This window comes from Xenopus laevis, chromosome 1L (assembly GCF_017654675.1).
Source record: "Xenopus laevis strain J_2021 chromosome 1L, Xenopus_laevis_v10.1, whole genome shotgun sequence".
NCBI classification, from domain to species: Eukaryota; Metazoa; Chordata; class Amphibia; order Anura; family Pipidae; genus Xenopus; species Xenopus laevis.
In genome coordinates, this window is record NC_054371.1 from 209,189,036 (window position 1) to 209,249,983 (window position 60,948).

Consider the following 60,948-nt stretch of genomic DNA (forward strand, 5'->3'; position numbering starts at 1 on the left):
AGTGTTGGATTGGATTATCCTGGACTCACCGGGGGCCCCCACCACAGTAGTAAGCTCCACATCCAGGTCTGGACTGGGAGTCAAAATAGGCCCTAGCATTCCAAGTACACAGAGGCCCACAAAATAGTGACTGTCTATGCAACTTTACAGCAGCCTCTCTGGCATTTGCCAGAATCCACAGATTACCAGTCCATCCTGTCCACATCCCCTTGTGGACATTACTGCTGGGGAAAGTGCAGTTGCAAGTAGAGGAGCCCATGAGGTCCAGGGCCCACCGTTTTTTTCCCTGTGCCCCACCGGCCCAGTCCGACCCTGAGCATAGCAGGGGAGAATGGGCCAGATGCATGAAAGGCATGGCCAAGGTACCCAAGGATCACTTTGGATCTGGGTTGACAGCTCTGCAACTTAAAGGGTCTTCTGACAACCATAGATTGTAATTGGATGTTGGGGGTTGTAGTTCACTGACATAGAACAGTAGGTGTATGGTAGGTAGGGTTGCCACCTGGCTGGTATTTTACCAGACTGGACGGTAAAAATTATGGTTGATCCCAATCTAATTAATAGGGAAAAAAGATAAATATATAGGAAGGCTGGTATTTTTTTTTCCAGAAAAGTTGGCAACCCTTAACAAATTTTAAGTTGGCAACCCTTAACAAATTTAAAGTTGGCAACCCTTAACAAATTTTGCATGCATGACAAGTATTTCACCCTGGGGTCACTGTCCCTCTTGGCTCCTTACCTGATCAGAGAGTTTCTCTACATGGTTCCAGTGTGTGTTGTATGTGCAAAATAAATGTTTATTGCAATTTAAGGTCTGTGTCAAAGCAATTTAGACTACTTGGAAAATGTGGGATTTTCTACCTTCATAGCACGAATACGTGAAATAAAGTCAAAATGCCTGACTCCAACTCCCAGCATTCTCCAGCAGACAAAGGCTGCAACAAGGGGAGCCTGGGAGTTCCAGCTGCTGTATGATATCCGTGCCGTAGGTATAAAAAAGCATGCACATTAATCCGATTACATTATCACTGATATCTTTATCTACTCACTCAACATATCGTTATTAGGAAATCGAGGCAATTAAAGGAGCACTTAGTCGGCCGAGAGTGGATGTATAATGTCATTATTCTTTCATGAAGTGCCATTTGAAACTTGCAGATGATTTCATTGAAATTGATTTTTGGAGCAGTAAGTTCCCTCGGGTTCTATCATTTTGGACATTATAAATGTAGTATGTAAGCTGGCAAAAAAGGCAGATATTAACCCCCCAGTTATCACATTACCATTGGCGCTTGTTTGATACTGGAAATCACAGGGGCCTGAATAACACAGTGCTTCCTGGCACCCTGCTGGATATCCATTATTTTATATGTTGCTGCACTTCTGTGTATTCCAACAGGGCCAGTTAAATAAGCTTCTGTGTAGCAATGGGTCAGCCACTCAAAGGAGAAAAGGCTCAGGTTACATAGCAGATATGCTTTGTAGAACATAATGGTGTTATCTGTTATCCACTATTTAACCTGTGCCATATAGCCTTTTTTTAATTTCCACCATTGCTACTCAGCAGCTTGTTTATATGAACTATAGTAGTGTTTCTGAAGCAAACACATCAGTTTTACCAGTGCAGGGCAACAGTACATTATATTTTCATTTCTTTGAAACACTTTCATTTTTTAGTGTTACTGTTCCTTTAACTTGTTTATTAATGACTTAGGGGAGGGTATTGTAAGTAATGTATCAGTGTTTGCAGATGACACAAAACAATCCAGCCCAATTAATCCCATCCAGGATGGCAAGCTGGGCAGTTAAGTGGCAAATGAGATTCAATGTTGATGTAAAGTCATGCACCTGGGATGTAAAAATATCCACTTATACCCTTAATGGGACTGCACTAGGCAAATCCATAATGGCTTTTTAGCAAGTGAGGGAATACAGGGTTATGGGAGATAGCTCATAGTACAAGTTGATCCAGGGACTGGTCCGATTGCCATTTTGGAGTCAGGAAGGAATTTTTTTTCTCTCTGAGGCAAATTGGAGAGGATTCAAATGGGGTTTTTTGCCTTCCTCTGGATCAACTGGCAGTTAGGCAGGTTAAAATAGAGTTTAAAGGTTGAACTTGATGGTGTATTTTTTCAACCTAACTTATTACCATTTGTGTAGACAGATGAAAAATAACAGTTCAGAATCTCTGCTTTATCTCTGTTCTCATCAATCAACTGACCCCTTTGACAACAATGGTCCCATCCTGCTTCACTTTTTCCACTATTTACATATTTATAAAATCATTTTGGTTACTTTTACAGGATGTTGATGGCAGCAGAACACATATGTTGTGTAGAAATACTGACCACACATGCAGAACATCATAGCGGAGCACAGGGGCGCCATGTTCAACAGCCTTGGCTTCTTCCGGATCCTCTTCTTGCTGTTGGGTAATTTATGGAGCTTTCCGCTGCAACTGCGCATGCGCGTATATGGACATGACGTCGCTCGCTTAACGAAGAAGCCAAGGCTGATGAACATGGCACCCCTGTGCTCCGCTGCGCTGTTCTGCATGTGCGGTCAGTATTTCTACACATCATATGTGTTCTGCTGCCATCAACATCCTGAGGAGCGGGGATTTTACTGAACGTTACCTCTTTCGACAGACCAGGGGAAGTGCAATAGATTAGATAGGAGTTCCTAAAAAAAAGTTACAAAAAAACGCTGGCATCTTTTACCTTTAACAGGGTGATAGACTGAAAAGAGCATAAATTTCTTTTGGGGTAACCGGGTTCCTCCATGCATTTTCTAACATATGGCACATAAACTATACACTGAGCTCATGTGAAGGGCAATATTAGGGATGCACCAAATCCAGGATTCGTTTCCGGATTCGACCAGGATTCGGCCTTTTTAAGCAGGATTCGGATTCGGCCGAATCCGAATTTGCATATGCAAATTAGGGTTCAGATTCGGTTTGGTATTTGGCTGAATCTTTCGCAAAGGATTCGGGGGTTCGGCCGAATCCAAAATAGTGGATTTGGTGAATCCCAGAACAGCCACAGCAGCAGATAAGATACCTTTGTAACAATTTTGAGATAAGCAAATAATTAATTGTAACAATATAAGATAACAGGTCCCTTGAGGAAGGTTAGACTCACAGCTTAAAGGGCAATTCACCTTCATTAGCAAAACTGTAATAACTGAATAAAACACAGAAATATGTTCCAACTTTCATAACCTGCCGCACTTCACGCACCAACTTTTTTTCTCCCTCTTTTTATTTCCAAAATGTTGGGAAGTATATTACTATTATAGAGCTACTGAATCTCAGCTTAGTAAAACAAGTTCAATATATAAAATGCATCACTTTAGCATATTCTTTTTAAATCTTTACTTCTCGTTTAATGAGCTGAAGGCCTTAGAAGCAGCAAAAATGTTGTACTTGGCTAAATGAATAAATGCCAGTGGTCATTCCTAGCATAGTCTTATGAGATTCTAATAATAATAATTATTGACAATATAAAACAGACACGGGTGGGATGCAAGTGACATGATTTGGGCAAGCAAAGCGGCACCTTAGAGAGTTCTCTGCAGAAATGTTTCCATGAGCGCACAGACAATGTGACTTTATTGTGAGCAATCAGGGTGTTTCTTAAGAAATTCACTGGACTTTATGTGTTCTGCTGCCATAATGACATCAACATCCTGAGGAGCAGGAGTAGGAATCTGCTGGCCGGGATCCTGGGAGGCTCTGACAAAGACTGGAAACTGCTGCAATGTTATCTGCAAAACTAACACACATACTAGTCCAGGTATTATTTTAAAGGGGCAATATGCACCCACGTTCTACATATCAGCTCAGAGTTTAGGGCTTGCAGTGAGACATGCAGCATCCACAGAATGGGCTAAATCCTATGTATTTGCAGTGTTGGACTGGCCCACTGGGATAACAGGAAAACTCCCGTTGGGCCCAGGTGTCAGTGGGCCCTCCTGCTTCTAAACATTTGGCTTATTTCATGGCCATTCCTTATGATTCTCTATCAGAATAAAGGGGCAAACAGTAACTGGCGTAACTTTGCTATCGAAGGAAATAGACTCTAGGGGTACTTCGCTCAATAACGCCAGGCGAATTTGCGCTCTGGCGAATGGACGTAACTCCGCAAATTCACTAAGATGCGGATTTTACTGAACGTTGCCTCTATCGCCAGACTTGCCTTCACCACCTCAGACCAGGCGAAGTGCAATAGATTAGATAGGAGTTCCTAAAAAAAAAGTTACAAATTTTTCTAAGTCCCAAAAAAACGCTGGCGTCTTTTCCTTTTACAGGGTGATAGACTGAAAAGAGCATAAATTTCTTTTGGGGTAACCGGGTTCCTCCATACATTTTCTAACATATGGCACATAAACTATATACTGTGCTCATGTGTAGGGCAATATTAGGGATGCACCGAATCCAGGATTCGGTTCGGGATTCGACCAGGCTTCTGCCTTTTTCAGCAGGATTCGGATTCGGCCGAATCCTTCTGCCTGGCTGAATCTGAATCATATGCAAATTAGGGTCTGGGAGGGAAATCGCATGACTTTTTGTCAGAAAACAAGGAAGTATAAAATATTTTCCCCCTCCCACCCCTAATTTGCATATGCAAATTGTGCATATGCAAATTAAGGTTCGGTTCAGTATTCAGCTGAATCTTTCGCAAAGGATTCGGGGTATCGGCTGAATCCAAAATAGTGGATTTGGTGCATCCGTATGCAATATAACAACTTTATTTTATTTTATTAAGGTTTCCCGGGCTTGTGTAGTCTAATGTATTTGCTGCAACATATACATCCATTGAACTTTAACTTCTTTTAATGCAACTTCACTTCGCTTGGCGCAGTAACATTAGGGCACATTCGCCAGCGTTCGGCGCCCTGGACGCAACTTCAGATTTTAGTGAATTAGCGGTGTCCTGGCGAATCTACACTTGGCGAAATGTTGCAATGTGAGCGAAGCCGTCGCTGGCGAATTTTCGTAGCTTAGTGAATTTTCCCCAAAGAGGCTAAATAGATGGTTTAATAGATTATAGTATGTAAAGAAAAGAGACTAGTAGAATAAAGATTGAGTGAGGAGAGGAAGAATAATAGTACTGAGAGTGGGCCCCTGATTTAAGGTTTATGGGTGGGCCCCTGGTGTCCCAGTCCGACACTGTGTATTTCAGTTCATGAAAAACAGACTATCTATAAAGAGACATGCCCTGTGGCTAGATTGTCCCTTGGTTCTGCCATCCTTTGTCTGTTCAGGGTGGGCTGCAGAACTGACAAGCAGGCACTTTCTCATATGGCCCGGGCTGCACCCTCTCTATTCAGCTGGAGCCGGCAGTTATTATAGTTGCCTTCCCTCTCACTCCCTGCCAGCGACCCAGTACTGACACAATCCCAGCCTGACGCTCCACTTGCCAAGCTCCGCCCTTCATCATCGGTTACTGAAATCAGCAACGTGATTTACCTAAAAAACATCACAAAAGGTTTTCAGGAATGTCATTATAGAATACAATCATATGAGAGGCCAGTTTCATTAAAGCCATACTGTTTTGCCCAACTGATGATTAAATACAGTATATCTATGTATATAATTTATATATAGAGTCCCCTGTCTGTAAAACAGATATGCTACAGATGTGTTACTGCTTGGATATTTTTTTTCTATAACATTTGGGTAATATAATAAAAGTGGCAACGTTTGCACCAGACCTAGTAATCCTAGTAACAATGAGTCCCTTGCACTTAAGGGGTGGTTCACCTTTAAGTTCACTTTTAGTATGTCATAAATTTGCCAATTCTAAGAAACGTTTCAATTGGTTTCATTATTTATTTTTTTAGTTCTTTCCTGCTTTCAAATGGGGGTCACTGACCCCATCTAAAAACAAATGCTCTGTCAGACCAGGGTCAGACTGGGCCAGCAGGACACCGGGAAAAAACCTGGTGGGCCCCAGCCCTTGTGGGCAATGCCGGCCCAGACCCGCTTTACATGGCCTGCTCCCTGAAAACTCCACCCTCACCTGACGCAAACTGGTACACGCTGGTGGGGGAGGCGGTAGGGGATGTAGAGCGGCGGAGCGAGATTTGTAGCTCGGGAGGGGGGCCAGGGGCCGTCTGGGCCCCCGATGCGGCAGGTCACGTGGGCTCAGACCCCCCCCAGTTTGACACTGGGTCAGGCTACAAATTTATAATTATTGCTACTTTTTTTCTTTCTGTTTGGGCCCTCTCTTATTTATATCTCAGTCTCTTATTCAAATCAATGTATGGTTGCTAGGTTAATTTAGACCCTGGCAACCAGAATGCTGAAACTGCAAACTGGAGAGCTGCCGAATAAAAAGCCAAATAATTGAAAAACCAGAAATAATAAAAAATGAAAACCAATTACAAATTGTCTCAGAATATCACTCTCTACATCATACTAAAAGTTAATTCAAAGGTGAACAACCCCTTCAAAACAAAAAAAAGGTTTTACTACATTGAACAACTTAGTTTAGCCTTAAACTCAACTTTCCATCCATTGAAAATATATTTGCAACTGTCAAAAACCCCATTTTATTTAAATTTATTATTTTTTTAATTATTTGCCATCTTCTTCTAATTCTTTCAAACTTTGAAATCTAAACACAAATGCTCTGTAAGGCTTCAAATGTATTGTTATTGCTAGTTTTTATATAACTCATCTTTCTATTCAGGCCTTTCCGACTCATATCCCAGTCTCTTATTCAAATCAATGCATGGTTGCTAGAGTAATGTGGACCCTAGCAACCGAAATAGCCAACTGGAGAGCTGCTGAATAAAAAGCTAAATAACTCAAAAACCACAAATATCAAATAATGAAAACCAATTGCAAATTGTCTCAGAATATCACTCTCTACATCATAGTAAAAGTTATCTCAATGGTATATGACATAATGGGGCATAATGCTGCAGAAAACTGATGTAAATTGCTATGTTTTTTCCCACAATGCACCACTTTGCAGGCTCAACTCTTTGCCCCTGCATGAAATGTTGTATCCTTGGTAACCCTGAAATGGCTGTGCCCATAAATAATAAATAACATCTTGCAGTGCTTCTCAGAGGGATCGTGTTAATCCAGTGTAAGTATAGGACATTAGAAAAGCTCAACCAAGGGCCTTTTCTCTTTAATGAGATCATATTCTATTTTCCTTTTTCTGACCTAAAGGAGCAGAAGGGAGGGCAGAGGATGTGGATGGAATCACTGTAACCAGACAGGGCTGTTAAAAATCTTGTTTAACTTTAAAGGTGGTTCCTGTCTGTCCCAATCCTGTGAGATAAATGACCCTAAAGAATGCCAGTTATTCTGCTCATGCAGGGGGAACGCTCATGGTGTTTCCCTTTAACTGCCCGTGTCGCCTCCCAATAAAAACTCACAAAACCAAACTTGATATTGTTATTCAGCACAAACCTTTGTCATTTATGTAGGCTTCATTATCACAGTGTTTGTATCAATATTCTGACTAGGGAAATATAGCCTCCTTTTTAACATGAGCTCATCTAAAAGGTACATAAATACAGGTATGGGACCTGTTATCCAGAATGCTTGGGACCTGGGGTTTTCCGGGTCTTTGGATCTTCATACCTTAAGTCCACTACAAAGTCATATGAACATTAAATAAACCCAATGGGCTGGTTTTGCTTCCAATAAGGATTAATTATATCTCAGTTGGGATCAAGTACAAGCGACTGTTTTATTATTACAGAGAAAAAGGAAATCATTTTTAGAAATTACATTCGTTTTGGATAAAATGGGTCTATGGGAGACGGCCTTTCCACAATTCGGAACTTTCTGTATAATGTGTTTCCGGATAACGGATCCCATACCTGTACTGATTAAGTAACTTACAGAAATAATAATATATAATATATATCAGGGATGCACCGAATCCACTACTTTGGATTCAGCCAACCCCTGAACCCTTCGCGGAAGATTCGGACGAATACCAAACTGAATCCTAATTTGCCTATGCAAATTATTTGGTGGGAAATATGCAAATATGGATTTGGTTCGGCCAGGCAGAAGGATTTGTCCGAATCTGAATCCTGCTAAAAAATGGCAGAATCCTGGCCGAATCCTTCGGTGCATCCCTAATATATTGTGGTAAGGTCACCCACTAGGATACCTGGAAAAGTCCAGGACGGAGCTTACTTATGCCCTAGGCTCCTAACAGAGTGGTTCCGGGACTGCTAGTCAAGCCTGGGTATTTTGTGCTGCCTGTGAGAGCTGACTGAGAGGGGTTGAAATCACCACAAGGTTTGGGATTTTGTATATTCCTGAATGTACTCTGTTTTGGGGAGACAGGCGGTAGGCCTCCTCCTGGTTAGTTAGGAAAACTGACCTGTATTAGTTAGAAGCCCAGTAAGTGGCAAGGATTTTATTTTTTATTGTTTGTTTTGTTTATTCTGTTGCAAGTGACAATAAACTGCCAAAAAGAGACTACACACTCATGAGTTATGCTTGTGCCATGGGCTGTGTTATCCCTAGAAAATTGATCCCAGCTACCTAAACCTTGGCCAACTACGTCAAAGTCATCCCATATCTGGCCAGTCCTACGTTTAATTTTTATCTGATTCATTAAGAATTCTATTGCTTCATTATACATTATAACTTACTTGCTGCTTTCAAAGTAAAACTCCCAAACTTGGCTGCCCTTTTATTAGACACCAGTGGGATATATATATATATATATATATATATATATACAGTCTGTTGAGTGAGCGCACTCTTACCGGATTTCAAACGAGGTGGGTGCGTTGGTCAAAGTATTCTTGTACACAGTAGTAAAAGGACCCGCACTCCAAGTTTTATGTGAAAAAAGTGCTGAATTTTATTCACACATGGATATGCATGTGTGAATAAAATTCAGCACTTTTTTCACATAAAACTTGGAGTGCGGGTCCTTTTACTACTGTATATATATATATATATATATATATATATATATATATATATATATATATATATATATATATATATATATATATATAATAAATACATATTTAAAACAGACATATCTGATTCCACAGATTGAAAGGAAACCATAATACTTGCAAGAACCATTTACCAACTTCCCTTAGGCTCACAGAGTAAGACCCTCCCATTCCTTGTTCCAAAGTGAAGTGATGGATTGTGGGACTGTGTTTTCCCATAGAAGGTGGTGCACAGACTCTCTCTGGAAACAGAGGGACTTCAAGCCTCAGAATTTATCACTTCACAAAGGAAGGAGGGGTTGGATCACTCTGTGATCCTAAGGAGTAGGTAGTCCCTGTAGCACCTCATTCCTCTCTGACAATAACCTGCTGGACCCCCTACAATCTGGTTTTAAGCCACAACACTCCACGGAAACTGCCCTGACTCGACTAATGACCTTTTAACCGCTAAAGCCAACAATCATTTCTCACTACTAATACTGCTTGATCTCTCAGCCGGATTTGACACTGTAGATCACCCTCTCCTCCTTCAGTCCCTCCATTCACTTGGCCTTCATGACACAGCCCTGTCCTGGTTCTCTTCTTACATCACCAATCGTTCCTTTAGTGTCTCCTACAATGGAGTATCATCTTCTCACCTACCTCTTTCTGTTGGAGTTCCTCAAGGCTCTGTCCTGGGACCATTACTATTCTCCCTCTACACTTCCTCCCTCGGAAAATTAATCAACTCGTATGGTTTCCACTACCACCTCTATGCTGACGATTCTCAGATCTATCTCTCATCTCCTGATCTCAACCCAGAACTCCTAACTCGCATCTCCTCCTGCCTGTCTGATATCTCTACCTGGATGTCGCAACGCTACCTTAAATTAAACCTCTCTAAAACTGAAATGGTTCTCTTTCCTCCAACTAACACCAGTAACATCCCCGAAGTATCCATCATAGTTAACAATTCCACTATCACCCCCTCTCCCCAGGCCCGGTGCCTTGGGGTTATCCTAGATTCTGCCCTGTCATTCACTCCTCATATCCAGTCACTTATTAAATCATGTCACTTCCACCTAAGGAACATATCCAAAATATGATCATTTATCACCCAAGATGCTACCAAAATTCTTATTCACTCTCTCATCATATCGCGTCTAGACTACTGTAACTCTCTTTTAATTGGCCTCGCCCTCCAGAGACTGTCACCTCTCCAGTCCATAATGAACACTGCTGCGAGGCTCATACACCTCAGCAACCGCTCCTCCTCTGCCTCGCCATTCTGTCAATCCCTGCACTGGCTTCCGTTACCTTTCAGAATCAAATTCAAATTAATGACACTGACTTTCAAAGCACTTCATAACTCTGCCCCACCCTACATCTCTGAACTCATCTCTATATACTCACCCAACCGCTTACTAAGCTCCTCTACTGACCTGCTACTCAACTCTTCTCTCATTACCTCCTCACATGCTCACATTCAAGACTTTGCAAGGGCTGCACCCCTCCTCTGGAACTCTCTCCCACGGTCTGTCCGACTTTCTCCCAACCTTTCTGTTTTCAAGAAATCTCTGAAAACGCACTTCTTTCTAGAAGCCTACCCTCACTCTGCTTAACTACCATACGCAACACCACATACAGTACCACATTTCTCCCTCACTCAATTCGATCTTGCCCACTCCCACTCCTTGTGTATTACTCCCTTCCCTTTAGACTGTATGCCTCACCTTTTTGTACCGGTATTGATTGTGATGTATGTAACTCCATATGTTCTATGTATATAATTCATGTGATTTAGTTGTATAATCACATTTACTTTACAGTGCTACGCAATATGTTGGCGCTATATAAATACATGTTAATAATAATAATAATAATAATAATAGCACAGGTCAACTATCATAATTTCCTTCCAGTTAGTGGAATCAGGTATGCCTGTGTAAAAAAAAAATACTTTATTTATATATTTATTTTTGGAAGTTCAGATAGTGTTTATATGGTTTTTTTCAACTCAGCCCCAACTAAATGAGCTCATGTAAAAAAGGGGGTATATTTGCCTTTTAAAGTGCCATCACACTATCCTCAGAAATATAGATAGAGATTATTTTGCTCTTGAATCACAGTAGGGCGGAGGTTTTAGAATTCAGGTGATTAAAACACGTTATTGTGGTCTAACAATTGTTCAAGCCCCTATAAGCAAAGTAATAGATATGGGAAAAGTTTGTTGTAACAACCAGAAAAAAAACAGCAAATACAAAGTATTCCCAAAGTTCTCCCCATAGTAAGCCTATAGGGTGGGCCCATTTACTATTTTGACTAGAGAGGGACCAGACCACTGCTTGAAAAACATCTTATTATTGTATGAAGTTATAACGTGTGATCAAAGTTTGCATATTCCCCTGATGGGGGAATCCATTGGTTGAGAGAGTGTCTGAGCCACAGCCCCAACTTCAAGAAATGGAGACCACTTGAGGTTTATTGGACTCAAGGTTCATGGATTCTGAACTCACAGTCAAAACAATGAACAAGAAATCTTTTATAAACTTGGAAACGTATGACATAAGAACTTACATTCATGAAAGGGTGATACCATTGCAGGAGCATAGAGATATCTCTTCACAGTACAGAAAAACTGCCCATATAACCAATGAGATGGTTCTTCCTCAGGGTCAAGGTGATAATGACCAGGGCTAGCTTGAGAACAGAATCCATCCAAATCAGGAGGCTCCTGGGGGAATATGTATACAAATATGTATACAAAATTTTAATTCTTTCTCGATTATAATCTTATGAGCATTTATCTCAGCAGAGCAATATGGCTGCCCCCACTCTTGTGTTGTAAAACAAATATACATAAAAGGAGCATTTAGTGCGCCCAGTAAGCTGTGCCTTCTTCATATTTAGGGGCAGATTTATCAAGGGTTGAATTTCGACTCAAAATTCAAATAAAAAAAATGTATTTATTAAATTAAATAAAAATAATGAAATAATGAAATAATTAAATAAAGCGATCAGAGAGGAGTCCACCAAATGACTCCAAGTAGGTTCTCTAGGAGGTCCCCCGTAGGATAAAACGGCAATTCGGCAGGTTTTAGATGGTGAATAGTCAAAGTCGAGTTTTTAACAGTACATGAAAAATTTAGATATTCACATTTTTGATTTTATTTTTAAATTCGATGGATTATTCCCTAGTCGAAGTACACTAAAATTAGCTCGAAATTAAAATTTGAAAACCAGATTTTTCAATTCAACCGTTGATAAATCTGCCCCGTAGTGTTGTATTGTAAGTGGCATTCATAGCACTTTCTTTTGAAGGAAGGCAGGGGGTGGCTGTATTTAAAGGGATACTGTCTTGGGAAAAATATTTTTTTTCAAAATGAATTAGTTAATAGTGCTGCTCCAGCAGAATTCTGCACTGAAATCCATTTCTCAAAAGAGCAAACAGATTTTTTTATATTCAATTTTGAAATCTGACATGGGGCTAGACATATTGTCAATTTCCCAGCTGCCCCAAGTCATGTGACTTGTGCTCTGATAAACTTCAATCACTCTTTACTGCTGTACTGCAAGTTGGAGTGATATCACCCCCCTCCCTTTTTCCCCCCAGCAGCCAAACAAAAGAACAATGGGAAGGTAACCAGATAGCAGCTCCCTAACACAAGATAACAGCTGCCTGGTAGATCTAAGAACAACATTCAATAGTAAAAACCCATGTCCCACTGAGACACAATCAGTTACATTGAGAAGGAAAAACAGCAGCCTGCCAGAAAGCATTTCTCTCCTAAAGTGCAGGCACAAGTCACATGACCAGGGGCAGCTGGGAAATTGACAAAATGTCTAGCCCCATGTCAGATTTCAAAATTGAATATAAAAAAATCTGTTTGCTCTTTTGAGAAATGGATTTCAGTGCAGAATTCTGCTGGAGCAGCACTATTAACTGATGTGTTTTGAAAAAAACATGTTTTCCGATGACAGGATCCCTTTAACTATTTAAATAAGATGTCCCCCTCCGGTCTCCCACATGATATCTGTGTATATTAAACTCATGAGTGACCTGTTCTAGCTTGTGTATCTTGGGGCTTGTGCATCTAACCTATAACACAAGTAACCTTATAATAATTGACCTTACTCTGAGCTTTGTTTGTTAAATCCTCTTATAAAACTGCATTGGTATGCGGCCAACAACAACATGACATTTCACTAGCGAAGTGGCTGCATGAACAAAGCAACCTGTGCACCTGCAAATCCAATATAAGCTACGTATTATTTACTGCTGCTTAGAAATCAATGAATAAAAAAAATGAATGACTTTAGTTTTTATGGTTATGTATGAGATCGGGTCTGTAGTTTTGTTCCTAAGCTGAATTTGTATGTAAATTGAAACATATACATTTACTTATTAAATGCAAACATTTAAATTTAATATAAGCTTCAGCACACTGAAATAAGAAACTTTCTAAATACAATTAAATATTCTGTACCGTTTCTGAAATAATCAAAGTTTATCTTCACTATTTCTTTCTCAGCATCTGTTTTTCCTCATTCTGTCTTCATTAAGGATTTGGGTGTCAGATGAATGATCCAATATATCTTATAGGGGGGCTCCTTTTGCCTAGAAAATGTATTAGAGCTCACTCTATTAAAATCACCAGAAATCCCGTCTCTCTACATGCAGGATCTGTGCAAAAGGCAATTATTTTGTTTGTACTGGAATCAGTTATTTGAGTGAGCTCTCATACATCTGCTAGGAAAGGGAGTCCCCCTATAAGATATTTTGGATCATTCATCTGACACCCAACTGCTGCATGAAGACAGAATGAAGAGAAACAAATACTGAGAGAGGAATAGTAAAGATAAACTTGATTATTTCAGAAACAATGCCGAATTTTTAAGTGGTTGTATTTAGAACATTTCTTACTTCACTATGAGGAAGCTTATATAAAATTTTCATTTTCGCGATAGTTCCCCTTCCACATGGTATTTATTTTTACCTGTCTGCACATATATATTTTACTTTTCTGTGCTCTGCAGTAGACAACACACGCCAGAGGGAATTAGCTAAATGCTAATAAAGGCCAAGGAAACCACAGTACATTACTATAATAGCCTCTGTATGTAAGTATGAGTTGTATGTAAGTCAATGACTACCTGTATGTCAGCACTTACCAGTATTTGTGCATGAAAATGATTCCCTTTTTCCCCTCCCTCCTTAACCCAGCCCAAGTGTTACCCCGGGCAAATGCCCCTAACGTTTTACTTACCCCTCGGTGCAGATTCAGGCATCGGAGTTCAAGGCCTCATCTTCTCTTCGGAAAACTTTGGAATGAGACTGGTATGGCGGCGCATGTGCAGTTGGAGCAATTTTCAGTTTCGCGACAACTTTGCATACACCGAAGATTACCAAGATGGCGCCCCTGAACTCCAATGCCTGAATCTGCACTGAAGGGTAAGTAAAACGTTAGGGGCATTTGCCGGGGTAACACTTAGCCTAGGAGGAGGAGGGAGGGGAGTTTATGTAGGATAGGGGGGTAGGGTTTTTTTTAACGTTAGGGTTGAATTCTCCTTTATGGTATGAAGATCCATATTACTGAAAGATCCATTATTTGGAAAACCTCTGGTCCCGAACATAACAGGTCCCATACCTTCTGGGGTGCCCAGGAGGTATAGGGGGCCCCATGAGGCCCAAATAATGAGCGATTTCAACATATACTGGTAAAACCGGACAATCTCTGGTTATGTTGGGGGTCCTAAAATGATTTGCTGTGGGCTCAGTAACATCTAGTTACTCCACTGTATACCTGTATATCAGGGGTCCCCAACCTTTTTTACCCATGAGCCACATTCAAATGTAAAAAGAGTTGTGTAGCAACACATGTATAAAAAAATTGCCTTGGGCGCCAAATAAAGGCTGTGATTGGCTTCTTGGTAGCCCCTATGTGGACTGGCAGTCTTCAGGAGTGTAAGGGAAAAAACTCACCCTGGTGGTCTAGGGGTGCGGCGGGGACGCCCGCCGCGCCGCTCTTCTCTCTATCCTGTCACTGCTCCTTAAGGCGCCCGTGTCACGTCTTCTTTATAGACGCGCTGGCGTGATGACGTCAGCGTGCAGAGGCGCGCAATAGCTCGAAATTCAAACGCTCAAAAGGAGATTTTGGCTTGCAGATCATTGCCCGTGATAGGATTTGTTCCTGGTGCTTCTGAGCTTTAAGCTTATCTGTCTGAACCTGTGTTTAATTCCTGTTGTGACCCCTGCCTTGCTTTTGACTATTCTGACCTCTGGATCCTGACCCTTGCCTGAATACCGACTCTCTTCTGCTTAACCCTCTGATTGACTTCCTGGTTTGACCCTTGCCTGCCTGACTATGTTTATTCTCTGCCTGCCTCGACCCGGCCTGATCTGACTACTCTATTGCCTAACGCTTTGTACTACGACCTTCTGTCCAAAGACTTTGCTCTACAGTCGTGCCCCTCTGCCTGTCCAGAACTCCCATCTTGCACCTCTCGTTTAAGTCCAGGTGGCATCCAAGTAAGCCGAGGGCTCCTCCCGAGGCCCAAAGGCAATCACACTACTGGTGAAGCACGAGCCAAGACCAGGGTGCCTGGTGTTTGTTCTGGTGTTGGGTGCCGACCGTTACAAGGAGGCTCTATTTGGCAGTACACCTGGCTTTTATATACCAAAACTTGCCTATAAGCCAGGTATTAAAAATAAGCACCTGTTTTGAGGCCACTGGGAACAACATCCAATGAATTGGGGAGCAACATGTTGCTCACGAGCCACTGGTTGGGCATCACTGCTGTATATAATAGAAGCTCCCATTATACTTCAGCTACAACATATTCACTGCCTCCCCACCTCTAGTGAACACACTTTATCAGTTATAGCCTGATACTCCATGGTTTAATCAAGGGAAAATAAATTGTATAAAAGTATAAATAGCTCAAGCACTTTCCCTACTACTGAGCCCTGCAGCGCTGGGGTTTTTGTCTGTAAAGGCATTTCCTGTATGTGTATGTAGGTTTTGCTGCCAAAAGAAATGCCAGGCCAGATATAATTTTCCAAATATGTACAAAAGACTTTAAAATAACGTCAGTCTCATAGAATACATTGAAAGGAGCCAGATGTGATCCAACTCAGGAAAATGAGCAGATCTGCACACACAGTAGTGGGCAATGTGGGAAACAGATAAGATTGGTGAATAAAGAAGAGAGCAGCAGGGCATGGGTCACGTCTGTGGGGCTCAGATTTTAGGCGCATATTTATAATGATGTGTAAAATGAAATTCGCTGAAAAAAATGATGTAAAAAGTTCTGTAAAATAAATGTCGAGTTTATCAAAGTGTGTTTATTTTACGCCATGCGAACACCAGATGTACAGGCATTATTTTACATGCTTTTGGCAGAAGTTGATCTAAAAAACACATAAATAATATTACGCTGTTTTTTACGCTGTTTTTTACACGGCAAAGCCTGGTGATGTGTGGCAAGTTGTCCTGACATTTTTTCACAACATCATAAATCTGCCCCTTAGAGTTGCCATCTTGCCCTACTGTTGCCCTGTTATAACTGTTCACCTCCGACTCCTCCTACTGATACTCTGCAGCGCAGTTACCCCAGTTTGTACCCCACCAAAGGCAGCTCTGCAGAATGGCTCAAAGAACTGTGTGCGGGGGTAACTGGAATGGAAGATGAATAGTGAGAGAGTCTGAAGAGAAAAATAAGCAATACAAAAAGAAATGAAGAAATTGAAATATTACAGTTGCATTTTCATTCTTTGGTTGCTGGGGTCAGTGACCCTGTCAAAACATCAGGACTTCAAACATCAAAAAAAAAAAAAAAAAGGCAGGACACAAAGAATGACAATAGAATGGCTAATGATAGGATACTGTGTATTGTGTATGTTTTTATATTCTAAATTAAATTGTTTACACTGCAAATAATTCACTCTACAATATAAAATGTCATTCCTGAACCTGCAAGTATATTTTTTTTTAGTTGTAATATTGGTGTGTAGGTGCATCTCAGGTCATTTTGTCTGGTCATGTGCTTTCAGAAAGAGCCAGCACTTTAGGATGGAACTGCTTTCTGGCAGGCTGTTTTTTCTCCTACTCAATGTAACTGAATGTGTCACAGTGGGACCTGGATTTTACTATTGAGTGTTGTTCTTAGATCTACCAGGCAGCTGTTATCTTCTGTTAGGGAGCTGCTATCTGGTTAACTTCCCATTGTTCTGTTGTTAGGCTGCAGGGGGGTGGAGGGTTGATATTACTCCAACTTGCAGTACAGCAGCAAAGAGTGACTGAAGTTTAACAGGGCACAAGTCACACGACTGGGGGCAGCTGGGAAACTGACAATGTGTCTAGCCCCATGTCAGATTTCAAAATTAAATATATATATAAAATCAGTTTGCTCTTTTGAAACATGGATTTCAGTGCAGAATTCTGCTAGAGCAGCACTATTAACTGATGTGTTTTTTCCCATGACATTATCCCTTTAAAACTGAAATTAAATAAACTATATATAAGCACTTATATATATAAAACAGAGCCCTGCCCAGGGCATTACATTTATCAGCAAGAGAAACACTGAGCAGAGATTAAAGTTTAGCAATTGTATTCAGTGGGAGTTGCCTAACCAATTGGTATACCTCAGTAAATACAACTTCACTTGTTCATTAATTCTTTTGCATTGTTTTTCAGAGGGAAACAGACTCTTTAATGTCAAAAACATTTATTTTTGTGTGTGGAATGTTTTTTTACCCCATCGGTGTTAATATAGTGAATAAAGTACCCCCTCTTGTAAAATATAAGGATATTATAAGTTACCGAGGAGTTTCATGACCATATAAAAACACGAGGCCGAAGGCCGAAGGTAATACTTTATTTATTGAAATACACAAGTTTCAGTGAGTCATGTGACAGAAATGACATCAGAACTCACTGTTTATAACTGATGACATCAGAACTCACCGTTTATAAGGATATAATTTACAGGATATTCATGGCTTTGGTGTATTATAACTGAATATATTCTTGATTTAGCGTCTGTGTATTATTTTATTTACATTTATAAAATGTGTCTCGTTTTGGCCAGGCCAGAAATGTCCCAGGTCACTAAGTTTGAAAAAAGCTGAAAGGGATATTTTGCTGAAGGCTGTCAGCCTGGGAATTGTGGGACATATAGTCCAGCCTCACTTGAAAGGTTAAACATCAGAGATATTGGGATAATATATATTTCCCCTCAGATCAAGCCTCCATTCTTCCTTCTCCAGCCCTGCAGTGCAATGGTAATGAGACATAGAGCAAGGCCGCCCGCAGTGCATCAAACGCATACTTTCCAGCAATTATGTAATTAGAGTTTGACTTCAGATGAGAGAAAGCCAAATTGCAAGAGAAGAATGCTAGTGAGGGTCATTAAGGGAAAGATGGAGCAATTTTCGTACAAACAAGGAGCTGATCTTATCAGTCATGTAATATTCTAGCAGTCTTTCCAAAAATGGTAAATGTCCTTACAACTTTATAGAACTACACGGCCACAAAACCTAAAACTCAAGGACAAAGGTGAATTTTGTGGAGATGTTTCAGAAACTTGTTAGAAGCAAAAACATGTGACCACGGAAAGGACTGTATTCTACACACTTCAGATTTCAGAAATGAAATATATTTAAAGGCACAGAGCCCCTGAGATCCTCATGGTGGAGGCCCTACAAGAGTTAAGGTGGCCATAGACGCACAGATAATATTGTACGAAACAAATTTTCGTATGATATTCAGTATGTGTATGGTGGGAAACAAGCCGACAGAAGACTTGGATATCGGTCTGCTCGTTGATCGGGCTGGACACAAAATTTTGATCGGGTGCCTTTGAAGGAACCCAAACATCGCCCATTGTTAGTGCTGAATCATCAGATACAGGTAGAATTCTATTGTTTCTTTCTGTATATCTGACGATTCAGCTCGACACGTGTGTATTGATACAAACAATCCTTCTTGGAAAGATCTTTTCCAAGAAAAATCGTAATTGTTACGCCTATGGCCACCTTTAATCTGCAGGCTATAGGACTGAACGAACTATGACCCAATCCCATAGGAGTTGAATAACCAGTTTGTGCTCTTCTGGTTGTGATGTTGAGAGGATGTCTGGTGGTTTTAATTGAATGAGCTCTAATACATCTTCTAGGCAAAAGAAGCCCCCCTATAAGATGTATTGGATCTAACTGTCAATGACTATATGACACCCAACTGCTGCATGAAGAGAGAATGAAGAGAAACAGATGCTGAGAGGAACAGTGAAGATAAACTTGATTATTTCAGAAACAGAACAGAATATGTAATTGATTGTATTTAGAAAGTTTTTTATTTCAGTATGCTGAGGCTTATATTACAGTTTCATTTTCCCGATTGAAGAGAAGAAGATGGCGTCTGTGAACTCCGATGCGCTGAATCTGCAACGAGGGGTAAGTAAAGAGTTTGGGGCATTTACTGAGGGTAACACCTAGGCTGGGGAGCAGGGAGAGGGCTCTATGTAGGGTAGGGGATTTTAATATAAAGGGTTTGGTTTTCCTTTAAAATCTATGGCCCCCTTAACTCAGTGAATGGCCACAAGCACAAAACAACTGGGGGTCAGATTTTTCTGGCAATAAGGAAACAACCAGATGCCTGACCAGACAGTTTTGGCTATTAGTGTCCTTATTATATGATCTCTCAGGAGAACCGATAACTTGTCACCAGTAGTGATAGGTGAATCTGACCCGTTTCACATAATGACATTTTTTTTGACACGCAATAAAGGTTTTCATCCATTACAGTAAATAGGTGTCATTTTCGTGGTGAAAAAAAAATTCTCTCATCACTAGTCCCCCATTCCCCTATCTTAGCCGTGGACACACAGAAGCAATATTTGTAACATCCACGATCCTTCTTCCATGTGTTTTGTGATACGGCAGATTGAGAACCCGTCACACATGGTACTACTTGATGGCAGGTATTAGGTTGGCACATAAGCACATTACAGTCTGATGAGGCATCGCAGGGTCTGGCTTGTACTCTCCACTATTAAATGGACACTAACACCGAAGATGTTCTACATAATATGTCTGGGCTTTGGTGAGGACATAGCTGGAGTTTTCTAAAATTTAATAAACTATATTTGATATATTTGACCTGCGGCCCTCCTGCTGTTGTTCATCTACATACCCCAGTACAACGCTTGGGTGATGCTGTGCAGTATATCATCGGCTGGAGGGAAGGATCTTATACCATTGTATTTGTAGCCATCTTGCCAACACAACGTGCCCTTCTGAAGCTGCAGCCCCAAGGCAAATATATCCTATAATCTCCAGCTTCCCCCCAAATATTCTCCCAGTCATAACCTTCCCGCACTCACTTCCCTTTGGAATGCACATCCCATCTGCAATACATTTGCCGCCCAGGACTTCTTACTTTCAAGCCCAATCTGCTCGTTATTAGACAATACGATTCATGCCATCTGACCCCCCCACCCTTCTCTTAGGGAAAGATTTACTAGTGTGTAAAATGATCACAGCTGGTGTGTAAATGTTCCCCCTCTGAGTGAATTTTCACACCATGGGGCTGGGTTATACAGTCACAGTGCAAGCCACAAAACCCCATGTTATAATGGTTTTTCCCATCACAGATCTGATAACTTACGTGAGCGGACAGAGCAAAAATACCTTTTTGGGAATATATATTTCTGCTGTCAAAAAACAAGCAAATTCCAACCTGCAGGAAAATCCGTTTGTAGTTGAAATCAAAAAAAATGAATCAGCTTTTCTTAAATGTGTCCATAATTTAGAGTTCTGCATTGGGTCAGGTACCCACAGTATACTGGAAAAGTGATTGGGCAGGAGAGCAGTGCTATATATCAATAGGATAGAAATAACTAGAATTTCAACTTAAAAGTATAATATAGAATTCTTGGTCTTGTTAGGTCCTTAATTGTGGAGGAGGCAGCAGTTACTTCCTATAGTCTGTAATGGAACCTGCAAACTGAATCTGCAGTGAGTGACAGTCAGTGTTATAAATCCCCAGCCTATTCTACCCATGAGCCACATTGAAATGTAAAAAGAGTTGGGGAGCAACACAAGTATACGAAAGGTTCCTGGGTGGTGCCAAATAAGGGCTGTAAATGGCTATTGGTAGCCTCTATGTGGACTGGCTGCCTACAGGAGACTCTGGCAGTACATCTGGCTTTTATGCAACTAAACAGCCTGGAATTCAGAAATAAGCACCTGCTTTGAGGCAACTGGGAGCAAAATCCAAGGTTTCTCACGAGCCACTGTTTGGGGATCACTGCTCTACATTGTGCGGCAGGTAAAGGGTTCAATTACAGAGAGAGTTATTTTAAGACAATAAACGACATGCTTAGGAGGGTTTAGATAGGAGCACGGTTTGGTTTTTAATATCCAGCACAAATTCGTTAAATCCATTACACAGTGTAATATGAGATAGAGGAATAAGAACAAGGGCATGTGAGCTTGTGAACTACAATTCTCCACCCTATGACTTCATAACATGTGCGGTCACACACCAGTCTATGCAAAGGTTACGGATACTGATCCTAAATAGCAGGGGAAAATAATACACATACATTTTTTAATTAGTCTACCATGTGTAGCATCCACGAAATTCCCCCTTTGTATCTCTGTGCGCTTCCGTGGCCTCTGTGGGGCAGAACACACAAATATGTGGAAGGGGCGAAGCAAAAACAGTATCAGCCTCAAACCATCCTATTAATTCGCTATTCATTGAGTATTCTATAAGCACTGCAGCATTTAGCGACAAGTAACAATGTGCACAATCAGTGCAATTAAATACAATGCACAAGTAAAGATGTGTTTGCTTAAAGGAAAACTATACCCCCAAAATGAATAATTGAGCAACAGATAGTTTATATCAAATTAAGTGGCATATTAAAGAATCTTACCAAACTGGTCTATATATTTCAAGGGGACCCGTCACCCAAAAAAATAATTCCAAATCCTTTTTTATCACATTAGTCAAGCAAAATGAACTTTAATGACACTATATAAATTATTTGAATCTTGTTTACATCATACTGGGAACTCGTTATTATAGCAAGCAGGCAGGAGCCATTTTGTGGACACTGTTCTTAAGACAAGTCTTGTATCATCTCAGAATCTTGTTTGTGCACCAGAATGGGGGACCTGATGTCCATCCCCATGCACTGGCTACACAATTAAATGGTGAAGAGAACGGGGGAATGTGTGGAGAGCAGTGACATCTAGGAAGTGCTGAATGGAAAGTGAAAGCAATTGTTTGCCCCGCCTCTATGCCTAGGCATAGAGGAGGGAAAGACAATATTTGATTGACAGCTGAGATTTTTAAATGAGCTTACAACAGCTATTAATACTTTATAAAAAATAGAAATTGGGTTTCATGTTTAATTTGAAAAGGGCTTTTATTACACAGATTTTTGGGTCTGGGTGACAGGTCCACTTTAAGTAAATATTGCCCTTTTACATCTCTTGCCTTGAACCACCATTTCATGATGGTCTGTGTGTTGCCTCAGTGATCACCTGACCAGAAATACTACAACTCTAACTGTAACAGGAAGAAGTGTGGAAGCAAAAGACACAACTCTGTCTGTTAATTGGCTCATGTGACCTAACGTGTATGGTTTGTTTGTGTGCACAGTGAATCATATGATCCCAGGGGGCGGCCCTTATTTTTTAAAATAACAATTTTCTATTTATGATTACCCAATGGCACATACTACTAAAAAAGTATATTATTATGATAATGGTTTATCTACATGAAGCAGGGTTTTACAAATGAGCGGTTTTTATGCGGTATTATAGAGGCCTACATTGTTTGAGGGGTATAGTTTTCCTTAAAAGGGATACCGTCATAGGAAATTATGTTTTTTCAAAACGCATGAGTTAATAATGCTGCTCCAGCAGAATTCTGCACTGAAATCAGTTTCTCAAAAGAGCAAACAGATTTTTTTTATATTTCATTTTGAAATCTGACATGGGGCTAGATACATTGTCAGTTTCCCAGCTGTCCCCAGTCATGTGACTTGTGCTCTGATAAACTATCAGTCACTCTTTACTGCTGTACTGCAAGTTGGAGTGATATCACCCCCTCCCTTTCCCCCCAGCAGCCTAACAACTAGGGATGCACCAAATCCATTATTTTGGATTCAGCCGAACTCCTGAATCGTTCTCGAAAGTTTCAGCTAAATACCAAACCGAATCCTAATTTGCATATGGAAATGGAGTGGGAAGGGGAAACCATTTTTTACTTCCTTGTTTTGTGACAAAAAGTCATGTGATTTCCCAACCCTGCCCCTAATTTGCATGTGCAAATTAGGATTCGGTTCGGCCAGGCCGAATCCTGAATTCAATGCATCCCTACCAACAACAGAACAATGGAATATAACCAGATAGCAGCTCCCTAACACAAGATAACAGCTGCCTGGTAGATCTAAGAACAGCACTCAATAGTAAAATCCAGGTCCCACGGTGACACCTTCAGTTACATTGAGTAGGAGAAACAACAGCCTGGAAGACAGCAGTTCCCTCCTAAAGTGCTGGTTTGTTCTGAAAGCACATGACCAGGTAAAATGACCTGAGATGGCTGCCTACACAACAATATTCTAAATTAAAAAAAAAATACACTTGCTGGTTCAGGAATTACATTTTATATGGTAGGGTGAATTATTTGCAGTGTAAACAGTGTAATTTAGAAATAGAGAGAGAGAGAGAGAGAGAGAGAGAGAGAGAGAGAGAGAGAGAGAGGAAGAGATAAGCTTGGGAGATTTAGCTGGGGTCTGACATTCATCAAGGATTAATAGGGCTGTAGGACAAACATTTGCAGAGGAGATAACAGATAAGGAAGGTAGAAGTGCAGTGATAAATAGTGGATCAATTCTCATTCCTGGCTCTCATTCCTATAGGATCCTTGCTGGAAAGAAATACTTTATTTGTAGATGATAGACAGAGAGATACAGTCTTTTAATGATAATAAAGCATTTGCACAATATGCCGATGTTGGGAATTGCATTAGGCATGAAGTAGGAGGGGCTTCTGTACTTCCTCAGTAAATGACATTCTACATGGTCCAAAAGAGGTTTTCTGCCAATGGAATTTTGCTTTTTTTTTTTTTACCCATGAGCCACATTTAAATATAAAAAAAATAGGAGCAACACAAGAATGAAACAGGTTCCTAGGGTTGCCCAGTAAGGGTTGTAATTGGTTATTTGGTAGCTCCTGTGTGGACTGGAAGACTACAGATACATCTGTTTGGCAGTAAACATTGGGGTATAGATATCAAAGAGTGAAGTTAGATATCACAGTCCTCTAGAGTGAAATTCCGCCTCTCTCCATTCACTTCTATGGGATTTTTAAGAGAGTATTTATCAATGGGTAAAAGTGAAAGTTCATGCTTTGATAAATACGCCTTTCAAACTCCCATAGAAATGATCAGAGAGTGGCGGAATTTCACTGTAGTGGACTGTAGAGATCTCTAACTTTACTTTTTGATAAATATACCCCATGATCTTTAGGCCTCCAAAACTTGCCTCCAAGCCAGGAATTCAAAAATAAGCACTCGGCCACTGGGAGCAACATCAGAGGGCTGGGTGAGCGACATGTTGGAGGGTCACTGCTTTAGGGACTAAACCGGATACCGCTCCTTTACATTGGTCACCGGTCATGGGAAAACATGTTTTTTTCAAAACACATCAGTTAATAGTGCTGCTCCAGCAGAATTCTGCACTGAGATCCATTTCTCAAAAGAACAAACCGATTTTTTATATTCAATTTTGAAATCTGACATGGGGTTAGACATATCGTCAGTTTCCCAGCTGCCCCAGTCATGTGAGGTGTGTCAACACTTTAGGATGGAACTACTTTCTGGCAGGCTGTTATTTCTCCTACTTAATGTAACTGAATCAGTCTCAGTGGGACTAATTTTACTATTGAGTGTTGTTCTTAGATCTACCAGGCAGCTGTTATCTTGTGTTAGGAAACTGCTATTTTGTTACCTTCCCATTGTTCTTTTGTTAGGCTGCCGGGGGGGGGATGATATCACTCTAATTTGCAGTACAGCAGTAAAGAGTGACTGAAGTTTATCAGAGCACAAGTCACATGACTGGGGGCAGCTGGGAAACTAACAATATGTCTAGCCCCATGTCAGATTTCAAAATTAAATATAGAAAATCTGTTTGCTCTTTTGAAAAATGGATTCCAGTGCAGAATTCTGCTGAAGCAGCACTAACAGATTTGTTTTGAAAAAAACATGTTTTCCCATGACGTTATCCCTTTAAGGCCCACACCTATAGAATGATCACAAAGGAGCAGATCACACACTGCAATAGGAAGACTTTAGGCTTGACTCCAATGTTTTATAGTTGGGGGAATACTTCCCCTTTAATACGTAGAGAAAACCTGTACAACAGTTCTACTGTGAGACGGACTCTGGATGGAGAGGTAATATAGCAGAGCATATTGTACATAGGCTGTAGTGCAGTTCTAACCCTGCCTGGGCCTGCAATTTAACCCATAGCAAGCTGAGAGTCACTCCGCACTGCATTATTGAAAAGTCTTGCCCCCTCAGACAGGCCCATGAGTATGTGGCAGAATTTAGCAACTCAATCAGAAAAGCAGCCAATTAATACATTTAGAAAATACTTTATAAAGAGCAAGTAGAACTTTCAATAAACTGATGTAAATACTGTAACCACCGGTGTAGATTTTCCTCTTCCATAACTTTTTCAGTCTGCTCGCTGATCCCAGTATTGGTATTTATTACGCATCGTTTTATTCAGGCACTGTTGTATGCCCCCCCTATTCCGACAGTCAATTGCCTAGTTGCTAGGGATAGTGTACCATAGATACAAGATAGCAATTTAAATCTCACAATACAAAGCAAGCACTATTTCGTAACAGCTACAGAATAATGACTGTCATCTCCCTTTGTTGTTCACCTTTAAATTAACTTTTAGTATGAGGTAGAGAGTGATATTCTGAGGCAACTTGCAATTGGTTTTCATTTTTTATTTGTGTTTTTTTTTAGTTATTTAGCTTTTTATTCACCAGCTCTCCAGTTTGCAATTTCAGCAATCTGTTTGCTAGGGTCCAAATTACCCTAGCAGCCATGCACTGATTTGAATAAGAGACTGGAATACGAATAGGAGAGGCCTGAATAGAAAGAGGAGTAATAAAAAGTAACAATAACAACAGATTTGTAGCCTTACAGAGCTTTTGTTTTTTAAACGGGGTCAGTGACCCCCATTTGAAATCTGGAAAGAATCATAAGAAGAATCTAAATTGCTCAAAAGCTATAAAAAAAAAAAAAAATGAAAACCAATTGAATAGTTGCTTACAATTGGCCATTCTAGAACATACTAAAAGTATGTAACTAAAATAAAAACTGGGTAAATGGCTGTGCAAAATAAAAAATGTTTCTAATAATAATAAAGTTAGTTAGGCAAAAATGTAATGTATAAATGCTGGAGTGACTGGATGTGTAACATAATAGCCAGAACACTACTTCCTGCTTTTCAGCTCTCTTGGTTTACACTGATTGGTTACCTTGGTTTACCAAGCAGTAACCAATCAAAGACTTGAGGGGGGGGGCACATATTTCATATCTGTTGCTTTTGAATCTGAGCTGAATGCTGAGGATCAATTACAAACTCACTGAACAGTTATGTACCATGTGCCCCCCCCTTCAAGTCACTGACTAACTCAGAGTTAGAGAGCTGAAAAGCAGGAAGTAGTGTTCTGACTATTATGTTAGACATTCAGTCACTCCAGCCTTTATACATTACATTTATGGCTAATTAACTATATTTGAAACATTATTTATTTTGCACAATCTATTTAGTTTTTATTTACACACTGAACTGTTCCTTTAAAGGAGAATTCAACCCGTAGTTTAAAAAAACCCTCCCCCCCCCCAGCCTACCTGCCCCCACGCATATGCCCCTAATTTTTTACTCACCCCTCCGTGAAGATTCTGGCCTTGGAGTTCACGGCAGCCATCTTCTTCTTCACCGGTAATCATGCACAGGTTGAGTAAATTTCCGGTCACGAACAACTGCGCATGCCCTGAAAGTCTCAGAAATTTCGGAAATTACGGCGCATGCGCAGTGGTTCGGGACCGGAAATTTACTCCAACTGTGCATGTGCCGAAACTTCTGAAAAAGACTAAAGAAAGAAGATGGCTGCCGTGAACGCCCGTGGCCTGAATCTGCATGGAGGGGTGAGTAAAAAATTAAGGGCGTTTGCCCAGGGCGGCAGGTAGGCTGGGGGGGGGAAAAAGGGTCTACCCAGGGTAGGGTTTTTTTTAAACTACGGGTTGAATTCTCCTTTAAAGGTGAACAACCTCTTTAAGGTCTTAAATGAATACTTTAGTTACTGTGAAGCCCTTTGTTTGCTCCAGAATTATGACTTCCAGCATGAAGGGATGCAGGGAGTTGTCTTGAGCAACAATCACTGGGCAGCAGACTGGACATCACTGGAGTAAAAAGAGAACAAGGCTTGTGCTTACATCTTCTTGTGCTATTTCACACAAAGGCTCTAATTCCACCTGGGTGAGACCAATGAGCAAGTGCCACCCCACTCTATATATAAAGAATCCCCCACCCGTCCACATACGTTCAGCGTTTCCCCCCTACTCCCAAGTACATAACACAGACCCACTGTATATGGATAAGAATAAAGGGAGTCACACTATCATTATGGAGGGGGGGAGATAACTTTCTCAGAGCTAACATATCAGAATATCAGATGCATTTTTCTTCACTGATAAAATATGAATTTATTGCTAAAAAAAAAAAAAAAAATACTCAGGAAGGCACAAGAGTTGAATAAGTTGCTCAAGTAGTTCTGTAAACAGAGGACTTGTTAAATCCACGTGTAAGAGTATAAAATAAAGCTTAACATGTTAATCACAGTCCAGGCCAAGTATGCACCATAATACATATATACATAAAGAGATTATATATATATATATGAGGACGGCTCAAGTGACTGGGCCGAAACGTTGAATAAACTACACTTTTTCTTCTTTATCCAAGTCCTATGTGTGCGGACCTTTTTTGACATTTACATAAGATTGTTTTTTTGTTCCAGCACTGAGGCATCCATTTTGTGCTCTGGGTGCACCGACCCCATGTTGTTTATATATATATATATATATATATAGTTTGTGTGTAAGGCAATGCTGCATACGTGGGACAGGTACAAGAGTAGTGTAGCATAGATAGTATTATTTAAATACAAATGTGCTATGTTGTGTGTGTTATGGAACTATACAGGATGGTTCCATATTTCCGTTTATCACAGTATACAAAAAAATAAATGTACGCCCATTCATGTACCAACCGCCAATTATTGGCAACAGGTTTTTCTGCCTCTTTCTTTAGGGGTGACTGTTACCCCCATAACTAGAGCAATCCCCGTGACTAGGAGACGAGTTCAGAGAGTCCCTAGGCCGCGTCGTATTGCTGTAGCGCCTCCTCCAGTTTTAGCGTCACTTTTTGAAAGAAGCGGATCTGTTGCTGCAAGAAATGCTGCATTTGTGACTTGAAGTCTCTGACGCGGATCTTGTGGAAGTGGTGGATCTCGGCCAGCGTGGCGTAGGAAATAACGTTACATCGATCCTGAATTTCACTGGATTTCTGCAGCTCCAGCTTCCCTTCTTCAACTTGCTTCTTGCTCTCTCGCACTTTGGTCAGAGCCCCTGGAAGAGAGGAGAAGCACTTTCTGTTAATAAAGGACCCGTGCAGCAGCAGCATGCAGTGCAACACAACAGTACAACATGGCTTAATGGAAATCTCTTTATAGAACACCCAATTGCATTTACTTCACAGTTGGTTGGGATAGATTTATTATTTGAGGCAGTGCTGTCCAAGTTCTGTGGTACCGAGGGCCAAAATTTTACTGGCCTATGTGGAGGAGGGCCGATAATGGACGTCAGTGTTGGCCACTCCCCCTTTTAAACCACACCCACTGTAAACCACACCCATATTACCACAAGAACTTTTAAGATCGTATCCACATTAACGGTGGTAGCACACCAAAAAACCAAATGGCTGGTGCTCATTGCAGTGAAATCCCTCATCACTCATATGTGAAAAATTGAAGTCATGTTAAAAAGATACCCTTAAATCCATATGCCTCATCCTGCCCTGTGGATAATACAACAACCCCCCAACACATGATTAAACACCTTAGGGGCCCTTAACAACAATTTCCAAATGCTAACAAACCCCTAACAGACTTACATCCACAGGTAGGGTAGGGCAAGCAGCAGTGGGCAAGCAGAGAATGGCACACACAGGGAGGCAGGGACGGGCCAAGGTATTTTTGCATCCTAGGCAAAGGCTTCAATCAGTGCCCCCCCCCCTTGTCCTGCATTACCATTTGCCACCTTACCAGTCATATAGCCCCCTGTACCTGTACCAGCACCTATCATATTGCCTCCATTTGTATCTATGCCAATGGCAGTCAATCCCTCAGATTGCCCCCAGACCCCAATCTGTACCTGTGTCAGCATAAGACAAAACATCCATCATATTTTTACCCTCAATCTGTACCTATGCCAGCGGCAACCAAATGAATCCATCATATTGCCCCAATTTGTATCTGTTCCAGCAGTAGCCAAAAAGCCATCATATTGCCCTCACACATCTGTGTACCTGTGCCAGCAGCAGCCAATCCCTTATATTGCCCACAATCTGTACCTGTGCCAGCATCAGCCTAAAAATCCACACTATTGCCTCCATATATGTACTTGTGCCAGCAGCAGCCAAATATCCATCATATCATCGGTTTACCTGTGCAAGTAGCAGCCAAGATATTGCCCACAAATATGTACCTGTGCCAGCAGCTGCCAAAAGGGAGCTGGGAGTGATTCTGTCTGGAACAGGGGGTTTATAAAGTTGAAAAACTATTAAAGGCCAAGCAAATCAGGGTTTAAAAAAGAAAGAAAGGAAATTCCCCTTAAAAGTGTGCCCCGTCCATGATTGCGCCCTAGGTGGGCGCCTACTCTGCCTGCCCCTAGTTCCAGCCCTGCAGGGAGGTAAGGCAGAACAGAGAAGGATACAGGGAAAGTCTAATATGTACTACATACAGTGACACAGTGCTGGTGATCTATTAGCATTTTGAATAAAGTGTGAACAGGTGAACAATGTGGGCAGTTTCAGTCTGGGTCTCAGGTAGAACAGTACAGGGCTTTTGGATATAAACAATAGAGGTGTCACAGTTGTGAACAATACAGGGGGATCACAGGTGTGATACAGGGGATTAGAGTCTGAATTTGAGGTTTAAACAATGCAGGGTGCAGTTTATCTCTACAGTGATACCTTTTAAATTTTACATATGGTAAACAGACACAGCATCTGGGGGGCCAAAGAAGGGGGGGTCACGGGCCGTATGCCCTGATTTGCTCTTTTGTGGCATTAAGGAAATAACTTTCTCACTGGTCAAAAAAACACCCTCAATCCTCAAGGTCCTATTGAGGATAATGCAAAGTCAAAGGAATAAATTATAGGTGTATTTTAAGACCAATGTATTCAAAAATGTATATCATTTATTTATCAAACAGAATTCTTAAAAACTGGCGGCCAGGAAACACAAATAGATAATCAGTAAAATTACATAAAAACAATTAAATCAGGTGGGTGGTTGCTCGCTTAAATTTTAATAATACAACATATACTCCTTGGTTATGATAGGTGCTTGCCCCAATTATGAAATAGTTAGGAAGGCTGTGAGTTAGTTCTCCAACTTAGAAAAGTTTTTTTGTGTTTAGGGTGTGAGTTATAGTTCTCCAATTCAGTAAATCAATATAGGGAAGGTACTTCTCTCATTGGATTATCAAGATAATTTGTAAAAGGCTGTAGATGAAAAACGGGTTTCCAAAAGGATTTGCTGGGGCGTCCCCCACTCTTTTTTTTTTTTTTTTTTTTTTTTTTATTTATTTACTACAGGTATGGGATCCATTATCCAAAAAAAGTTATCCAGAAAGCTCTGAATTACAGAAAGGCCATCTCCCATAGACTCCATTTACTCCATTTTATCTGTAATAATAAAACAGTAGCTTGTACTTGATCCCAATTAAGATATAATTAATCCTTATTGGAAGTAAAACAATCCTATCGGTTTAATGTCTAAAGATTTTTTTTAGCAGATTTAAGGTATGGAGATCGAAATTACAAAGAAAGATCTGTAATCTGGAAATCCCCAGGTCCTGAGCATTCTGGATAGCAGGTCCCATAAATGTATTACTTTTTATAAATATTCAGGCCCTCTCTGATTGATCTGCCGGCCTCCCAATCAATCCACTGCCTGGTTGCTAAGGTAAAGGGGGATCCTAGCAACTAGATAGCTGTCTTCATTTCATACTACACAGCTGATGAATAAATAAAAAGCTTCATTGTTCCAAAAACACAAAGAAAAAAAAGGGAAGACTAATTGCAAACGGTCTCAGAATATTCATCGACATCAAAATAAAAACAAATGCAAAGGTGAACCACCCTTCCCTTACTGAAAACCAGAGTGTCTGTGTGTGTGTGTGTGTTTCTGTGTGTGTGTGTGTTTCTTGCTGTGTGTGTGTGTGTGTGTGTTTCTTGCTGTGTGTGTGTGTGTGTGTGTTTCTTGCTGTGTGTGTGTGTGTGTGTGTTTCTTGCTGTGTGTGTGTGTGTGTGTGTTTCTTGCTGTGTGTGTGTGTGTGTGTGTGTTTCTTGCTGTGTGTGTGTGTTTCTTGCTGTGTGTGTGTGTGTGTGTGTGTGTTTCTTGCTGTGTGTGTTAGTGTTTCTTGCTGTGTGTATGTGTTTCTGTCTGTGTCTGTCAATAAATGACACATTTTAGACTTGTGACAGACTTATAGCACATATAGAATTAGACAGAGTGATAGAAAAACAAAGCAGAAAAAAAAACAGATATTTTAAATGTGCACAAATTAAAGGCATATAGCATTCCATAATAACATTAAGTTATGTAAGTTTTTTAAAAAAAGAAAACTTCAAATTGGGTTGGGAAAAAAAGGGGGTGACCAGATTTTGTTGATTCTCGGATTTAAAACTCCCTCGTGGGCAGGGGCATAACTACAGAGGAAGCAGACCCTGCGGCTGCAGGAGGGGACCAGGAGTTATAGGGGTCCCATGAGACCCTAATTCATATACAGTTTGGTAAAACAGGTCCAACCCCTAGACATTTGCGGGGTTGCTGTGGGGCCCAGTTATATCTAGTTACACCACTGTCGTGGGCCCTTGACTTCACTAGGCAAATGAGACGACTGATTAAGTGACTGACTAAAAACAGACACTCAGGGCCACTCTGGTTACTAAGGGTTAGGGGCCTGTATACACCTGGTGTAGCAATGTGAACATGGCAGCGCTCATCACTAAACCACTAATGATAAGTGACACTTGTGATACAGTGACGAGGCTGAAGGGCACTGGAGAATAAAATAGTGAAGTACAAACACATCCCATGAGAGGAGGCAATACTTGTATATAAACAAAGAGCTGTGTAGGTGTTTGTGGTGCAACGGCTTGTTTAACACACAGGGGCACATTTATCAAGGGTCGAATTGAAAAATCTAATTTTTAAATTCGAATTTTGAGCTAATTTTAGTGTATGTAGACTAGGGAATAGTCCAAATTCGATTTGAATTTGAAAAAAATTAAAGTATCGAAATTTATCATGTACGGTCTCTGCCGAATTGCTGTTTTAGCCTGTGGTGGACCTCCTAGAACCTACTTGGAGTCATTTGGTGAATACAAGCCTATTCACTCGAATTTAAAAAAAAATTTGATTTTTTTTTAATACATTTCGGTTGGTCCCTTTTTATTCGAATTTCGAGTTGATGGGAGTTTTCGACCCTTGATAAATCTGCCCCCCACAGTGTAATGACTGCACTGCATTCTGGGAATATACCTTTCTTTGTTAGAATGGGTAAGACTGACACCAGAAACATATACGAGTATGGGGTCTGTTATCTAGAATACTCAGGGTTTTCCAGATAACGGATCTTTGCATAATTTGGATCTTAACACCTTAAGTTTAATAGAATATCATGTAAACATTAAATAAACCCAATAGGCTGGTTTTGCTTCTAATAAGGATTAATTATAGCTTAGTTGGGATCAAGTACAAGCAACCGTTTTATTATGAGGGAGAAAAAGCAGCAGAATTTGTTGAGGTCATGTCTAGTAGATTTCAGCACAATCTGATCAACGCTGGAGTCTCTTGAAAATTGCCACTAGATAAAATATATTTAAGCTTTGTCTTTAACAGTGTAAACCAACTTTTATAGAGGATCTAAAAACCCTGAGCACTTCTGCAATTAATATTCTTTTTTGCATTTGAAGCAGAGAAATTTGCAGTTTTAGCTTGCTAATACCAGGCCTTCAGCTTAGCAGCTCTCTTTCAGAGTTGAAGAGCCAACGACCCTTATGGTAGAACTACACAGGCGTTTGAAATCTGATTCCTTCCGTTCTGATGCGAGGAAGCGCATGCGTTACGCCTAATGCACTGAATCTAAGGTAATAGGAATGACGGACGAGCATGCATCAGTCGGGTCGGATGCATGCTGCGACAACTTGTTAATTACCTTAGATTCGGTGCATTAGGCGTAACGCATGCGCTTCCTCGCATCAGAACGGAAGGAATCAGATTTCAAATGCCTGTGTAGTTCTACCATAAGGGTCGTCGGCTCTTCAACACATGCGCTTCCTCGCATCAGTACGGAAGGTATCTGATTTAAAACGCCCATGTAGTTCTACCCGAGCTGTCTATGTGCCACCTGAATAAGGGTAACTGGGGGTCATTCATAAACTCCGGATAAATTTGCACCTATGAAATGACCCATGGCAACCAATTACATTTTTGCTTTCGTGGTTCAACCTGCAGCTGGCTGAGAAGTCAATCCCTAACTGGACACATTGGTTCACGGTAGTGATGAGCGGGCCGAACGAATACCGCGGGTCAGGCAGTTTCGGGTTGACCTTGCATGCTTCCTTACGGGTTCCGACTTCAGGGTTCGTCTTTTTTAGATGCTGCGCCTGCTCGCCCGTCCCTTTTGTGACATCATCTGCAGGGCGGGTGGGGGAAATCCCGACTCGCATATCACTACTTCACAGGGCAGAAAACCATAGCAACCAGTGTTTATGAATGAGTTCCACTGATATTAACTCTGAAAGATGGCTGCTGAGCTGAAGGCCTGGTATTAGCAGGCTTAAACTGAATATATCCAAAAAGCACTAGAAAATGTAAGCTGCAAAAGTGCTTCTGAGTTTAGATCCTCTTTATCAGACCCACCACTGGTTGAAATAGTACAGCATTTTCTTAGCTGTCACCATCAGAAAACCGGCAGTGGCGGGGCCAACCCCCACTATACAATTTTGGAGGATTCCTTCCCATGAGTCCACATACATTACTCTACGCACAAATGTATCTGCCATCACAAGTGCAACATAAAAGGGACATATCCCAATACAGGCGCAGGTTGTTCTAGGTTATTAGTTGTACTGAAAGACCCAGGAAAACATGTTTATTTGGCTTTGTGACTGTGGTGTGAATTATAAAGTGGGAGCCACACAGCTGAACAAACAGCCGACCTGTCAGTGTCTTGTGGAAAGCCCAGGTTAAAAGTAATGACTTATTTCTATGTCTCAGTCCTTCGTTTTCTCACCCCTATGGTTTCTACTGTACAAATAATTGCAATTTCCTGTTTAAGAACTTAAAGGAACAGTAACATCAAAAAATAAAATTGTTTTAAAGTATTACAAATATAATACAGTGTTGCCCTGCACTGGTAAAACTGGTTTGTTTGCTTCAGAAACACTACTATAGTTTATATAAATAAGCTGCTGTGTAGCAATGGGGGCAGCCATTTAAAGAAAAAAAAAAAAGGCTCAGGTTACACAGCAGATAAGCTCTGTAGAACATATTGTTATCTGTTATCCACTATTTAACCTGTGCCATATAACCTTTTTACAATTTCTGCCATTGCTACACAGCAGCTTATTTATATAAACAATAGTAGTGTTTCTGAAGCAAACACATCAGTTTTACCAGTGCAGGGCAACATTACATGATCTTTTCATTACTTTAAAACACTTAAATTTTTTGGTGTTACTGTTCCTTTAATTCATTTTCCCTACAAGCGAACTAAACATAATTATTGAGGCATGCTGTCCTGAAGAGATGCTTCTCTATTCCGGAAGCTTTGGATCGTCACAAGTAAAACATATTACTCGCGGCAATTGCAGGAAAATGCAGTCCTTTGTATTTTGCTGCAATTAAACCTGAACTGAAAGGCATTTTCAGGAGATTTCAGAATCTCTGTGTGAGCCATTGCCCTATTTTATAGCCTTACAATAGCGCTCCAGGGATGTTCCCTGTTCTGCCAAGCAGCAGGAGAGAACAGTCCCATGGAAATGTATGAAAGAAAGCAACTTATTTTCCAAAGAAAAGTACATGTTCAGGTCACTTTTCTAATAAGGGAAAAGTGTTGGATTTGTGAATGTTACTATCCTTTTATTTAGGAGCAACTTAAAGGGATTCGGTTATGATTTTTATGGTGTAGTTTTTATTTCTAAATTACACTGTTAACACTGCAAATAATTCACTCTACTATATAATGTTTTATTCCTATACCAGCAAGTGTATTTTTTTTAGTTGTAATATTGGTGTGTAGGTGCATCTCAGGTCATTTTTTCTGATCATCTGCTTTCAGAAATAGCCAGCACTTTAGGATGTAACTGCTTTCTGGCATGCTGTTGTTTCTCCTACTCAATGTAACAATGTGTCACAGTGGGACCTGGATTTTACTATTTAGTGCTGTTCTTATATCTACCAGGGAGCTGTTATCTTGTGTTAGGGAGCTGTTATCTGGTTACCTTCCCACTGTTCTGTAGTTACGCTGCTGGGGGGAAAGGAAGGGGGGTGATATCACTCCAACTTGCAGTACAGCAGTAAAGAGTGACTGAAGTTTATCAGAGCACAAGTCACATGACTGGGGCAGCTGGGAAACTGACAATATGTCTAGCCCCATGTCAGTTTTCAAAATTAAATGCCTAATTTGTTAGAATTTAAAGGCTGGGCAAAATCCCTGGATGGTAACTTTTGTTGTATGTCTTTATGTACAGGTATGAGACCTATTGTCCAGAATGCTCAGGACCTGGGGGTTTCCATATAACAGATCTTTCCATAATTCGTATCTTCATACCTTAAGTTTACTAGAAAATCATGTAAGTTCTTTCCTGCTTGCTGCAGGAATAATTGCTGAACAAAACTGTCGGGGGACAATGGGAATTCTAGTTCTGCACCAGCTGGAGTGAAAAGTTTCCTTTTCACTTTATGTGGCCTCATGGGATGTCGCCTGATGCCTGGGCTGCTCCATTCAGCCGAGTGCATGGGACTGTGGTCAATAGCATCAAGAAAAGTGTTAAGCCATGATGTACGCTGTAGTATTTGATTTGTGCAGGAGAAATGCAACCGGGGATGAAGCAATCAGCAGAATGGGGAACTGCTCTGCACATACAGTCATAGCTCTTGTTACACAAAGCTGAAGGTCTCAGCAACAGCTCGTATTCATTCACTTGAAACATGAACAGGAAACTGTTTTTGGGACCAGTTTCCCAATATAGTCCTGGCAGATTATCAATAACTGGTAACCATGAGGGGCATTTGTACTGGGTAATGCACCAGATGATCCCATTTATTTTCCCCCCATCACTGTTATTTAGATGAGAACTAAATCCTCTCTGGAGCTAGCACTGTCAGCTCTCCTCCCTTTTGGCAGCACAGATATGAGTGTAATGGGATCAGGGGAAACCCAAGTGCATCATGTCAGCTCCATGTCTGGGGACCACATGGACCCTGATTGGTGCTGAGTAAGCACAGGCACAATACAATGAGATCCAACCTCCTCTCTCTATACTACCACCACCTCAGCACAAGCACACGAGTATTACAGCTAAGGAACCGGTCTTTTAAAGGAGAACTAAACCCTAAAAATGAATAGGGCTAAAAATTCCATATTTTATATATTGGACTTATTGCACCAGCCTTAAGTTTCAGCTTCTCAATAGCAGCAATGATCCCGGACACTCACATGCTCAGTGGGCTCTGAGCAGCTGTTGTGAAGCTAAGCTTAGGTGTCATCGTAAATTATCAAGCAGAAAATTAGGTTGATCTGTAAAATAAGCTGATGCTAAAGGGCTGATTATTAAATTCAGCACTGGTTTCTGAGCTGCCATGTAGTAATTATCTGTATTAATTACTAATCAGCCTTATATTATGACATTTCTATTCTATGTGTATTGTATATTGTGAGTGGGTCCCTAAGCTCAGTAAGTGACAGCAGCACAGAGCATGTGCAGTGAATCAGCAAGAAAGAAGATGGGGAGCTACTGGGGCATCTTTGGAGACGCAGATCTTTACTGCTAAAGGACTGTGGTTGCCTTAGGCTGGTACAGAAGTCCAAAACATAATGTACAACATTTCAAGCCTACTTTTTAAGTTAAGCTTTAGTTCTCCTTTAAAGGGGATCTTCAGGCAAAATAAAAATGAAAGTCAAATTGTTCAAGGTGCTTGTGAGCACTTTAACATAACTCCAGTGGTGTAGACAGATGCCGCGGGCAGCACCAAGGAGTCCATTCCATACACATTTATTTGTTTATTGGACATAGTTGTAAATTAATGAAATAATACTGTTCTAAAAGACTATTATGGAACAGTTACATATACAGCCTGTGTGACACAAATTTGCCTTGTGCGGTTTAAAGAAACGTGTTCATATATGAGAGAATTCTGGCTTTCCTGACTTTCACTCACACCAACGCCCTAAACAAATCATTACACAAACACCTGGAAAATCATAGAAATAACACAGCAATCTGACTTCTGTGATTGGATGCTAGACGCTTGTGATTTCTGTGATTGGATGCTAGACCCTTGTGATTTCTGTGATTGGATGCTAGACGCTTGTGACTTCTGTGATTGGATGCTAGATGCCTGTGACTTCTGTGATTGGATGCTAGACGCCTGTAACTTCTGTGATTACATGCTAGATGCCTGTGACTTCTGTGATTGGATGCTAGATGCCTGTAACTTCTGTGATTGGATGCTAGACGCCTGTAACGTCTGTGATTACATGCTAGATGCCTGTGACTTCTGTGATTGGATGCTAGATGCCTGTAACTTCTGTGATTGGATGCTAGACGCTTGTGACTTCTGTGATTGAATGCTAGATGCTTGAGAGTTGTGTGACTGGGGGCTACTAGCTTGAAAGTTGTGTGATTGGATGCTAGATGCTTGAAAGTTGTGTGATTGGATGCTAGACGCTTGAGAGTTGTGTGACTGGGGGCTACAAGTTTGTGACTTCTGTGATTGTATGCTACAGGCTTGAGAGTTGTGTGACTGGGGGCTACACGCTTGAGAGTTGTGTGACTGGGGACTACACGCTTGAGAGTTGTGTGTCTGGGGGCTACATGCTTGAAAGTTGTGTGATTGGATGTGATTGGATGCTAGACGCTTGAGAGTTGTGTGACAGGGGGCTACAAGCTTGTGACTTCTGTGATTGTATGCTACAGGCTTGAGAGTTGTGTGACTGGGGGCTACACGCTTGAGAGTTGTGTGACTGGGGGCTACACGCTTGAAAGTTGTGTGATTGGATGTGATTGGATGCTAGACGCTTGAGAGTTGTGTGACAGGGGGCTACAAGCTTGTGACTTCTGTGATTGTATGCTACAGGCTTGAGAGTTGTGTGACTGGGGGCTACACGCTTGAAAATTGTGTGACTGGATGTGATTGGATGTTAGACGCTTGAAAGTTGTGTGATTGGATGTGACTGGGGGCTACACGCTTGAAAGTTGTGTGATTGGATGCTAGACGCTTGAGAGTTGTGTGACAGGGGGCTACAAGCTTGTGACTTCTGTGATTGTATGCTACACGCTTGAGAGTTGTGTGACTGGGGGCTACACGCTTGAAAATTGTGTGATTGGATGTGATTGGATGCTAGACACTTGAAAGTTGTGTGATTGGATGTGATTGGATGCTAGACGCTTGAGAGTTGTGTGACAGGGGGCTACAAGCTTGTGACTTCTGTGATTGTATGCTACAGGCTTGAGAGTTGTGTGACTGGGGGCTACACGTTTGAAAATTGTGTGATTGGATGTGATTGGATGTTAGACGCTTGCAAGTTGTGTGATTGGATGTGACTGGGGGCTACACGCTTGAAAGTTGTGTGATTGGATGCTAGACGCTTGAGAGTTGTGTGACAGGGGGCTACAAGCTTGTGACTTCTGTGATTGTATGCTACAGGCTTGAGAGTTGTGTGACTGGGGGCTACACGCTTGAAAATTGTGTGATTGGATGTGATTGGATGCTAGACACTTGAAAGTTGTGTGATTGGATGTGATTGGATGCTAGACGCTTGAGAGTTGTGTGACAGGGGGCTGGATGTTGGTGACTTGTATGACTGGAACTGGATGCTTGTGCAACTGGGTGCTAAGTGTACTGGGTGTGTGTGTGACAGGGAGCGGAGGTTCGTGACAATTTCTGCAGTGAAGTCACTTTTCACCCACGCCAGTAAGAGACCTCAGAATGATTGTTACGCCCCCGCACAGTGTGTCAGAAGGAATGTGTAGCTGTGGTACACTTTGTCATGGGCCAGAATAGTCTGTACCCTACACAAATAACAATTGCAACACTTTCTCGCTTTCATAGAATTTAAAGAATTCTTTGTTTTATTAGCAGTTACTTGAGGGAAGAAAATGTTCTTTGAAAAGCAAATTTCATATGTGTTCATGGAAGCGACTCATGACTTCCTAATGTAACCTTCGAATTTGTCTTATTTGAGCCATCAGCAGTGAGGCGCCAATTAAACGGTCACAGCAACGACACGTGGACTTCATACTTCTTGGTGTGGGGACTGAATGTTTCACAAACTATTGGATCTATGTGCAGTCTAATCACCTTGTTTCTTATGCAGGCTCCACTTTTGCACATTTATGTGTATGAATTTGCCAATTTCAATCTGTTAAGCGTCAGTAGGAGAGAAGGAAACAACAGCTTTTAGTGATACGAGCTCTCCTGTGACACACGCCTAACAGGTTATTTTTAATTCCAGGTACCTGTATATAAAAAAAGAAGTATGACTTGGCAAATCTGTGTGTGTGGGAATATGAGGAAAGCATGTATAAATGTGAAATGGAAGAGCAAACACTGCAGCTATAATGACAGCAGCTCAGTGAGGTAAATAGTCATATCTAATTCATGGGTGGAAAATATCCCCAGCCCTGGAGGGGAAACACCTGGGGAGAAAGAATTAAATGTAGAAATATACCAAATGCGCATAAGAAATCCATCCCTGTGTTGCTAACCCTGTAATGAAACAAGGTTTTATTTCTTCATGTATTTGAAATTATATATATATATATATATATATATATATATATATATATATATATATATATATATATATATATATATATATATATATATATATATATATATATATATATATATATATATATATATATATATGTGTGCAAAGGGCTCAAGTGTGCAATTTCTGCACATGTAATTTTACTTCCCCTTTACTCTCACAGCATGCAATGTAAAGTCAGTGTGACTGCCAGTAGCTTGATAGGCAAAAGGCCTGTGTTGTGGATTCTACGTTGTGTTGTTATATTGTGTGTTCTTAAAATGCATAGTAAGGGCAAAGATACAACCCAGAGCCAAATGCATACCGCAGGCCCTACAGAACTACATTTCCCAGCATCCCCCAAACAGCCAAGAGGAGCTGCACTTCAACAACAACACTTTTAACTGTGAGGGGGCAGATCATACATTTCCTGACCTGCCCTTTACCCAACCAGGGCCCGAACTGAACCAAGTTTGAAAAGGAGCGTTATGGGGTTGTTCACCTTCTAACACTTTTTCAGTTCATTTGGTTTCAGACAGTTCACCAGAAATGAAGACTATTTCCAATTACTTTATATTTTCTATGTGTGACCGTTTTTGCAATTTTATCACCTTCTAAAGCAGCTCTGGGAGGGGGGGTCGCCGACTCTCTAAACGGATACATTAGTTGATACATTTCTTATCCCTGAGTTTCATTAAAGGCAGCTGTTTGATACAATAGTTGATAATAGTCCAGAGAAACTGCTGAGAAATGTATCAACTAAATGTTTTTGAACTGTAGCAGTTCATCTGCACCTGAATTAATGAGCTGCCAGGCTGAAACTCCAGAGACATTTATATTTCTGGTGAACAATCTGAAAACAATTGAACTGAAAAAAAGTGTTTGGAAGGTGACCAACCCATTTAAGAAGACCCCCCCTTTTCCCTTTTATAACTAAAGAAATACACCATGCTAAAATCCATGCAGAACTATTAGCTCTATTAGTTATATTCCAAAAGCATAAAGGTGTCAATTGGCAGCCTATTAAAGCATAAGGAAAGGTTAATACTAAGTAAGCCTTATCAGAAAGGTCCACCTAAAATACCCGTAAACCCTCAAAGTAATGCTGCTCTAAAGCTGGCCACAGACGCATAGATCCGATTGTACGAATCAACGTACGATCAGACTTCCCCATCTCCCGACCTGCCACTGACCATTCCGATCAAATAAAGTACAAAAGAACAGATCAGCCGATGTTTTGCCCCTGACGGCAATCGTACGAAAGTTATGTCCGACCAAAGCTGGTGACAGTCTCCCTCTGAAAGTCGTACGATCGGCAATACATGCTGAGAAATTACCCGCAGCCGACAGAAATCTTTCAACCTGTTTGATTGACCAAACGACCGATCTCTGCCGGACGAAAAATGTCGGGATTCTCCACACATGGTACAAAAATCGCACAAATCCTCGATTCGTACGATAAGATCCCACTCTTCCCCCCTTCCCTTCTTTGCTGTAATCTGAGCCCAGAGCTATAAGTGAACAAGGAGAGACTCAGGCAGGAAGTGATGTCACACCAAGCTAATATGGCAGCTGCTATCCTAAACAACAGAGAGCTTCTAGAGCTTTTTACTCAGGTATGGTAAAACATTCAACAGAATAAATATAGCATTCTAGCTTGCACTATTGCAGCTAATCTATTGTCAATAAATTGTCAATAAACTGCCCCTGCAACGTTCCTTCTCCGTTATATACATAGATGGAAGAACTGCACTATGTAGCTACATCGATTGCTATTTAGCCCTGCAGCAAGCACATTTTATATGAATCTGGTTATAAAAAAAAAAATAACCCAGCACCTTAAATTATGCATATATTATAATATATCCCAATACAAAGAAAAGTGCAGTGTGCAGGGGCCCATAGCAATCAATGGATATATATCATTATAGAAAAACCATCAAGATCAATGGCCCACTGGTAGAATGGATATCAGTCTGAATAGGTAACAGCAAGAAAGTAACCATTCATTTTACCAATTGTGAGCTTTACTTGCCCTTTGCTAGGAGGAATGCTACTTGCATGCCAGAACAGTGCAGGGCTTATCTACCCATTCAAGGCTCAGTGAGTCTAAAAAGGATCCAGTTTGCTATGAAGAAATGAAAGGACAGAAGAATACATTAGTGAGATGCACAACATTGAATCCAACTGCTGAGAGCTGAGACACAGGGCAGGGGGTCCCCCAGATATGAGTTTATACCCCAATTGTACTTGCTTTGGGACTGGTCAGAAATATATTTTATATATTCACAACTATACATTAAAAGGCCCCATGTTCTTCCCATTGTGCTATTTAGGCCTAGTTCTTACTCACTTTGTTTTCTCCGGTGATAACAACAATGTTCTATGGAAAACATGACTAACTGGGGGTCCCCAACAACCACAGATGTGTTTGTACAATATGATTTTAATATCAGATAATATGAAAGCATTGCTGTAATGATTTGGTCAAAGCAGAAGCCCTTGATAGGTCTTGCATACAGCACCCCAACATCAGAGTTTGTTTTGTCTTATGGGAGACCCTGCATAGAGGGGATACTTGCCGTGAAAATGAAATCGGATGGAGAAAAAAATGCTGAATAACAATCACAAGATGGGTTAAAATAAATATTGCATGTTACTGAAAAGCAAACGCTAGAGTACTAAGGTATTTCACGATTTACAAGCAAGTGGCCAGTGATTCAGCAGTAATAGCCAGCCAAACAAAGTGTGTGACAGAGAAGCAGAACGTGACACACACACACACACACCTTTAGGATTTATTGTTACATATATTGGACTCACACGAGAAACACTGCTCATTTCTACTGGCCGCGGAAAGCACAGAGACGCTACTCAAAGATGTAATTCTGCTCATCAGCACAAACAAGTCGCGTATGAACTGTGCATGTAACAACAATCTTATTCCCCAAGTGATCAACAAAGATGGAGAATCCTCAATGGTTATTAGGGATTCATCAAATACAGGATTCGGCCAAATCCTTGTGCTGTCTGAATCTAATCCGAATCCTAATTTGCATATGCAAATTATGGGGAGTAGCGGGAAAACCACGTGATTTTTCGTCACAAAACAAGGAAGCAAAAAAAAAAATTTCCCCACTTTTTCACATGCAAATTAGGATTTGGATTCGGTCAAATCTTTCTCGAAGGATGCGGCCAAATCCCAAATAGTGGATTCCGTGTATCCCTAATGGTTATTACCTCCACCTCATCTTAAAGGAGAACCAAACCCTTAAAAAAAAAACCCTACTCCCCTACATAGACCCCCCTCCATCCTCCTCCCCCGGACAAATGCCCCTAACTCTTTACTTACCCCTCGGTGCAGATTCTGTCCAGCGGAATTCACGGACGGCCATCTTCAGTGATCTTCGGAATGAGACCGCCGATACTGCAATTTTCGTGAGTTTCAGAAAATTGCTCCAACTGCACATGCACCACTTCGCCGGTTTTATTCCAAAGATTACCAAAGAGAAGAAGATGGCTGCCGTGAACTCCACTGGACAGAATCTGTACGGAGGGGTAATTAAAGAGTTAGGGCCGGGGGGGGGGGGAGGCAGCTAGGCTGGGGGGAGGGGGTCTATGTAGGGTAGGTTTTTTTTTTTTATTAAAAGTTTGTTTCTCCTTTAAGAGACAGAACCAGAAGCTGCGTATTACACACAAGGTAACAGAAACCTGACATGAACAAGGGCAATAAGCACGTGGGCAGAGCACATTGTCAGCTGATAAGCACCCATCAAGGGTGTCCCGTGGTGAGCTTTAAATCAATGTGAAGTGGCAACCGGGTGCTAAGCACAGAAGCACTGTACCTACTGCCAGTTTTAGAAGTGTCTATTTGGGGATGCTGGGAGACAAGGCTGGACACTCTGAATGGACAGAATTCCATTGACTCTCTCAAAATACCTTGTCTGGGTGCTCATTGTCTATTATAAAGTAAATATAAGAAAGCACTCACAGCTCCAACCATCATATATCAACGTGGAAAAGGTTTATTCCTCCAAATTCACATCTACGCATTCTGATCCACAGGGGGTTGTCATCATATATACAAAATACAAAAGCAAGACACACCTATTTAAACCCAAACACACCAATTAGTGCCGTGCACTTGTGATTACACCATGAACCATTCATACTAATATTAAACCTTACATTCCCAATCTAATATCAATGTGCAACAATTAAAAAATATTTTGCAAAACAATGGCTGGGCTCGCATCTTCGGAACAGAAGAAACAGCTAAATATTTCCTATCATCACGCAACTTTACAACTAAATTCATATGTATAAAATATTTAGCATTCACCTTTCAGTTAACTTTTAGTATGTTATAAAATGGCTAATTCTATTTTTTTTTTTTTTTTTAGTTTTTGAATTATTTGCAACCTTCTTCTGACTCTATCCATCTTTAAAATGGGAAGGTCGCTGACCCTATCTAAAAACAAATGCTCTGTAAGGCTACAAATGTATTGTTGTTGCTACTTTTTATTACTCATCTTCCTATTCAGATACTCTCCTATTCATATTCCACGCTCTTATTCAAATTAGTGCATGGTTGCTAGGGTAATTTGGGCACTAGCAACCAGATTGCTGAAATTGCAAACTGGAAAACTGCTGAATAAAAAGCTGAATAACTCAAAAACCACAAATAATAAAAAATGAAAACCAATTGCAAATTGTCTCAGAATATCACTCTCTACATCATACTAAACGTTAACTCAACGGTGAACAACCCCTTTTATATCTGAGGGATATTGTTATAAAAGAAAGTCTTGGCATCTGCATATTTCACTGCCCAATATAAAACTGTGATGTGTTTGCATTGCATCAGACAAATATTAAATTACTGCTGCTTAGGCAAGTTGGGTTTGGCCACAGTATAAGAGGTTTCTAAAGCAACTCTTGATGTAGCGGAAGCAACACATTTAACCCTTTCCCTGCCAGCCGTTTTGTCCTAGATGCGAACATCTACTGCCAAGCAGTTTTTAGATATTTTGCACTCTTTCACTTTAAGGGCCTTTCCTGGGGTGGTCTTTTAGTTAACCCAGGAAAACAATATATTGTTTTTTTCAGGACAACCTGAACTTTCACAATATGCAAGAATTTTGGTGTAATTCTACTTCTCTAAAAAAATATTGGATTCTAAGTGTCAAATAAAATGAAAAAAATCATGTTGCACGAAGAACAATCACATATATCAGAAACATCATTCATTTTACGTACGAGAACACAGCTGATTTAGAAAGGTCTATGTCTCCTGAACGCGACAATACCAAATATATATAGTTTTATGGAGATTTCTCACTTGTATAGCTCAAAATCTACAAGCAGTACACAACCAAATTTCCAAAGCAACACTCCCCAAACGGCATACTTTTGATTTCAAGGCCAAACATTCCACTAACAGTAGGTTTACCCAAGAAAACTACCCATTACTAGAAAGAACAGATTCTGGTGAATCAAAAATGGGTAGAAATATCTTTGTACTCCAAACCACCAAGTTGCAATTGTTTCCTAAAGTTATAGTGTTTTATAGAAATTGGTGAATTTTTTGAAAAATGACCTCAAAGCTTCCACTCTACAGCAACATATCTCCAACACATCATTAGGTATCAATGTAAAACACCCCAAATATAAAATCCTGGGTCCACTGAACAGTTTGATGCCCAATATGAATAGATGTACCCAAGCACGTGGCATAGGAGGCCCCAAAAGGAAGACCCCCCGTTTGTTCTGTAATTTCAGATACTGCAAAATCAACACATTTACATCGTTTTGGGGGGCGGCAAAGGTAGAAAACAGTACGTTCACCCCAGAAAACCATATATTTTCGGAAAGTACACATTCCCCTGAATCTAAATTGGGTATGCATGTCTTTCTACGCCAAAGTACCAAGCCGCAAATCATTCCTAAATTTGGTGATTTTGGGGACATTTCCAAAAATGACTTCAAAATTTCGACCCTGCAGCATCGTATTACCCACATACTTTTAGGTATCAAGACAAATCACCCCAAATATGAAAGCCTGGGGTCCTCTTAACAGTTTGATGCCCAATATGTATAGGTGTACCCAAGCACGTGGCGTATAGGGGCCCCAAAACGAAGACCCCCATATGGTCTGTCATTTCAGGTACTGCAAAATCAACACATTTACATTGTTTTGAGGGGGGCAAATGTAGAAAAAAGTAAGTTCACCCCAGAAAACCATATATTTTCGGAAAGTACACATTCCCACGGATCTAAATTGGGTATGCATGTCTTTGTACTCCAAAGTACCAAGCCGCAAACCATTCCTAAATTTGGTGATTTTGGGGACATTTCCAAAAATGACTTCAAAATTTCGACCCTGCAGCATCGTATTACCCACATACTTTTAGGTATCAAGACAAATCACCCCAAATATGAAAGCCTGGGGTCCTCTGAACAGTTTGATGCCCAATATGTATAGGTGTACCCAAGCACGTGGCATACAGGGGCCCCAAAAGGAAGACCCCCATATAGTCTGTCATTTCAGGTACTGCAAAATCAACACATTTACATCGTTAGGGGGGGGGCAAAAGTAGAAAACAGTAAGTTCACCCCAGAAAACCATATATTTTCGGAAAGTACACATTCCAACGAATCCAAATTGGGTATGCATGTCTTTCTACGCCAAAGTACCAAGCCGCAAACCATTCCTAAATTTGGTGCTTTAGGTGACATTTCCAAAAATCACCTCAAAATATCTACCCTGCAGCATCGTATTACCCACATACTTTTAGGTATCAAGACAAATCACCCCAAATATGAAAGCCTAGGGTCCTCTGAACAGTTTGATGCCCGATATGTATAGGTGTACCCAAGCACGTGGCATACAGGGGCCCCAAAAGGAAGACCCCCATATAGTCTGTCATTTCAGGTACTGCAAAATCAACACATTTACATCGATTTGGGGGGGGCAAAAGTAGAAAACAGTAAGTTCACCCCAGAAAACCATATATTTTCGGAAAGTACACATTCCAACGAATCCAAATTGGGTATGCATGTCTTTCTACGCCAAAGTACCAAGCCGCAAATCATTCCTAAATTTGGTGATTTAGGTGACATTTCCAAAAATCACCTCAAAATATCTACCCTGCAGCATCTTATTACACACATACTTTTAGGTATCAAGACAAATCACCCCAAATATGAAAGCCTAGGGTCCTCTGAACAGTTTGATGCCCAATATGTATAGGTGCACCCAAGCATGTGGCATATAGGGGCCCTAAAATGAAGACCCCCATATAGTCTGTCATTTCAGGTACTGCAAAATCAACACATTTACATCGATTTGGGGGGGGCAAAAGTAGAAAACAGTAAGTTCACCCCAGAAAACCATATATTTTCGGAAAGTACACATTCCAACGAATCCAAATTGGGTATGCATGTCTTTCTACGCCAAAGTACCAAGCCGCAAATCATTCCTAAATTTGGTGATTTAGGTGACATTTCCAAAAATCACCTCAAAATATCTACCCTGCAGCATCGTATTACACACATACTTTTAGGTATCAAGACAAATCACCCCAAATATGAAAGCCTAGGGTCCTCTGAACAGTTTGATGCCCAATATGTATAGGTGTACCCAAGCATGTGGCATATAGGGGCCCTAAAATGAAGACCCCCATATAGTCTGTCATTTCAGGTACTGCAAAATCAACACATTTACATCGATTTGGGGGGGGCAAAAGTAGAAAACAGTAAGTTCACCCCAGAAAACCATATATTTTCGGAAAGTACACATTCCAACGAATCCAAATTGGGTATGCATGTCTTTCTACGCCAAAGTACCAAGCCGCAAATCATTCCTAAATTTGGTGATTTAGGTGACATTTCCAAAAATCACCTCAAAATATCTACTCTGCAGCATCGTATTACCCACATACTTTTAGGTATCAAGAGAAATCATCCCAAATATGAAAGCCTAGGGTCCTCTGAACAGTTTGATGCCCAATATGTATAGGTGTACCCAAGCACGTGGCATATAGGGGCCCTAAAAGGAAGACCCCCCCTTGTATGTTCTGTCATTTCAGGTACTGCAAAATCAACACATTTACATCGTTTTGGGGGGGGCAAAGGTAGCAAAAAGTAAGTTCACCCCAGAAAACCATATATTTTCGGAAAGTACACATTCCCACGAATCTAAATTGGGTATGCATGTCTTTCTACTACAAAGTACCAAGCCGCAAACCATTCCTAAATTTGGTGATTTTGGGGACATTTCCAAAAATGACTTCAAAATTTCGACCCTGCAGCATCGTATTACCCACATACTTTTAGGTATCAAGACAAATCACCCCAAATATGAAAGCCTGGGGTCCTCTGAACAGTTTGATGCCCAATATGTATAGGTGTACCCAAGCACGTGGCGTATAGGGGCCCCAAAACGAAGACCCCCATATGGTCTGTCATTTCAGGTACTGCAAAATCAACACATTTACATTGTTTTGAGGGGGGAAAATGTAGAAAAAAGTAAGTTCACCCCAGAAAACCATATATTTTCGGAAAGTACACATTCCCACGGATCTAAATTGGGTATGCATGTCTTTGTACTCCAAAGTACCAAGCCGCAAACCATTCCTAAATTTGGTGATTTTGGGGACATTTCCAAAAATGACTTCAAAATTTCGACCCTGCAGCATTGTATTACCCACATACTTTTAGGTATCAAGACAAATCACCCCAAATATGAAAGCCTGGGGTCCTCTGAACAGTTTGATGCCCAATATGTATAGGTGTACCCAAGCACGTGGCGTATAGGGGCCCCAAAACAAAGACCCCCATATGGTCTGTCATTTCAGGTACTGCAAAATCAACACATTTACATTGTTTTGGGGGGGGCAAAGGTAGAAAAAAGTGCGTTCACCCCATAAAACCATATATTTTTGGAAAGTACACATTCCTGCGAATCCAAATTGGGTATGCATGTCTTTGTACTCCAAAGTACCAAGTCGCAAGCCTTTCCTAAATTTGGCGATAAAAGCAACTGTTTTTACATTTCTGAAAATCGCCTAAAAATATTGCAATTGGCCGCATTTATCTCACCCAATTTCTTACATACAATTGTAAAACACCATAAATATTGATGCCAAGGGTCTACTGAACAGTTTGATGCCCAATATGCATAGATATACCAAGGCAGCTGGCATGTGCGGACCCCAAATAAAAATAGTGAATATGAGTTTTCTCCGCTGCCCATTCGCCTTCTGTGAACATAGACCCTTGACTTCATATTATTTGCCTCAAGACCCTCCTAACAGCAATGACCCCCCAAAACCATACATTTTTGGAAAGTACACATTCTGCCGATTCCAACAAAGATAACGACGTCTTTCTACACGAAACTACCAAACTGCAAAGCTTTTCTAAACATATAGGTTTTTACAACATTTCTGAAAATCGCCTAAAAATGTTGCAGTTTGCCGCATTTATCGGACACAATGTTTTACGTACAAAGAAAAATCTCTCTAAATATGGACGTCAGAGGTCTAATAAATAGTTTGATGCCCAATATGTATAGATTTACCAAAGTATGTGTTGTGTATGGACCCCAAATGAAAAACGTAACTATGAATTTTCACGCTAGCCAACTAAGCTGCAGAAAAGAGAACCCTAACTGTACGTTATGTGCCGTAAGACCCCCAAACTGTAAAAAGACCCCCAGAAACCCATATATTTTTGGAAAGCACATATTTTGGCGGATCAAACTAAGTAAAATCTATCTTTCTATACCAAAGCACCAAACAGCAAAACGATACTAAAGATACATAGGGAACAATAATGCAGGGATAAAATTGCAATAAAACCACAAAAATAGCGTAAATCAATGAAATAACAAAATAATTGTTCTGACAGCGTAATTAGTGGCCGAAATCGATTATCCAATAGTCACGCTGCCAAAATAACACGTTTTTAGGCAAAAAAAACAAAAGATAACAGTATAATGAATTCGTAAAAAAAAAAAAAAACACCTGTTTGTGTATACATATTTGTGCACTAATAAAAGTTATCTGAGTGTGCAAATACATGTAAATAAGTGTAAATAAGTGTAAATAACTGTACAAAAGGGACCAAGTGTGCTAAAATTAAAAAAAAAAAATTTAAAAAAATTCCAATCTTTACTAAAATGCATAAATGTACTGTAAGTATGTGTAGGTGCAGGTAAGTGTGTAAAAAAACGTGCACTTACCGTTTTTGGAGCAGGAGAATCGCTGTCTTCTTTGGAGGAGTCCTGGCAGCGTGTCTGCAGAGTTGCTGCGCAGCAGGAAGTGCGTGGGCGGCTCTGCAGGCAGGAAGAAGGTGAGTGTAGTAGCAGACGCTCCATGCGATGCGTCTGCTACTTTGAAGTCGGATCTGCGACAATCGAGTCGCAGATCCGACTTGACAGCCCCCCAGCCTCGTTGCCTAGGGGGCTGTCTTCTCTCCCCACTCTCTGCGGAGGCGGCAAAAGCCGCCGAAGCAGAGAGAGCGCTCAGCTGCTAAAGAACGTACAATGTACGTTCTTGGCAGCCTGAGCATTTGCCTGCCAGCACGTACGCCGTACGTGCTTGGCAGGCAAAGGGTTAAATCAAGGGAAATATTTAGAGATTTAGAAGGAGGGTTTACCTGCTATTATATTCAATGAAGGGATAGAAGGCTGTAGGCACAGAACATTCCATAACTGAATAATTGCAGATTACCACAAATGGAGGCTGCATTCTGTATACACATCATCTGGGCCGTGCAATGGAAAATCTATGAACCAAGATGAACTATTGAGGATGGCTCTACTAATGTAATCTAATTGTGCAATTCCCACTATACACAATCTCACAGACATAGTCTTATAGCTCAGTGTATTTTTTAAAGGGGTTGTTTCAAACACTTTTTTCCAGTTCAGTTGCTTTCAGATTATTCACTTTTCCCAATTCCTTTCAATTTTTTAAAGTTTTTCCAAAATCTAAGTTTAATGTAGAGTCCTGCGCGGGTCCATTTTTTGGAACCTGTACCCGACCCTGCAACCAAACACGCAATTTGACCCACATGTAACCACACCCAACCCGCGCACTTGCTTCCTGGACCCGCAACATGACCTGCATAGCAGCCACGTCTGAAGCAGGCAAAGTGCAGCACTGCGGCAGTCGGTATGGAAGTGGTACAGTGACAGTGGTGGTACTAGGTGGGGAGTCTGCCCGTTGTGGATTCTGGCTGCAAGTTGTGCTGCCTGCACGGAGATCTGTGTGTGCGCAGCACACTAGTCAAACACTACAGCCCAGCGAGCCAAGAAATTCAGAGACGATGAGAAGTTAGTAGCGTGTTGTGACGTCACAACGCACTCTCGCGAGACTCACAGGAAGTAACGGCTGGTGCGCCTACCCTGCAGCATAACCATAAGAAGCAAGTAAGGGCAGAAATTTGAATGTAAAACTGCTCCCACATGAACTGGACCCGATCTAGGGGGCACAAAGAACAGGGAGTTGTCACCCGAAAAAAAACTGACCCACATTAAGGTTAGGCTATGATTTTCCGCAGACAATCTTGAAAGATATCAGGTATTCCGCGGGTACCCGACCCGATGCAGGACTCCGGTTTAATGTTCCTGTCTCTGGTGTTTCAGTCTGGTAGCTCAGTAATTCAGGTACAGACTCTAAACCGTTACAATTTTCTTCATTAGTTGATAAATTTCATCCGGGGAATATTAGCAACTATTGTATTAATACTAACGTTGCCTTTAATGAAACCCAGAGATTCTGCTCAGCAGGGACAAGATAAGAAATGTATCAATTTAGAACAGCTTAGAGAGTTGGCGACCCCCTCCTAGTGCTGCTTTAGAAGTTGGAAAATAACACTTTACATTACAATATCAGAAAAATAGTTACAAATAGAAAGTAATTGGGGAAAGTCTTTTTTTCTGGTTAACTATTCAACTGAACTGAAAAAGGTGTTGGAAGGTGAACAACTCATGGAAAATGGATACTTTCGTCTACAAAATACATACTTTGAGTACATGGTCCAATGAGTGTGTGAGGCCTAAGGTCAAAGTCTCAAGTGCTAAATATACCTGTGCGGCAACACATCCATGGGACCCCCGAAGCTCAGCAGCTTTCATGCTCCATTTCTTCACTCTAATCACAGTCAACGCACCCTCTCACACGTGTGACTCCACAACACACAGTCACAGCCCATCTGCATTCAGGCAGCACAAACAAAAATCTTCTTGTACAGCCACTTCATCCAAGTGTAAGCAGGGCATGAGACTATATTTGGGTGTAATGTAGACCAAAATTTTCAAAATGTGCCCAAGAAATAATGAAACTAGTGGGTAGACAACTTTATAGGCAAAATCAAGGGTACTTGTTTCTCTGGAAGATTTATTTGAGCTTATACAGGCAAAATGTAGCCTCCCTCATAATAAAGACGTGAGTGTGTGTTATATTGTCTTGTTTTGTTTGCTCTGGCTTCAATAAAGTTATTACTGCAAATTCAGCATTGCCTCAGAGTCCCTGACTGCAGCCTCATCACTTCCCACATCCATACTGCAGTGTGATATCCTTACAGGTTTCAGGAGGTGGTGTGACCAAGGAACCAAGGGGTGTGTTGCCTGAAATCACTGTCTGTACTGCCAGCCAAAAAATGACGGTAATGGAAAAGCCACCACACAACAGCAGGAACAGTCTACTAGTTTGCTCATAGCCTGTGTATAGAGATACCAGAATAGAGTTTTGTACTCTTTTAACTAATAGAAACCAATTTTAAGCCAGATGTCTGTCAAGCAGACCAGTTGGAGGGCTTCATTCAACCGCCCATGTTTGGCCACCTAAAAAGGATGGTTCGCCTTCAGACCCCTTTTTTCAGTTTAGTTGTTTTCAGGTATTTTACCTTTCCCCCCCCCCCCCAATTACTTTCTTTTTGTGGCAGTTTTACTAATATTAACGTTTCATTTTTAACTTTCTTACATCTTTCTAAAGCCGCTCTGGGGCGGGGGGGTCACCTACTCTGTCCCCTATATGTAATAAAACGCACTAAGTTTGCCCAAGAGCAGTAACCCATAGCAACCAATGGGACCTTTGCTTTTAAAAAGGTGATCATCGTCGTCACCATCATCTATTTAGATAACAACGACAAGATACGCATTGCTTTCAATAAATGCTACCTACTTATTGGTTGCTATGGGTTACTGCTCCTGGGCAAACAGTGTCTTTTATTACATATCCCTCTGTAACTGTTCTAAATTGATACATTTAGTTGATACATTTCTTATCTGTATCCATGCTGAGCAGAATCCCTGAGACAGGCAAGGAGATTCCAGGTTTATTAGTCCCCTGGCGACAAGTCCCCTCTTATTCAGGCGACTAATCTCCCTGAACTGCCTTCCCGTCGGCTAGAATCTAAATCGCCAGTAGGATTGCACTCTAAGCGCTTAGTTTTCTTTGTTAGGCAACTTCGGAAAACAAAGCGCTCAGAGTGCCAGTTCAGGGAGATTATTCGCCTGAAGAAGAGGCGATTTGACTAAATCTCCCAGAATCTCCACGTGTCTCTGCCCTAAATGCATTGATTGTATTGATACAATAGTTGCTGCTGAGAAATGTATCAACTAAAGGAGCAAATTGTAACAGATCAGAATCTGCACCTGAATTACTGAGCTGCCAGACTGAAACACCAGAGACAGGAACATTCAACTTTAATCTTCAATTTTGGGAAAATGGTCAAAAATAAAAGGGTATGGAAAGCAATTGAAAAAAAAAGTATTTCTGGTGAATCTGAAATTAACTGAATTGAAAGAAAGAGTTTGTAAAATAAACAATCCCTTTTAAGTCACATGACATTTTGGGCTCAGATTCGATTTGGCTGAGTGTGAAGTCAAATCCTGCAAATCGTGCTTGGATGCAGCTGAATTCTGGATTTGGAGAACAATCTGAAAACAACTATATTCAAAAGGTGTTGGGAAGGTGAAACAACCCCTTTAACCTTGCAGATAGCAGATGGTAAAATAGGTTAAAAAAAAAACACAGAAAAAACCCCACCCAGACAATTCACACACTTTCCGTGCAACAACGGCCTTAGTGAGAAACAGTGGTTTCTTGAAGGCAAGTTATATTTTCACTGAAAGACCCAATTTTTTTTTTTTGTCATCTATAACATAGGTGTAGATTATTCCTTTAACCCATTCAATGCCAGAATCTGGAAATGTATTTGCTAAGTTCTTGAGGGGCTGGTTTAAAGGGGACCTCTTCTCAAAAACATGTTTTCCCTCCAATGTCATTCAAAGCAACTTTCCAACATGTTTCAATCTAAAATGTTGTTTGAAGTTATTTGCAAATGGGCTACAACTGAAGAACAACGCTTGTTTAAGTTTTTTGCACTGAAACAACATCGCAATTTAGAAAAGCTAGAACAGGACTGACTTGTGTTACATTGTTTTAAGTCCCAAAGATAGAGAAATGCTTTGGTCTGCAAATGCATTTATGAGTAACTTTGAAACCATTGACATTTTTAAAGGGGTAGTTCCCCTTTAAGTTAACTTTTAGTATGTTATAAATGGCTAATTCTTAACAACTTTTCTATTGGTCTTCATTTTTTCTTTTTATTATTTGCTACTGACTCTGCAGCTTTCAAACATGCTCTGTTAGACTACAGATGTTATTGCTACTTTTTATTACTCATCTTTCTATTCAGGTCTCTTATTGAAATCAACGCATGGTTGCTAGGATAATGTGGATCCTAGCAACCACATTGCTGAAATTGTCAACTAGCGAGCTGCTGAATAAAAAGCTAAATAACAAAAACCACGAATAATAAAAAATGAAAACCAATTTCAAATTGTCTCACAATATCACTCTCTCTATTATATTAAAAGTTTATCAAAAGGTGAGCAACCCCTTTATGCAAAAATAGTTTTTTTTAGGTGGAGGATCCCTTTAACAAAATGTTACTAACAAGTCACCCCATTTCCACTCTGTCCTCCTGCCAATACCATTGAGCTACATCACTCGCAGGCCTCAGGCTGTTCTTGTTTTTCCCTAGAAACTTAAATGCTTGTTCAGCATCTTGATCCCACGCCATTGTTCTTTGTGAGTCAGAAGGAGGTCATTGTAGGAAAAAAACACACACTTGTTAAAATACTGTACGGTGAGCCCAGCAAGCACAATCCCTGGTCATGTGAGGTTAATTAGCACCTCATTCATTTCGTACAGATATGCAACTTTAGCAGAACGACCGATCGACTGGACACGGAAGTCACTGTGCAAACAGAGACAGTTCTGTAGCAATTCTTAAAAAGCGGTCATTGCCAATCATTTGTGAGTCAAGCAAGTTCAGTCACAGAATTGTGTAAGTGACAGGGTACCAGAGACAGTGATGTGCCCTGACCTCAGCCAATGAGATATATGAAGTTGTTAGCCAATGAGATATATGAAGTTGTAAGCCAATGAGATATATGAAGTTGTTAGCCAATGAGATATATGAAGTTGTTAGCCAATGAGATATATGAAGTTGTTAGCCAATGAGATATATGAAGTTGTTAGCCAATGAGATATATGAAGTTGTTAGCCAATGAGATATATGAAGTTGTTAGCCAATGAGAGATATGAAGTTGTTAGCCAATGAGAGATATGAAGTTGTTAGCCAATGAGATATATGAAGTTGTTAGCCAATGAGATATATGAAGTTGTTAGCCAATGAGATATATGAAGTTGTTAGCCAATGAAAGATATGAAGTTGTTAGCCAATGAGAGATATGAAGTTGTTATCCAATGAGAGATATGAAGTTGTTAGCCAATGAGATATGAAGTTGTTACATTTTTTTTTAAATTAGGTAATTCAAAGAATTTATACAGCCATTGAGCAGACTCGGCATCATGAAAAGGACTTTCATGGCACCATATCTGGCACAAGGGCCTCCAGGTGGAATGGCCTAGACTAGAGTATTGAGCCTGGGCAGGAAATCATTTTTGTTGTTTGTTTTTTTTCAGGGACCTGTGGGCCTACGACACCAGAAATCTACTGCTACCTGAACTGCAGGTCACCAAGCAGGCCTGCTAAAGAGTCTAAAGAGTCACAGGTATATTAAATGGGCAAACATCTCTCTAGCAGACTGCAGCCCCAGGTGATTGGCTAGAGCAGTGATCCCCAACCAATAGCTCATGAGCACCTTGTCACTCACCAACAGCTTTGATGTTGCTCCCAGTGGCCTCAAAACAGCTGCTTTTTTTTGAATTGCAGGCTTGGAGGCAAGTTTTGGTTGTATAAAAACCAGGTGTACTGCCAAACAGAGTCTCCTGTAGTCTACACAGGGGCTCCCAATATCACAGTCCTTATCTGACATCCCCATGGACTTTCTCTTGCTTGTGTTGCTCTGCAACTCTTTTTACATTTAAATGTGGGAGTAAAAAAGGTTGGGGACCCCTGGGCTAGTGTCTGCGTGTCATTCATGGGGTGACATTTGCAGACTGAGGGGTGACATTTGCAGACTGAGGGGTGACAGAGGCAGACTGGGGGGTGACAGAGGCAGACTGGGGGGTGACAGAGGCAGACTGGGGGGTGACAGAGGCAGACTGGGGGGTGACAGAGGCAGACTGGGGGTGACAGAGGCAGACTGGGGGGTGACAGAGGCAGACTGGGGGTGACAGAGGCAGACTGGGGGGTGACAGAGGCAGACTGGGGGGTGACAGAGGCAGACTGAGGGGTGACAGAGGCAGACTGAGGGGTGACAGAGGCAGACTGGGGGGTGACAGAGGCAGACTGGGGGGTGACAGAGGCAGACTGGGGGGTGACAGAGGCAGACTGGGGGGTGACAGAGGCAGACTGGGGGGTGACAGAGGCAGACTGGGGGTGACAGAGGCAGACTGGGGGGTGACAGTGGCAGACTGAGGGGTGACAGAGGCAGACTGGGGGTGACAGAGGCAGACTGGGGGGTGACAGAGGCAGACTGAGGGGTGACAGTGGCAGACTGAGGGGTGACAGACTGGGGGGTGACAGTGGCAGACTGAGGGGTGACAGACTGAGGGGTGACAGTGGCAGACTGAGGGGTGACAGACCGGGGGGTGACAGTGGCAGACTGGGGGGTGACAGTTGCAGATTGTGGGTGACATGCCCCGCCCTTAACCCCAGTTAGAGGAGCTGATCTCTTACCTCTCTGCATGTGGATGATGTCGGGGAAGTTGGCGAGGTGTCCCTGATATACAGACAACAAGTCCATGATGGGGTCCAAGTCCTGCCGGGGCTGCTCGGCGAACATCTCCCCAATAGCCTCATAGGCTTCCCCGGTAAAAGCCATTGCCCGGTTGAATCCGGCGGAGAAAGCCATCTGATCGATCTCAAAGGCCTGTCCCAGTCCCTTCACAGCCAGTCCCACCTTCTGATACTCCTTCTTGAAGCCGGACGCCTGTTTGCGCGCGAACTCGCCCGCGGTCTGACTGAGCAGCAGGACCCCCTCATCCATGCGCTTAGTGAACGCTTTGAATCCGTCCAGCCGGCCGTCCACATCGTGCGGGTCGAGGACAGGGGAGCCCGGGGAGAGGCTGAGGGTGAGGAAGAAGTTGGCCCCCACCATGTCGTCCCGCTCGCACTTTCTCTTCCCCTGTTTCCAGGCCTTGTCGTCGGTGCAGGTGAGGAAGTGCTGGAAGGCGTCGCATCGCGCCAGCACCGGGTGACTGCACATGTGATCCATCCACCACACCAGCCCCTTCCTGCGCTTGGAGATAAAATCCTCCTCGAACCTCCCCGTGGCCTGTTTCTCCGGGATGCGCGGCACCGAGATAACGGGGAACTTGTAGAGGAGGCGCGCGTAGAGCCAGTCGAAGTGTTTGTAGCGGCGGTGAACCTGCAGGCCCGTGTGACTGGGGAGGAGTCGGTACGAGATGTAACTCTTCATCCCCTTGAACTTGGTCTGCTTGGTGGGCTCGTCTATGTTACAGCGGAACGGGTAGGGATTCTCCTGCCACTCCGGCCCGTCGGGCCCCTGCACCAGACACAGTTTGTCCCCGTCACGCACGAACCCCGCCGCCTCCCCCAGCACGAAAGCCTCCCCGCCGCTCTTCACGAAGGCCGAGAAGCGGTTGAGGTTGCGGCCGACCGTAGCGGAGCCTTTGCCCGCGGCTTGTGAGGAGGCGATGGAGGCGGAGGTGGAGTAAGGGCCGGGCGGCAGGTCGGAGCGGGTGGATAAGCGGAATCTGCTGCTGCCGGAGTTCTCGTAGTCATGGTAACCGGCGGAATAACTGCCAGCGGGCTGACCCGCCGGTTCATCGGCCGCAGTGGAGCTACTGTCGTCCCATTCGTCGTCCCAGTCATCGTCGCTGGGTTGGCTGGTCTGGTAACCGAGGGAGGGCGCCCGGGGCTGGAAGGCGAGGCCCAAGTGCGGGGCAGCGACGCTCTGGAAGGGCTGGGCCGGTTCGTAGCCTCCCGTGGGCAAATTGGCGTAACGAGAATCTCCCAGCGCCGGAGGGGGAGGCGGCGGCGGGCCGGAGGGTTCCCCACAGAGAACTTCCACGTAAGAGGCAGGAAAGAGTCCGCGCTCCCCCCGGCTGTTCACCCCTTCCAGCCAGCCGTCTATGTCCTGCTCGCTGCACAGACTCAGCACCTCGGACTCCCGCAGCGACACCTCCCCCGGGTTCTCCGCTCGAAAGTCATAGAGGGCTCGGGCCGGCAGCGCCATGATCAGCTCCGAGCCGGGACGGGGAATCTGGAGCGGGAGGTGAGGCACCCGGGCCGGCCGTAAAGATGGGGTCTCGGAGCAGGACCCGTTATGTCTGCGACCATCTAATATGAGCAAAGGAAACAAGTCATCCAAATGCTGCCAGAACTCATGGCTCCTCCCCGGGCCGCCCCTGCACTCCGGCTCCTTGTGGCTTCTACACCCCTCTCCCGTCAATGGAACGGCCTCTGCCCTCCGAGTCCCTCCCCCTACCGTACTGCCCCTCCCCCTACTGTACTGCCCTAATGAGTGAAGTACTGGCCCCTGTCCTGCCTTATAGAGACTCGTCCCGCCCATTTTTATGTTCATTTTCAATTTTCTGCCCCACAAGTTCCTCCTCCTCCTCGATATTAACTCAGTAATACTGTATTGTCTGACTCGTACCTCCCCTAGTAGTGTCCTGCCCCAGCTCTAACTGCTGTTTGTCCCTTCCCCATTGTATCATACTCCCCCGCCCCTCCCACTCTTACTGCCCCTATCTCCGCCCTCTGGCCCACGTGCCCCACCTACAAGTAATGTCCCCTCTCCTTACTCTAAAGTGCTGTACCTGTGTCCCCTCTCCTTACTCTAAAGTGCTGTACCTGTGTCCCCTCTCCTTACTCTAAAGTGCTGTACCTGTGCCCCCTCTCCTTACTCTGCTCCCCAGATGCACTTCTGTCCCTCCCATTGTCCAGTCACAATCTACATCCCACCTGTTTTGTACTACCCCAAAATACCTCCCTGCATCTATCTGATGTATTGCCCCAGTATAAATCACTGCCCCAATTTGTGCCTCTCTTTGTTTTCCTATCCACTGTAATCTAGTCCCCCCTTACTACACTGTAGCCTCAGCACACCCCCCTATTCCAAATTTCTCTTTCTACTGTACAGCCTTGATACTGCTCCCCATATCCTCATCCTACAGAACTGCCCCTTGTGCTGTGTGTACCTCAGTTCTTCCCAATATTCTCCCCTGATCTTCTTTCTCTTAATACTGACTGGCACAGTTTATACCCATGTTCTTCTTCCCACTCCTCCTGTACTGTTAAAGTTAATTTAAAGGTGAACAACCCCATTAAATACAAGCAAAGTGCAATCAGGGCTGCCTGCAAATGTGCATTTATTAGAACTGTCCCTGATATTTCTAATGATCCCTGTTCTTTCTTATAATGTTAATGTTGTCCCCATGTATTGTCTGACCCCTTTTCCTCATGCTGCATTGCTCTATTGAATATGCAGACCTCTCCCTCGGCATTACACTGTTTGCAAGTGGGGCATTACTTACATCTGAAACTACAGAAAGAGTCAGACATAGGTTAAATGGACAAATAATCAGGCACCTGCCTATCCAACATTGTGTTCTAAACACATGACTCTGGTTCTCCCTTTTCTGCTATAACAGCCCCATCTCTTCCGAGAAGGCTTTCAACTAGGTGTTGGAGCGTTGTTGGTGAGATTTGCTTCCATTCAGCCACTTCGTTTGTGAGGTTTGAAGCACCTATGTTTACATGGCATTCCAGCTCTGTGCAATGGTTGTGATGTACAGTAAATAGCCAAGAAACTCAACCCAAAAATTAAAAAAGCCCCTACCTAGTAATCAAGATAGTCCCCCCTCCCTGCTTCCCCTCGCAGAATTCAATAGGTCTGAAAATGTCTGTAAAATTTTCCCACCTAACAGTGCAGTGCAGTGGAGCTTGTGGGCGCCATCTTCGAATTTTTTCGAGTCCTCTTCAGATTTCCTCAGGTCATCTTCAGCTATTCGGGTCCTCTTCCTTTGGAGAGAATCTTTACATTCTCTATGCAACTCAAATCCAAAAATAAGTCAAGACTAGAGCTGGCCATGTATCATAAGGTCGTCTTGTTTGGTGAGGTCAG

General features: G+C 41.8%; 1 protein-coding gene across 2 annotated transcripts; it reads right to left on the reverse strand.

Annotated features, from left to right (window-relative positions):
* Positions 1 to 27,717: 27,717 nt before the first annotated feature.
* Positions 27,718 to 60,118, reverse strand: snx18.L (sorting nexin 18 L homeolog). Of its 2 annotated transcripts, NM_001093350.1 has the most exon segments (3): positions 27,718 to 27,926; positions 28,112 to 28,667; positions 57,534 to 59,125. In NM_001093350.1, coding segments are annotated over 2 exon segments (1,776 nt in total). In that variant the 5' UTR covers positions 59,056 to 59,125; the 3' UTR covers positions 27,718 to 27,926; positions 28,112 to 28,413.
* Between the last annotated feature and the right edge of the window lie 830 nt (positions 60,119 to 60,948).

Excerpts from the sequence above, each read along its gene's own strand:
- snx18.L (XM_041580988.1), bottom strand. The coding sequence starts at position 59,403 with ATGAACATAAAAATGGGCGGGACGAGTCTCTATAAGGCAGGACAGGGG.